The sequence below is a fragment of the Lycium barbarum genome, chromosome 8, assembly GCF_019175385.1.
Source record: "Lycium barbarum isolate Lr01 chromosome 8, ASM1917538v2, whole genome shotgun sequence".
NCBI classification, from domain to species: domain Eukaryota; kingdom Viridiplantae; phylum Streptophyta; class Magnoliopsida; order Solanales; family Solanaceae; genus Lycium; species Lycium barbarum.
Genome location: NC_083344.1, coordinates 125,370,310 through 125,442,398, shown reverse-complemented (window position 1 = coordinate 125,442,398; position 72,089 = coordinate 125,370,310). Strand labels below are relative to the sequence as shown.

The window sequence follows — 72,089 nt, the reverse complement described above, 5'->3', positions numbered from 1 at the left end:
AATTTCGTCAAAAAATTAGACCATTTTTGTATGTAATTTGGGACCTTTTTTATATTGTTTAAAAGATATTTATAGGGTACATTAACTTGTAGTTTGTATTGATAGACCGTATATATAGGTTGACCAAATAACTACATTAGGTGTATGTATAAATTTTTTTTTAAACAAACCTCTAAGTAAACTTAGTTGATATTTTATTAGGGAAACCAAACAAAAGGAAACGTAAAACAAAAGAGTCTTAAAACAACAAACAAAAACAAATGTCAGCTAAGAAGCCTACCAAAAAAGCTTTCTAGGTCCATGCTATGCATGTATAAATTATATAAAAATATTAGAGGGGGATAAATTTATGGGTTTTAGATATTGGAAGAATGAAAAGTTTAAGCATGCTATGTGTAATAATTGCTTTGTCTTGAAGGAAAAAATTTGGAGGGAAATACCACTTATTGGAGCCAAATTTTTGTTAAGAATAATTAGGATTTTTTATAGAATTTTGCCAATTATGTCATTTTGGGTTGTGCCAAATAGGAGCACCCTTTAGTTTAATAATATTACTACTATATAGAAAGGTGAGTGTGGGCACCTTTTCGTCGTCCGTTTGTGGGCCCAAAAAAAAATGTAGCCCACATATTTTAAACAACTACTAATATTTTTAAAAAAATGTGGGCCTCATATTAAACACCAACCAGTAATAAAAAAATAAAATAAAATAAAATAAAAAGTGGAACCCACCACATTCAAACTCACGGGAAAAAAAAAAGTGGATCCCATATTAACAAAATCAAGCAATATTAAAAAAAAAAAAAAAAGTGAATCCCATATTAAAAAAACAAACAATGTTAAAAAAAAAATGCTTAGAAAATCAAACAATTAAATCAATAATGATGGATTCATTGCCACATGCGTATCAACCTATTAGAGGGAGCAAATGGAATTATTGTACAACAACATACTTAAAATACAAAAGTGCTTAGAAAATCAAACAATTAAATCAATAATGATGAATTTATTGCCACATGCGTATCAACCCATTAGTGGGAGAAAATGAAATTATTGTACAGCAACATACTTAAAATACTTTAAAAAAAAAAGTGTGGTCCCCATATTAAACACCAACCAATATCAAAAAATTCAAAAAACACCAACCAATTAAGCATTTAAAAAAAAAAAGTATGGTCCTCATATTAAACACCAATCAATATTAAAAAATAAAAAAAACATCAACCAATATTTTTTTTAAAAAAAGTAAATAAAGTGGACCCCACCATCTCCAAACTCACGGGAAAAAAAAAGGTGGACTCCATATTAACAAAATCAAGCAATATAAACAAAAAAAAGTGAATCCCATATTAAAAAAACAAACAATGTAAAAAAAAAGAGTGCAGACTTTGTATTCGTAGCAAACACTAATATAATAAAGGTTTAGATACAGAGCACAAACTGCAATGTTAAATTAATCGTGTTTTGAACATAGTATCTCATATTGACAAAATCAAGCAATACAAAAAAAAAGGTGCATCTCATATTAAAAAAACAAACAATGTAAAAAAAAAAGTGCAGACTTTGTATTCATAGCAAACACTAATATAATAAAGTTTTAGATACGGAGCACGAACTATAATGTTATATTAATCGTGTTTTGAACATAGTATATATATATATATATATATATATATATATATATATATATATATATATTATATACATAAAAATAGTGCAAACTAATAATGTCCAAAAGGGTGGGCACTATACTAAACAACATCAAGCAATACAAAAAAAAAAAGTGAACCGCATATTAAAAAAAATATAATGTTTAAAAAAAAGTGTAGACTTTATATTCGTAGCAAACACTAATATAATAAAATTTTAGATACGGAGCACAAACTATAATGTTATAGTAATCGTGTTTAAACGTAGTATATGTATATATATTATATACATAAAAATAGTACAAACTAATAATGTAAAAAAAAAAAGTGCACCTCATAAAGGGTGGACCCCATACTAAATGACATCAAGCAATATAAAAAAAAAGTGGATCCACCATCTTAAACTCACGGTAAAAAAAAGTGGATCCCATATTAACAAAATCATATCAAAAAAAAAATGTGAACCTCATATTAAAAAAAAAATAATGTCAAAAAAAAAAAAGCACAGACTTTGTATTCGTAGTAAACACTAATATAATAAAATTTTAGATATGAAGTAAAAACTACAATGTTATATTAATCGTGTTTTGAACATAGTATATATATATATATATATATATATATATATGCATAAAAATAGTGCAAATTAATAATGTCAAAAAAAAAAGTGCACCCTCTATTAAAAAATCAAACAATATTCATGTTATTTTCAATGTATCTCATTAAGTTAATAATGATGAATTCATTACCACGTGCGTGTCAATCCATGAAATTGCTTTTCTTCAAAAGGTTAAGTAGTCAAACCATACAATTTTTTATTTATTTATATTAGCCGGAGATCTAATATAGATATTAAACTGTTGTATTTGCTATTCCGCCATGTCATTTATTTGTTATGTTTACTAAAATAAATATACTTAAAATATTTATATTTTAAAATAAGATAGAATTTAATTACTTTTTTATTTTTATTCTTACTCTAATAAATGTGAAAAGAAATTAATGTCGTAAAAAAAATAATCAAATGCAGATCAAATAGTCAATAAGGTAAATTAGTCAAATTATAATTCTAATAGACGTTTTCTTAAAAAACCATACAAAAGACAACATGACAAGTAAAATGAGTTAAACCGAGAATATTTACTAAAAATTAAAAAATAGTATTTCTTCGTTTAAATAAAAAATAAATTTCTAATTTATTTCATTTTAAACATGTAAAATTAATTTAATAATTAGAATTAGAATTGCCCAAATTAAAATTTGATAAAAAATAATAAGTATTTTACACCTTTAAATTAATTGAATTAAAATTGAAAGTATCAACTGATGCTTAAATATTGCTATTGTTTTATCTCAAAGAGAAGAAAATAGTTTCCTTTTAAACAAGTGTTCTCTTTTAAAAAATATTAATAAATTTGCCGATTTTGTGTTCACAGCAAACATTAATATAATACAATTTTAGATACGGAGCACAAATTATAATGTTATATTAATCGTGTTTTGAACATAATATAAAAAATAATTACATACGCACTATAATCTAAAGTGTTGGGCCTTAGGCCGTCTATATTGAAAGAAAAGCTGGCTCACAAGTCTGCGAAACCAAAATACGTCATATACTGAGTTTAAGTTGTCTGAAAAAAATATTGTATTTGTCAGAGAAATGCCAAAAAATAGAACCTAGTCATGTGGGTCCAGTTGAACTTCTTTTGTTTTTTCCCCTTTATTTCCTTCAAATATTTTTAAATTTGTTTTCCTTCTTTTTGCTTTCTTTCTTTTATATTTTGGAGTTCCTTTTTTACGTTCTTTTTGTGTGTTAGTACTGGCTCGCAAGCACGCGACTAATTCACGTGAGCTATATTCTCAAGGTGTCGTTACTATATTATCTTCACTGTTAGGAAATACCCACTTAGATTCAATTTTTTCTCTATGATATTTGATTTACTGATACGATGTAAATTATTTAAAAGACAATTTCTAATTGAAAGTGACGGAACCACATCTATCTCGTCATACCTTGATGTTAACTTAGATTGAATTACTTATGCTCTACGTATGGATGCTAAAATTCATTCTAACTTTACGTTTGAAAGTTGAGAGAGCGAACACAATTCTAATCTTTTCTATATCGTTTAAATTTTATGGATGCCCCCGAAGAGACAATTAGGTTAGTCTTTCTCTCACTGTAGGCATTTGGACTTGAGTTAACTGAGATTTAACAAAAACTAGTATTTGAAATTTAAGTTGGAAAAGAATATTTAAAAGTTAGAAGTACCTGATAAGTTACTATTATTATTTAGTTAAAATGCATAAAGAATGAAAGTTAGAAATTATTTTTGACTCAATTATAACAAATACTTATTTGTTTTAAAAGAAAATTATAGTCAGGTTGAACAAATTTACGACCAACAACAACAACAACGTACCAATAAAATCCCACCAAGTGGAAAATTTACTACCCTTATTCAAAATATATCTGATCAAATTCATATTAACTTCAAAAAACCTCTATAAAGATTTACTACTCTTATTTTCATGCTAATTTGCTGATTTCTATCCCTAATACCTACCCTCGCCACCCAACCCTAATTCCTCCACCCCAACTCGAGCCCATCCCACCACCGGTCCCAAAAATGGTTTCTTGAGTTACTTTAAAAGTATTTTTATTTGCTAAAATAGATATTTCTAATCATTTTATCAATATACAAAGAGAGAGAAAAGATTTTAAGTCTTGGGATTTTAATACAACTTCAAGTGACCTAATTTTCAATTACCAAACAGCTCAAGTTCAAGAAAATCCTAGGCCCATTTACTTTTGCATGAAAGCCCTCATCTTAAATGGACATAAAAAAGAGGCCCATACACTTCCGTGGAACTGGAATAACTCACGGGCTGGACCCTGCAAAGATGCAGTTGGGATATAGGTCCATCATGCCATAAAAACGTTAGGATCTAAACATTTTTGGTAAAATTACTCAAATGACTACCTTATGGTAGTTTCCTATCATTTATAGCTACTCTTTTAAATATTATCATTTGTAGCTATGTTTTCCTAAATTAAGGTATTTTTTGGGATGTATTTGATGCGTGTAAATTCATAGAAATACATTAAAAAAGAAAACATATCCCTTGATTTTAAGCCATAACGGTGGGATCATTTAATTAGTTATTAATTGGTATTTTTTACCATACTCTTCCACAAAATCAGATTTTAGATTTCTTCATCCAATCTTCAACATTCAAACGTAAAAAATCAAAAATTCAAAATTTGAAAACATTCAACAGCCAATGTATTTGAAGTTTTCAATATTGATTTCGTTTTTTATTTACCCATGTATTTGATAGTATAACTAATGGATTTTGAAGTTTTCAATCAAACTCCATGTATTTTATATTAAATATCATGTATTTGTGTGAGTAACAATTTGCATCACCCATATATTTAGTGGTAACTAGTCTCCCTGCACGTGTATTTCATATTATTTTTCACAGAATGTATATCCAATAATAAGAAGTATAAAGTTTGTATATGCATACATAGCTGAAAATGATCTGATTGAGCTATAAAGAAATATAAAAATACCAAAAGTAGCATTGTTGCATAGTTTTTCTCCCTTTTATGAATAAAGTCAAAAGGTCTACGCACTATCCAACGCTATCTCGATTCCTCTAGTCATGATACTATCAATTAATTCCTTCGATTTTAAATAAGTGTTCACTTAGCCTTTTTATTTTTGGTTCAAAATAAGTGTCCACTTACAATCTTACATAATCAAGAAAGAATTAACTTTTATTTTTTTAGATTTGCGCCTATTAAAGGCAATAAATAGACAAAATATCTATTTTTTAAAAAGTTAGTATTTTCTTATAGGAGTTAGTGTTATCTTAAGAGGTGTGAAAAAAGATAAATGGATACTTGTTTTGAACCGGAGGGAGTATAATTTGGTATAACTCCTTTCTAAAATGTGATTGCTCCGATAAATGATGTTAAAAATAGCACTCTTTGACCATTATTTTTCTTATGTCCTTTAGTTTAACAATATCAACCGCGTCGCAATGAATTGTCTTCTCAAGGTTGATATTTTCTTTTGAAATATTCAGGCCTCGCCTTTTCTATTCTAATGTATATCATGCCAAAATCTTCAGCTTCGTTGTATATATCTACAATTAATATTTATTCATACACTGACAAATATTAGAGCTCAAATCTCATCGGTCAAAATAAAGAGTTTGAATTCCGTAAAGAGTCCTTTTTATCTACTGAATGAAAATTAAGTGATAAAGTAAAACGAAATTGAGAAAGAAGGTCCAAATATGTCCTATGCTCTACTGGTAAATACTCAATATCATATTCTTTGAGCTTGGTATTTTCCTCGAGTGACCATATCATATTAGCATTATCACAACGTGGATTTCTCCCCGACAAATACTAAAAGAGACTTAGATAAAGACAACATATTAAACAAAAAATTAATCATAATATGCGAAAACATATCACAATGAAACTTAGATAAAGGAAAAATTGTAGAAGGAATTGATACATTTATCAAAATGATAAGACTTTAATGTTGTTCATCTACTTTAATTTTCTAAAATGATTCAGGTATAGTAAAAATATATTACCACTATATATAAGAAGTATATTGTCTATAATATATCTACAGGAGTGCAACAAACTCAAAGCATTAGAATTGGACTCACACATACCCATTAACACATATATACAGTCAAATCTTTCTATAGCAACCTCGTTCATTCTGAGATTTTTTAGCTGCTATAACGACTGACTGTTATTAACCTATAACGATATTTGACATTTAAATCTTATTTGACCGTTATAGGAAAAAAAAAAGATGCATAAAATCATTTTTTTTTGTTTTTTAATATTATAAAAAATAACAAAATTATTTAAATTTAACTCTCAAAGATATCACTTTAATTTTGAATCCTAAATTTCATCACACTTTGTATAAAGAAGATAAGTCTTTTAATGATGGAAATATATATTCATATCATATTCTTTATCATAAATAATGTATTAAAGTATTAAAACATTTGATCAAAATGTCTAGACCTATTATTGATAATCTTAGAGATTCTATTTCTATAAGGATGGTTAAGTATTATACTACAAAAAAAGAAGATAGTTGTTATAGAAGCGTAATTTTACAAAGAGCTAGCGCGTTGTTATGAAGATAAATGTTGTTGTTATAGAAAAAAACTGTTATAAAGAGGTAAAATATAATATTAAAAAATAGGTTTCCGAGAAAAGCATAGTTCTTATAATGAGGTGTTATTATATAAGGATGTTGATATAAAGAGGTCTGATCGTATGTGATTTTATCTTTGTTTCTCTATAACATATTATCTACAAAAGCGAGAAATAGACAATAGCAGAGTTAAAAGTTATATCAAAACAAAATTAATGGTGCCCATTTACCAAACTTAATGTCCCTACTTAATAAATAAGGCAGAATATCTTTCTGAATTTTTAATTTAAATCCTTTCCCACCAACTAATTTCTGTATGTGCAGATATAAACAAACGAAATCAGGCTTCATTAAAAGAAATTTAATCATATATCTTGAACACCTAAGAAAAGAACAAAACATTTCGCGTTCATTGATACTAATAATTGAAAATTTCAAATCTGGGCAAGATATATTTTCGAAAATTATACATCAATCAAGGACAACAGGAAAAAAAATAAATGCAATTCCATTGTTACATCTGAAACTTCCAAGGAAAGGGAATACTTACTTTTCGAAAGCACCGTTTTTATACTTGGTCAGCCTGATATATTTTTTGAACGTAAACACATGATTTTTTTTTTTAAAAAAAAAGACGAAGAAGAAACCTACATACACGAAGGTACATATACACTCACTCCTCAAAAGGAATGGTTGTGACTTTTAATATTCAACTAATGAACGTTGGTTTTGGGGGCTTTTTGTAAGGTTATTAGTTGGTTTTGGGAGCTTTTTGTAAGGTTATTAGTTGGTTTTGGGGGCTTTTGGGGGCTTTTTGTAAGGTTATTAGTTGGTTTTGGGAGCTTTTTGTAAGGTTATTAGTTGGTTTTGGGGGCTTTTTGTAAGGTTAGTTATTTTTTTAATAAGTAGGGTATTTAGGTTATTTAAAAGGGTGTATTCTTAATTTAACTTTTAAGTTAGAGAAGTCATGCTTTTAATATAGTATAGATGTATTTGAAGTTTTCAATATTGATTTCGTTTTTTATTTACCCATGTATTTGATAGCATAACTAATGTATTTGAAGTTTCCAATCAAACTCCATGTATTTTATATTAAATCTCATGTATTTGTGTGAGTAACAATTTGCATCACCCATGTATTTGATGGGATTAATTTGAACAAAATACACAAATATATAGAAAACTTATCATGTATTTGCGTCACCCGTGCATTTGAAACTAGATGAACTAGTGGAATTAATTTGAACAAAATACACAAATATATAGGAAAAACTTACAAAAATACACCACCAACCACAACAATTAGTAGTTATATCATAGAACATACACAAATACATATATTTTTCTCTTCTCAAAACCCCAAAAAAACTTTCTCAAAATCCTAAAAAACTTGTTGATTGGTGAGAATGGAAGTGAATTTTTTGCAGAAGGGGGGAGAGAGAAAGAAGAAAACTAATTCACTGGGCATTTACAGATTCTTTCCTTTTTAAAAATGTAAGAATTTATGAAAAATGAGAGAGAATGGTAATGTATATTAAGTGATTAATATTGTTACCATTAAAAGGGGATATGTGATTAGGGGTGCTAACTTTTAGGTGTATTTGTGAAATGGTAATTCAAAGTTACTGTGCAACTATAATAGTTAAATTAGAAAAGTATTTAGTTATTATTAGTAATTAAAATTATGTATTAGAAGTAGCTATAACGTGTAAAAATTCCAACATTTTTTGCTTAATACATTGACAATTCATTAAACTTGCTAATTGTTATGAAATAATATTAAAAGTACGCGACACAAGAGATATAACCAAAGAAGTTGGGAGAAAGAGAGAGATTTTATTGCTCTCCATCAATTCATCAAATGGACATCCTATTTATAGGAGGAAAATGGTGGCCAAAAACATGATAATAGCTTGGGGGCCATGTATTCTTGATTGCCAAGTTTCCTTGGTGACCAAGCATTCATGATTTTCAAGTATATTAAATGGATATCCATTACTAATATTTACAACACTCCCCCTTGGATCTCCATTAATAGATGATGTGCCTCGTTAAAACCTTATTAGGAAAAACCCTGTGAGAAAAAGTCTTAATGAAGGAAAAAGAGTACACATATCTAGTAATACGCTTGGAGAGCTGCCTCATTAAAAACCTTACAAGGAAAACCCAAATGGAACAAAACCTTAGTTAAGGGAAAAAGAGTACATCGCGTATTTACTCCCCCTGATTAAAGCATCACATAATTCTTGAAGATGGTGTACTTCGATCTTGTATACCAACTTATCATATGTTGAGGTTGGTAGAGTGTTATGATCAGATCTGTCAAACGACCTGGCTGATAATCTGCATCTTTATTCCTTAGATAGAATTGCATCATCATCATATAATATTGTTTAAATCACGTCAAGTATATTCTTGACTTTCTTCATAATCTATCTGATGTTATCATTCTACGGTTTGACTGTCATGTATAATAACATGGTTTGACAGTAATACTTCGTGGAAAGAGATAACATATTTAGATCGAACTCTTATGTCAATCAGATAAATGCCCTGTATATCCAAAACACTTGACAATATTTGTTAGGATAAACATATCCATGCCATACTTTCATTAGCAGTATGCAATTGATCTTATTTCAATATCTCCATATATGAGTAAACTATATCATGTTCATAATTATAGCAGGATATATAAGTGCATCAATTGCATAAAGATATGGTACTTCAGCACCAATTCAATTTTCTTATTTCAAATTCTTTCAGCAGATAATGTACTGCTTTTGTAAACTCTTCAAGAGCTCTAACAATATTCATATGAAAGATTTTGACTATCATAAAGAGACAAGGGTAAACATAGTATATTTGTACCATTAGTCAATGAATATACATTAAGGCGATTTCAGTACATCAACCTTGATTCATTTAATCCATTTAAGGATTATAAACCAGTTTCCCAAGAATTTGTATATGCTTCAAGCATTTTGGATCCTTCGGAAATTTTCGTATAAATTTTGTCAAGTAAGCCATATAGGCCGTGACAACTTCCATTATTATAAGTTGTGATATCTTCTAATTTCTGGACTACAGGTCCAATCACTTATCAAGATGCATCATATCACTTGGTAATTATTTCTACGCCAGCATGCCTTAAGAGACGTAGAACTCATATCCTCACAATCTTATACAATATTGCGCGCCATACCGCATCAAAGATATCATCGATGAGACAACATCTCGCATCAGTTCGCAATTCGACACAACTTACTGAGATCTCATCACTTCATTATTTTCAGGTACCTGAACCTCTCATAAGGTTTATGAAGTGTTATGTTGTAGCTCTTCAAGAGCACATTGCCTCTTTATTATGATCATTGGCAAAATACATCAAAACACCCTTAAACTATACCCAAAATGTTGATATCACACCTAAACTATACGAGCGACCTATTACACACCTTAACATATTAAAAGTGAATTTAATACCCCCCTACAAACTGACGTGGCACAAAATAAAAATAATAATTAATAAGTGGCGCGTTTTTTATAAAAAAAAATATTTTTTTATTCCATTTTTTATTAAAATAAATATTTTTGTACGACACGTGGTTGCTAATCTTAGAAATACAATAAATTTATATTTTATTTATTCTTTCACAATTTTTCTTTTTTTATTTATATACAGGTTTTTTTTTCTTTTTGTTCTTGTCTAACCACCGTCAGCCACCACCTAATACCACCACAATCACTGCAATTTCACATATCAAAAAACCACTATCATCAGAAATAGTTTGACGGAAAATCACAAATCGACGGAAAATACAATCTCATCTATATGAAATAATAAGCATAATAGCAACATGAAATAAAGTGACCCAGTTTGCCGGAGAAGATGAGACGGAGCATTGGTGATGCTACGTTGCTTAAATGGTGCCCACAAAAAAAATAATTCTTTTGGATTGAAGCAATTGAAAACTAGATTAGTACTAAATCTCAGCAAACTCCATTGGATTTATGGATCTATGAGTTAAAATAGGCTCTTCAATAGCAAAGACAGATTTTAGCCATCAAAGATTCGACTACGTCACCCCCGCCCCGACGCCTCACACCATTCTTCCTCTTCAACAATAATTTCCAATGGACCATCTTCTTCCAATTTTGCTTCTAGTTCTCATTCAAATCACCAATTTAAGGAAACCCACAAATACCCGTTTGCTTCATCTTTTTCTTGTACACAATCCAGACTTGACAAATTTATCCAAAATTCCACCAAAAGGTTTTCATGGAGTAACAAATTTATCTAAAATTTTGGTTTATGTCTTTGCTATGGAGGAGGGAAGGAAGATGGAGATGGAAGAAAAAATGAAGATGAATTTGGTGGGTGGGGAAAATGAGGGGTGGGGTGGGGGTTAAAAAAAATTGTCAAGTCCGTTAGGGCAGGGGTGAAAAAGTTGTTAAGAAAAAGTACTGAAAATAATAAAATTTATTTTATTAACACGTGGCGCTGATGTGGCATGCGCGTGTGGAACACCACACGCTGTGAAAGTGGTATAATACCTTTCAGGGTGGTCTTAAATTCACTTTTAAGATGTTAAGGTGTGTAATAGGTCGCTCGTTAGTTTAGGTGTGATATTAACATTTTAGGTATAGTTTAGGGGTGTTTTGATGTATTTTGCCTATGATTATTTGCTCCTCCCTTTTTGAAGGATTATTATATTTGAAACCGATTGGTCTACCATGCTTCTGCATGCTGTAGACTCCGTCCTTCAGGGACATTAAGAGCATTTTGCAGATGAAGTATGAAATAGTTGGGTCAACAAATGCTTCCAACATTTGACTTGAATTATCTGAGGATCATACTGATGATAATTCACAACATATTTCTTAGCTGCTTATTCTCTCCCCCTTATTTTGGTGACATATGTCCCCATTTTCGTTGGGAAAATCCATATGTGTACATCATGGTATATCCATTAATCATATACCGCACATCAAACGCTATAAGATGGAAATATCTAGTTCCAGATCCTGAACCAAACATGAGGGGAGAATTTATCAAAATTTATTAATCTGAAGCATACAAGTGTTGTTGTATGCAATATATCATATCTCAGACCAACATCTGAAGCTCTGTTCTCATAAGCAATGGTTTGGCTATATTATAGAGGCATCTAATGTCAAACCAGCTTAGATATAAACCAACATTATCAAGATGATTGTCTTGATTACATATTCTGAAAATTGTGCTTCCAACTCAATTATTTTGAGCAAGCAACTTCGTAAATGTCAAACTGCCAGTTGACAATAAACATACATGTGACCGTGATGCATCTATTTAAGACATCACATTGGAGGTGAAGGGGCCCACATCCACCTTTTATATTTTCCAGAATTTTGGGGATTCAGTCCCAACATTAGCTGTGTAATCAACTTATCATGAGAACAAGCAACACAAACAAATTCTTGAAGAATATTATAGTTCTTCAATATGTTTTTAATACTCAATTAACACATCAGATTTAAATGAGGACGATCAAAATGGTCTTGTCAACTGATAAAATTATCTGTACCCGTAAACCTCAAGTTTACCATGACGAGTGCTATTTATTTTAATAAACTTCTGATTTACTATTGCATGAAATTGTATATCAATAAACTTCTGGTTTATCGTGGTATGTGATCTCATCATGCTCGGCTAACATTTCACATGTGTATTTCTTACCCGTAGTAAATTGAAGATATTTAATATTCCGATCATTTGTAGTCTGATCATACCAATTACGATCTACGATGAATGGTATTATCATATATAACATCTTCAAGAGACTTCAATTTATCTATCATAATAAGATATTATTTGGACACTGCTAGTGTCATGATACTTGTAAATAAATAATTAGCTCTTCTGGAGCCTTTGATCATTAATTTCTATTACCAAATATTTCTTAAATACTTCTGGTACTATGAAAGCAAATTTTGACATTACTGGTGTCACAAAATAAACATTGAATTCTATACTTTAATATTTCAAACATCTCCTTCAGGGAGATTCATCATTAACTGAATATTTTGTATCTAAGCGTCAACCACATAATAATCACATTCTTCATAAAGAGATACATTAATTGTTATTTCCTTCAAGAAAATCAATAACAACTAACCATAATGTATCAATGTGGTTATAGTAGAAACATTCTATTCTGCTTCCTTTTGCCTCAGAATGATACTTTAATATGTTTCGACGTACGATAGGTATGTGTAGCAATGTCTGAATTTCATACCACAAAAAATAACATGTATATTCCTTGTATTTTATCCCTCTAGGAGATAGGTTGTGGTATTTGTTCATTCACTTAGGGGAACGAAACTTGATTATTTAAATATGCTGAAATACGACGTTCATAAATAGCTCGTTATTTTGCTCAAACACAAGAAGACATTGCTTCAGAATATTTCTCAGATATTTTAGTAATTCTTTCTGCTTCAGGAGTAATGTTTCAGAGTTTTACTACTTCAAGAGTAAAGTTTCAAGTTTTACAACTTCGAGAGTAAAGTTTAGAGGTTTACTACTTCGGGAGTAAATTTCAACGTCTTACTGCTTCAGGAGTAAATTTCAAAGTTTTACTACGTCAGGAGCAAAATTTCAGAATTCTACTACTTTGAGAGTAGATTTCAGAGTTGTACTACTTCAGGAGTAGAATTCAAAGTCTTACTACTTCTAGTAGAATTCAGAGTCTTACTATTTCGTGAGTAGAGCTCAAAGTTCTACTACTTCGGGAGTAGAGTTCAAAGTTTGCTACTCGAGGAGCAAATTTACGAGTTTAGTACTTCAGGAGTAAAACATATAGTATTCAGAATATTTCTTCTCAATTATTCTACCTCTTCTGGAGATGAATCATGATATTTTCACAATCAAATGCATGTTTATATTTATAAGCTTTACTACATATTATCACATTCACTTCAGGGAATGAATCTATATTTATAGCTTATATGAAAAGTTCTCATTCTTCAGAAATGGAACACAATCATTTAAACGTGCAGGCCTTAAGCATATCAAATTGTGATAGCTTAGAATTTCTTTTAAGATATTGCTACTTCAGGAGCAAATCGAGACATATATATGATGTAGAGAATTTTTTTTCTCTAACACATCTTTAATCGTAAACACAATAAGCCTGTGAAAATATTACCAAATCTGATGTTTATAGGCTAAATAAATTTCATTATAACGAAACTATTGAAAGATGGTCACTTCTAATTTCAACCCAAAAAGAAACGAAGGACTCAAGAACCATAAAATTAATTTCCAATAAATTAGGAAATAGAGATGAAAATTCCAGCAACAAAATCCATATATGGATATGGATAATCACAACCACATAGACGCTTATCATGGACAGTGAGTGAACGTACATGTGCTATTTATATTATACATAACTAAACACAACTGATATTCTATATTTTATGTCGTGTAGTGCATAGTATATATATCATGGTGAAGCAATATGGCTTCTACCTTAGCATTAACAAGAACAGAGAAAAGAAATTTTGATTTCGTACTACTTTATCAATAACCCTCAGAATAAAAGCATGATACTTACCTGGAAATTGCTTTAATCTTTTCAAAATCTTTGTCCAAGATAGCAGAGTCTCGTGCTGATAACGTGTTATGAAATAATATTAAAAGTACACGACACAAGAGCTATAGCCAAAGAAGTTGGGAGAGAGAGAGAGAGATTTTATTGCTCGCCATCAATTCATCAAATGGACCTTCTATTTATAGGAGGAAAATGGTGGCCAAAAACATGATAATAGCTTGGAGGCCATGTATTCTTGATTGCCAAGTTTCCTTGGTGACCAAGCATTCATTTTCAAGTATATTAAATGGATATCCATTACTAATATTTACAACACTAATGAATTTTTAACTATTTTAGAAGCATCAGTTTTGAGAGTAGGATCGTCGTCAACCTCCCATAAAAATAAAAATAAAAATTACTGTGAGGATCCACATGTGTGTTGTGGGTCCTACCACAAATTTCTCTCTCTAAAATCCCTAACATTTTTTAGGCTATCAGTTTTGAGATTAGGATCGTCGTCAACCTCCCATAAAAAAAAAAATTAAGGTGGGGATCCACATGTGTGTTGTGGGTCCTACCAAAACTTTCTCTCTCTAAAAATCCCTCACATTTTTTAGGCTCATTGTCACTTATGCCCTTATTTTGTGTTGCATTTTAATTTTTGTCCCTAAAAAAAAACGTGGGGTATAAATTTATATTTTTGCATCATAATATCTCACAAGTTATATTCCGCGTTATTAGAAACTTATGGCAACTGGGCATAAACTTTAGGAAAAATAACAGCCTATGTCTATTTGGAAAAAATAATTACCCGAAATGATTCATATTTTTAATATTACCCAAAATGACCCTTTTATACATTATTATACACTTTTATATAAGATCGACACGTTATTTACAGTAAGTGTATAATGTTGTATATCGTGTGTATAAACACTATTGTAAAAAAAGTTGGCTATACAGATGTAAATTAAAAATATAACTACGTGGATGTAATAGTTTATGCTGGATTGTATATTATTGAAATTATTCCTAAAATTAATTGCTAAAGGCAAAAATTAAATACCAGCCCATTTGAAGGACAATTCGTGCAATTTCTTCCCTTTTTTTAGTTTTTAATTGTAATAGACAAATTCTCTTTTTCAAAACTAAATTCAATAGTGAGCTATAATGAAGAAAATTGTATTACACCCTATCCAACATCTCAATCATGTTAAATAAGAATAAGAAAGAGCTAACAAGAATCACCTCACTAATTCACCAATTTCAAATATTTGCTTATCAAATTTTATTTTAAGGTCAATTTGATCAACTTCTAGAGCAAATGAGGAATCAATTTACTTTTATATGACTTAATAAATGTTTCATTAAAAACAAAATATCCTACAAACCTAATACCTAAACATATTTATTTTGAAAGATGGAATTTTTTCTTTCAACAATTTGTGAAAAATATAATGAATTAGGCCCATAATAGTAATATGAAAAATTGAAATGATTAGTAGTGCGCTTCAATATTTTTACAATGATAGGATCCAAATATTTTTTAGGATAAAGTTTTAATTTGTAATAGACAAATTCCCTAATAGTTTAAAAGATAGGATTATTTATCCTGCTAGACAATTGAACAAGTATGAAATTATTTTCGTTGAACTTTTTGGTAATCTTGAAATTGTGCAAATGACACTAACAACGTTGTCTGGCATAGGCCCGTGCTCAGCGCGGCATATTGATCTCTTGGTAATAATTGATTTTTGATAATTCATGTAGGTGGACACACAAATTCTGAATCTGAGGACTAAGACATGCACAAAAGACAAAAAGCTTGACAAGAAGCGTCTTGAAGAGCTATGAATTCACATAATCAAGTTTGATATCCTTCCTATCCAGTTATGACAAAAACATGCATACTTCCCAATTTTTTGGTGTGCAAATATGTATCAGCTATGCAACCCAACTGACCCTTTGATGTACAAAAAAGGGAGGCCACCTGTACTAAACAAAGTAACATTCACAACATTTACAATCTCCATTTAAAATTATTAGTATTTTCTAAGTTGGTATGGTATATAAATTTGATGATTCATGTCGGCACAAAGATACTTGAAAAGAAAATATTGGGGCGAAAATATTTGGAAACAAAGTCATCGGATTGCTATCTATGTACTAAGCTATAAGATAAGACTATTCTTCATTTTTCGAACCTCTATATGCTCCCAGTCTAATAACAAAAATATGCTACCTCTCACAAGAAGACTAAAATAGCTTAAAATGAATATATGTTTTCTTCTTTTCCGATAAGGCTATGTGATGATATATGTGTAAACTCTAAAGGGAAAAGTTTACATGTTAAGTAATTATTTGTGGCACTGGAGCTATAGGCGAAACACATAAAGACACTCTGTTAAATAAGTGAGAAGTTAACTTTGTTAAATAATTATTATGGTACTTTACTTTATTTTGTTACTGTCCATTTATAATGTTTGATGGTGTATGTGAAGAGAAAAATTATTGGATTGAAATGGTCTACTCTACTTTAGGTAAACTTTACTCACATTGCTAAGTTTTAGCATTCAAAAGAATTAAGCTAAAATCCCAATTTTTCTCCCAAGTTCTTAGCTGATTTTAATTTTCTTCTATATCAACATTTGTTCTATTCTTTGTGCCGGTAAGCAAAGCAAGAGTCATTAAACTTTCTTTATGTTTTACAGTATTACTTTGCTATCTACTAGATTGTGTCAGTTTATTCCTTCAATTTCTTCCCAGGTCATGAAAGAGTTTCATCTTGCAAGAGCATACTTATATTCAACTGCCAAACTCATGCAGATGTTGGAGAAACTATAATCTTTCTACTTGTGTCTTTCTAGCAAGCTACCTATGTAACTTTGTTCCACAAACTATGTCTCTGTTTTACCTTTTCTACAGACTACTCCCGTAACTTTGTTCCACAAATGAACGTAATATAGCATGAATGTCACGATCCAACCCCATGGGCCATGACCAGTGTCCGACCTGGACACCCATATACATACCTGTTAGATGTGGTCAAACTGAAACTACGAATAATATGGAAACTTACGAAGAACTCCGAAGGTCCATAACGTCATCATATATATATATATATATATATATATATATATATATATATATATATATATATATATATATATATATATATCCAGATAAACTGTCTCCTGAGAAGTCACAACTGATCAAATCATAAAATGATACGCAAGCCGACAAGGCTGCCACTATACATCAATATCATATCATATGCAAGCCGACAAGGCTGCCATCACAGACGAACATATCCATCGCACATCGTTTAGACACAGCTGAACAGAACTTATACACAACCCACACATATGTCTATAGACCTCTAAGAGTATCGATAGCGAAATATGATGGGACAGGGCCCCACCGTACCCCTGGTTAAACATATACATATATATCATAAGATCTGTACCAAAAGTCTAGACTCCGGAACAACGGAGCTCTCCAAGACAGCTGAGTAGAAGTCCTATGCTGAAGGGTCACCAAACCGACTATCTGTACCTGCGGGCATGAAACGCAGCCCCCCGAAGAAAGGGGGTCAGTACGGAATATGTACTGAGCATATAAAGCATGAAATACAGTAAAAAGGATCATAACTGAAATAGAGATTACCAGAAACAAGTATGACTTTTAAAACATCAATACACTTGCCTTATGAAATGAAAATCATGCATATCAATATCATATATCATATATATAACGTGTCCCGGCCCTCTAGTGAGGGACTCGGTGAATAAGGTCGCCACATACCATCCTTGGCGCCATCATCACATCATCACATCATCACACCATCATATCATCTCAATATCATATATCATATATATAACGTGTCCCAGCCCTCTAGTGAGGGACTCGGTGAATAAGGTCGCCACATATCATCCTTGGCGCCATAATCACATCATCACACCATCACATCATCACACCATCATATCATCACATCATCATATGTATATATATATCGTGTCCCGGCCCTCTAATGAGGGACTCGGTGAACAATGCAGTGAAACTGTGCACGAAAACGTGTCCTGGCCCGGAACTCGGTGAAAGACATATTGAGGCACGCACGAGCAGAGTAGTGAGCAACTATATGCAATTTAAATCATATCTGAGACTCAATGGAATAATCAAAATGAACCATCATTTGCAAATCAAGACAATAGTCATACCAAATACCTTTCGAATGTCCCTGTGAATTATATCAAAATAGAACTCTGGAACCATATGTACGTATTAAAACATGATAAAGTGAGTTCTGGGAATCACGAACATTAGCCATCCTAGTGGATCTAAGAATAGGAATTTCTTTGGAACCATATACACATCGTCTGTTCGTTTCATAAAGATCATGCCAAAAAGAAATAAGGGTTAACTTTACGTACCTTACGTCGTTCAAGAGCTCAGTCCAGCCAAGAACTTCCACAATTAATATGATAAACCTATAATCGTAAGAATACGCACGTGACTTAAGAAGGCTTTCGCATATCATATATATTAATTGATGACTTAATTCTAAAACGAAACGGGCAGCATCTTCTCTATACCATTAGCATCTCCCAATTTGGTATATCAGCCCAACAACGAATAAATCCCAAAAACACAACATGTATGTCCATAACAATTTCATAATACTCTATGACGAGCGACAAGCTCGAATTACAATCCGTATACTCCATGACACCTTTTCGTATGTTTTCTTCTTAACCTTAAAAATATTCTCAATATGATAAGGACATCATTTATCACAAATCTCGGCTTTATATCATATATTTACAACAAGAAAAACAGCCCACAACTCCAACTATATCAATTGACAATTCTATTTGTAAGTTCGCGTTTATTCCATCAATTCCTATATCGACACTTGTATATACTTCTTTATTTTCGTATATACATTGTATAACAGCAAACACAACAATAGCAACTACAGCCAATCCCACGATATTCCAGCACACCAAACAATTTATAGCAACCACCAAACAGTCCACACGATAACAATAACGATTTATCCGATTTCCCGCAATTAATTTCGTAGTTCCCGTCTCTCAATTTAACTATGACCTGGACGAATTTAAATATATCTAGGAGAGGATAATTCTTACCTTATATGCGAAGAACTATTCTTTTTCCACCTTACTTCGCTTTGAAGAAAGCCCGGATTCGACAACACGACAGAACGGAACAACGGGATCTAAATATAAAGCAAAATCCATACGTTGTTCTTGAGAAAGATTACATTATTCTTCCTTGAAATAAATAAAACACAACAGCGTTAACGTTGCTAATCTTTCCAAAACGTGAAATGCTTGCTGCTTGCTAATATAATGATGTTCATCAAGTGTGTAAAAGGATAGGCTAACGTGAAATGCTTGCTAATATAATGATGTTTTTACTTTCAAAGAAAGGTGGCCATATTGCCTCATATCCGTAGGAATTTTGCTGCCATTTCCTTTATTAAAAACCATGGGGTCAATGCATATATAATTCACCCATCATAAATGCTATCATTTTAAAGATGCCACCTGTGCATCTTAACGCATGGTCATTTGGTGCTTTATTTTACATCATGGCACGTGGATGATTGCACATGGAATATATTTCAAATATTTCTCCATTAATTATCTTGTTCTCTACACGCCAAAATTTATCCTTACACACACAATTAATTTCTTGACCTCAATTCACTTAAATAGTACTTATATACTCATTATTATACTCATGCGGTATAGTACTAGCCTCATTTGCTACACAAAGTATTATTTTCAATCATCGTCGTCATACTTTTTAAGTCCTAAAATCATTTCGGGACTTCATCCTTTTACACACCGAGCTCTTAATTTGCATGCTTGAATATGACCAAATTCTCCAAGCTCGGGTAAATTTGCTCATGTTGGACGGTTCAATTTCTTAGTCCAAAATTACGGGATATTATAGCTTGGACCGTATTTCATCAAATAAATTTCAAACCTCGACAAAACTTATTTTCTTCGATTGGTTTAACTTCAAATCCTTACGATACATGTGTACCATCACTTTAACCACCTATAAGCTTGGGGGATAACCTCGTGTCCGTTACTAATATCATTCAACTCGCACACTTTCCAACGCATGAGAACACGGGATGTAACAATGAAGCATGTCATGTTAATATTTAGTTTAATCATCTCTGCTTTATTTGCGTAGCGACATTTAAATAATGATAATAAGTTCAGAAAATGGTAAAGGTACGCTTAGAGAAAATTTAAAGAAGAGAAATTTAGGAAAAAAGAAATAACGATTTAAATTGAATGCGAAAACCGCTAAAGAAGTCATAAAACCAAAAGATTTAAAACTTATACCTTTGGGTAAGGATAAAAATGCACTAATTTTAGACACATACGTCTCATACAAATAATGAGGAATAACATCAAGAAGAAGAAATATAAACGGTCAAGGAACGTATACACATATTTTCTTAAAACGATGAAGTTGGTCTATACTTAAAAATTTAAGACTACAATAGATGCTAACACATGAAAGCTCTTTTCAGTGTTGTTGAGTAGAAAGAGATGATGGCATGAAACTTGGCAGGACAAGGTGTATTTCAAATCTTTCAATTGAAGAACCAAACCAGGAAAGTCATATATGGGAGAAGCAGACTAAGTAAAATAATTTATTGATATTTTTAATTAATTGAACTATAATACTTTCTATAATAAGAAATCCATAATTATATTACTAAAAGGTACTCTCTCTGTCCTAATTTATGTGACATAGTTTGACTAGACACGGAGTTTAAAAAAGAAATGAAAGATCTTTGAAACTTGTGGTCTAAAACAAGTCATAGATATTTGTGTGGATTTAAATCATCTCATTAAAGGTAAAAGGGGAAATTTCAAGTTAAATGATTTCTAAACATAAAAATATATCATTCTTTTTTATACAGACTAAAAAAAAAAAGTTTGGTACTATTTTTTGTGTTGGACCCGTGCTAGCACGGGCTTTCATCATCTAGTTTATATAAACTCTCGAACAACGATTTGTTTCAAGGGAAACTTACATAAATCACTTTCTTTTAAGAGCTTTTAACAATCCGTAGCTACATTTTATGTATTTACATTTCGCAGCTAGTTTAGGGCAATTCGCTATTCAGTTGTATCCAACCTTATTTGATGTCGCATGTATTTGAATAAATGCAACCTTAATTATTTTGAATACATGTGTATTCAAAATGATTGTATTCCAGTTTATTTAAATACACGAAGGAGCTGTGTATTTTAATGTATTTATATATTAATAGATTCTTTTATATTTGAATGTATTTGAGCTCCGATCAGCAAGGTCGCCACAGGACGTCGCAAAGGTTGAATGTATTAGACTGTATTTTAATGTGTTTGAGCTGTTGCTAGCTTGTATTTCACTGCTATAGAGTGTATTCGAGTGTATCAAACAATGATGGGTAAATTTGTATACAAACAAGAAAAATTCATATACAAAATTTCAGATTCACTGTATTTAGTCGAAAAAATTGTATACAAGCATATGTATATTGATCATTCAAACAACACATACAGTCAAATACATACAGTTTGCCCAAAAATACAATCACCCAAATACATTAAACTTATATTGACACTAAAAAATGACGAATATGCTCAAATACACTCAGATTTGAGGTACAAGAAGGAGAAAAAGCCATGGAATACACGTAAATATACTCAGATCTGAGATGTAAGAAGGAGAATGACGAGCATGTGTATTTGCTTAATTTGAGATTGTCTCCCCTTCTCAAAAACGAATACAAGCCTCAGATCCAATCTCTCAGAGACTGGCTCGCCGGTGGAAGAATTTTCGCTGGTACCTCGACGGTGGCGGCAGCGGATATCATCGCCTCCGGTTTATGGTTCTCATTTTCGGGATTTGGTTCTTCTTCGTCTTCTTTATGTACTGTTTCTTCTTCTACGACATCGTTTTCATATTCTTCTTGTTCAACATCATGTTCTTATTTAATGCCTTGTGGTTCTTCAACTTGTTGTTTTGTGGATTCAGAAGCTTTGGTTTTTTGATTCTTAACCATGGTGAATAATGAGGTAGACAGAAGATAGAGACTGGAAATTAGGATTTTTTGATTTCGGGGCTATGGTTTTGGTGGAGAGAGAGGATGATAAAGAGGAGTATAGGGATGCCAAGAGAGGGATGACAAGAGAGGGAAATGAGAGAGAGAGAGAGAGAGAGAGAGGTGAGGGAGAAACTTGATACAGTGGAAGAACTCTAGAGAGAGGTGAGGGAGAAGCTTGATACAGTAGAAAAACTCTATGTATTTGTATAGCAACGATATGTAAATTAGAAAATCACAATAGCTACGAATTTAAATAAATTAAATTCTAGTTATTATCAATAAATACCTCCTAGAGGTAGCTATGACAAGTAATTTTTTCTTTTTTCAATTAAGCACCCGAATGCATGATAAAGTGTTCCTATTAGATACGTTCAATTCAGATTTTGGAAAAAAATTGCGCATGTTTTCGAGCATATCTTAGGTAGTTAAGTTGACCACATAAAATATGCCATCCCCTTTAATTATACACATTAGCCTCAATTAGAAATGTCTGCAGTTTTACGACTTGTTGAGACCAATGCGTATAACTAAAGAAGATGACATATTTTAAGTTGTTAACTTATCTACATAATGACACTTGAGAACATGGGCAAAAGAATTTCCAAAATTTTAATCGGAAGTGCCTAATATGATATCATGTGTTCGGGTGGTCAATTGGAACAAGCCATAGTTTGAGTGTCTAAATAAAATTTGCTGACAAGTTTAAGGGGTTGTCAATGTATGAAGCTAACATTTTTAGCCATTTATAGTTGTGCATACTCCGTGTATAATAACAAGTAAATAATGAATGTATAATTAGTATGCCCAGTAATTATATTGATTATGCATTCTTACTGGCTAAAAGTTGAATTTTGTTTTTAGTTTTATTGTGATTTTGTCAAACTGATTGATAGTGTAAAAATCTCATCATGTTTTTTTTTTTCTTTCTTTCTTGTGATTTTCCAATCATGGGCTATAGTCTGGCCGTCTAATGAGCCCATCGATAAATCCATGAATTGAATTTTGTTTAGTTCCGGGCAATTGCCCTTCATTTGGGGTGGTCTTTAAATTTTGCCCCTCATATTTAAAATCTTTAAGTTTTGCCCTTCGGCTAAACCCCATGGGTTCCAGGTTCGAACCCTCACACAGTCAAAATTTTTAAAAAAATTCGCAAGGCAGAGTTTAAATTCGCTATGCCCCCACCGGCATACACTTGTGAAGGAATTACCAAAGTTATGCTGGACCCGGCATACTTATGCCTTATGGGCAGACTTGGCATAAGTATGCCGGGTCCGGCATAACTTTGGTAATTCCTTCACAAGTTTATGTCGGATCCGGCATAAAAGTTTGCCCATTAAAAGTATGCCCCCAACGGCATAAACTTGTTAAGGAATTACCAAACTTATGCCGGTCCCGGCATACTTATGCCTTATGGGCAGACTTGACATAAGTATACCGGGTCCGGCATAACTTTGGTAATTCCTTCACAAGTTTATGCCTGGTCCGGCATAAAAGTTTGCCCATTAAAAGTATGCCCCCACCAGATAAGGGTACCTGGGAAGAATTTCATTGTCCTCTTTCCAATATTATTATAAAACTAAAAGGCTTCATGGTAAAAACTTTGTGCGTGGCCCCTTCCACTCATCGTCATGCAAATGTTGTCAACAATTATCATAGTGTTAACACTCATGAAAAACTAGGCTTAGATATAATGAAACAAAATCACGACAACTACTCTTTTCTAACACTACCCCATAATATATTAATAAGAGCAGTTATAATATATCAAATACAGGAAATGTAGCAAAGAAAGTCTTTAGGCCACATTGACACAAAAACCACTTGAATTTTAATAGAGCATTTTGATGTCACTAAAAATCTGTAAAAAGTTGACATGAGATCTCAAAGTTATGCCGGACCCGGCATAAACTTATAAAGGAATTACCAAAGTTATGCCGGACCCAGCATACTTATGCCAAGTCTGCCCATAAGGCATGAGTATGCGGGGTCCGGCATAACTTTGGTAATTCCTTCATAAGTTTATGCCGGGTCCGGCATACACGCGACCCAAACCTTGCCTTACAGTTTTCTTTTTTAATTTATGCTTGAGCGGGGGTTCGAACTCAGAACCTCATGATTTCTGCGTGAACGCTCAGTGTTGCAATGCGAAGGGCAAAAATTAAAGACCAGCAATATGAGGGGCATAATTTAAAGACCACAAATATGAGGGACAAAATTTAAAGACCACCCCAAAAGAAGGGCAATCCGCGCAAAAAAATGTTTAGTTCCTGGCAGTAGTCGTGGACTCCAAAATAATCCATCAGGGACCGTCTTAGAGCCTCTTTTTGTTCGAATCTATCTTGCGCAATGTATGAACTATGCAGGGTACAATGGCGAATCGAGGATAATTCGTAGGTTCACGGGAATACAATAATTTGCCTAATATATATTGATAAATTTACTATAAATATTTGATTAGAAACTTAGTAATTTGTATATTGATTTGATTGATAAAGAATTTTGTAAGTTTTAAATTCGTCTTTGTTTCTATACGGTACATGACACGTGCCATTGATGTATAGTACATTCAAGGGATTTTTTCATTTGGCCCGTCAGCCAAAATTAATTAGGAAAATTTACTTGTCATAGCTATCTCTAAAAGGTAGTGATAATAATTACTATTTAATTTATTTATATTTCGTAGTTACAGTGATTTTCTAATTTACATATCGTAGCTATACCAAATACATAGAGTTATTCCACTATATTAAACTTTTCCCTCACCTCTCTCTCTCCTTTCCCTCTCTTCAGCCCCATACTCCTCTTTATCATCCTCTCTCTCCACCAAAACCCTAGCCCCCAAATCAGAAAATCCTAATTTCCACTCTCGCTACCTCAATATTCACCATGGCTAAGAAAAACCAGAGCTTCCGAATCCACACAACAATAAGTTGAAGAACCACAAGACACTGAACAAGTACCTGATGTTGAACAAGAAGAACACGAAAACGATATTGTAGAAGAAGAAGCAGTACATGAAGAAGACGAAGAAGAACTAGATCCCGAAGATGAGAACCGTAAAGCAGCGGCGATGAGATCCGCCACCGCCACAGTCGAGTCACCGGCGGAAATTCTTCCACCGGCGAGCAAATCTTTGAGGGATTGGATTTGAGGCTTGGATATGTTTTTGATGAGTGTATTCGTCATTTTTTTTAAGTGTAAATATAAGTTTAATGTATTTGGCTAATTGTATTTTTGGGAAAATTAGATGTATTTGACTGTAAGTGTTGTTCAATGATCTATTTACATATGTTTCGTATAAAAAAATTTCGAGTAAATACAGTGTATTCGAAATTTTATATATGAATTTTTCTTGTTTGTATATAAATTTACCCGTCATTGTTTGATACACCCGAATACACTCTATAGCATTGAAGTACTAGCCGGTGACAGCTTAACTACATTAAAATACAGTCAAATACATCCAACTTTTGCGATGTCCGGTGGTGACCTTGCTGATCAGAGCTCTAATACATTCAAATACAGCCAAAACAAAAGGATACATCAATATATAAATACACTGGAATGCATAGCTCCTTCGTGTATTTAAATAAATTGGAATACAATCATTTTGAATACACATCTATTCAAAGAAATTAAGGTTGCATGTATTCAAATACATCCAAATACACGCGACATCAAATAAGGTTGGATACAACTGAACAGTGTATTCAAATACACTCAAATAAACCGAATTGCCCTAAACTAGCTACGAAATGTAAATACATAAAATGTAGCTATGCTTTATTAAAAGGTAGTGACTTATGTAAGTTACCCAATTAATTAAGGGTGCTAGCTAAAATATACAAAACTTATACACTGATTATATATATATATATATATATATATATATATATATATATATATATATATTGTGCGTACAATATATATATTTATACTTAATATACAAAATCTATACATTTGCTGAGTCCAAAAATGTAATGCACAATATATATATTTATACTTAATATACAAAACCTACACATTTGCTGAGTCCAAAAATGTAATTATCCCAGTATTCAAATAGATGGTTAAAATCTTGATCAAATATTGGAATAGTGTATAATTTAAGACCAAAGTAGCTTTGGTAATGGTAAAGAAGAAATGGATGTAAATTCTGGAAAGATCCAATTGCGTCTTGGAGGGTCAACATCCAGTTGGTTGACCAAATTATATCTTTAGCTTAAATCATGGCAAAAAAGCAGGGGCAATTTGCACGATTTCCTTTAATTTTTATTTTTTCATTTAAAAAAAGTGGCTGAAAATATTCGAAGTTTTAGATTCGAAACCAATAGAATCGAAAATAATAATAATAATTTCACAAGGTGAACCTATGCCTATTCGGGCGAAGTTACATAAAACCTATGCCGGAGACGGCAGACTTTGCCTTAAGGCATAACTAAAAGTCTGCTGGAGACGACAAATTTTTTGCTAAAGCTTTGCCTTACGATTTTTTTTTTTTTACTGAACGGAAATTCGAATCCAAAACTTTAATATATTTTCGGTCACCTTAGTATATTTTCGGTCAGCTTTTTAAGCGAAAGTCAAAAAATTAAAGACCATCAATTTGAGGGATAGAAATTAAAGATCACCCCAAGAGAAGGACGTCCGCGCAAAAAAATGAAAAAGCAGCTCAACTCCCCCGGATGATGCCAATTCAATTAATTTCTTATAGTAGTAAATTGACTGATGAGTCACCAACAATTTTATGAGTTCTTAAATAAAAGAGGTACATAGTAAAGGAAAAATATTATTTTATGCTCTATTTCATTTTTCATTTCAAAGAATAAACAGTTAAATAAACCCAGTTTTATGCTCAAATAATAAAGGATATTTCTTTTCAACAGTACAAAGAAATACTAGTACCATGCATATCAGAACAACAAAATCTGAAAATAAAGTAATGCTGATGTTCATTTGATGGGCTATGTAAACTAACTTGATAAATGATAAGTATAATTAATATTTCAAATGATTATATTTTTAGTTGACTCTTGCATTTGATGAATGATTGGTAATTAGGTTTGAACTAAGTTTATTTTATCAGATAGCTTAGTGGATTTCACGTAACACTTGGCTATTTAACAACTACTAGTGAAGCTCTCCCATTTGTTGGTATCTGTATTTTCGTTAACACGTACTAATTAGAAAAAAGAAAAAAAAAAAGAGTCTATTTTTGTACAAGAAATCATTTGTACAGAAGTAGGTAAACACAAAGTATCAAAATTGTCGGATTATCCAACAGCAAATGACAACAATAGAATCTTTTATTAAACGGAAAAATGAAGTATTTAATTCCACTTGTCAAATCAATTACACATTATTTTCAGAGTTGCTTTCTGCTGACCTAAGAATATTATAACTTCTTGTAAAAGTATATGAGTCAGAAACCTTATAGAATTTAAAATTTTGACACCTCATCGCGCTATTATTATTTTTTAAATAAAATTGATCGAAAAATTGACAGTTAATTAGAAAACACTACCGTGATAATGAAGGTACCTTGAGTGCATAGTGCACATAGTATATGTCAAAAGTCACTGAAAACAAAATATCGAACTCACCAATTAAAAAGAGAGGAAGACATTGATTGGAAAGCGATAATTTTTTAATTATATATAAGTTTTTTTGCAGACATTAGGTATTGATGATAAGTTTATCATGAGCCTCATTTTGTCTTTAAAAAACGAGTTTGTTTAGTGACAACCAAACTATAAGTATTCTCCAAAACCGTACATCATCCTATTATCCATCACAATTTTTTTCTCAAATTTTCTCACAATCGCAATCCAAACAATTAAATAGTACTTTCTAGAAGCTATTTTTTCAACATGAGTTTTTCCAAAACATTTCAAATCAAAACAGGAATTATAACCTGCTACTGCTATATCATCAAATGAAATCACATTTTTGCAATTCAAATCAAAGTAAACATTAAACTAGTGATGCGAAAGATAACAACTTAAAAGGCCAAATAATTGGACTTAAGACCAAAAGCTAATATCACAAGTAACTGGACTGTTATATATAGCATGCTAGAGCTATTTTCAACTTCAACTTAGGTCTTTTCATGATGCGAAAGATAACAACTTGAAAGGCCAAATAAATAAATGAAACCAAAAAATTAAAATTTCTTAAATGCAGATTAAAAATATTTGAATTGAAATCACTAAAAGTATCAGTACTAACTATTAACATAGCTCATTCCCTATTTTTGGACTTCTAATTTTTCGCATTCCCTACTTGGGAGTTTTTATGCTCTTTATTACTTTATGTATTCCCTTTACCGGATTAATTCCATGATTCCATCCTTAGCTTTCACGTTTAGGAACTTTCAAAAATTGTTCTCCCAATTTGCCCATTGATTCAATTCCCTACTGATTAATAATCCAAAGTTCCCAATAATTACGTAATTTTGCATAAACAAAAAGGCTTACAATATCCAAGGACTTCCCATTTAGGTGAGAAGTTCACATCTTTAACGGATAATGCCATATTAATCACATAATTTTGCACGAGTAATCAATTGATTAGCATGCGAAATCATTACATTTAGGTGCATTTGATCACCCACCAAGATGGCCCCATATAAGAGATGGGTGGCAAAAATCTAAATGAACAAAAACTACATTTGTCATTTTGTGCAACTGATCAGTTTTTATGTGTTATGTTGATCTGACTTGGCCTGCTCGAAAGTTTAACTGGAAGTGCATAACTAGTTTCTTATGCAATAATTTTCCATTTAGATTTTGCCACTCATTCTTGTTACAAATTTAATTTGTTTCATCATTTCAGTTTCGAACTTTTCCTAGGGCTATATCATCACGATAATTCAATCTCAGCCATCGATCAACAGATGAACTTTTATATCATTAGAATGTTGGAAGGATATGAAGAAAATGGTCTCCACTGCAAGTAGAAAGATTAAGGCCCATAATTAAACTTTGTCATTATATAATATAATACTATCTTGGTACATGCTTGACCAAATCATTCCAACAAATTATCCCTATTAAAATAAATTGTACAATATTTATATATCTCAAGGAAAGTGAAAAAGGAAAAAGGGGTAACATATAGAAGAATAAAGTTAAATAATTATAAGATAAGTGAGATTCCTCTTTACCAATCCAAATTGGAAAGTTGGACATATCTGTCAAAAAGAGTGAGCTAACATTTCTGCTGGCCTGCCCATTTTCATGCCTTTTTTCCTTTAGAGACTGCTTCTTCCTTAAGGGTTTTCCTTTTATATATTCTAATAATTTAGTGTGTATGACAGGGTGAATGTGAGTCAGGCCCCCTTTTTGCCCACTTCATACCAATTTTTAACAATATAATAACCTATTTTGTTTGTTGAAAGAGAGCTAATTAAGACAATAAAGTTAAAATCCCAGCGAAAAAAAAAAGAAGCTCTGACAATTTATGGCAGGGGAGAGCCAAGTGGAAGCAAGAGGATTCTTCCGAACCCACTTCGATGGAAATTTACATTATATATACAAGATTAAAATTATTTTTTACTTATATATAGTAGATGTTGAATCTCTTGACTTCGTCGTGTGTGTTACTTCTTCAAATTTTGAACCCCCCTTAGTGAAAATCATCTAAGACCAGTATCATAAAAAAAGATAATTGTGATGTCTCTTCATGATTGACGTTTTTAGTATAAAGTCAAAGGCGAGGACAGTACAACCTTGGTCAATAGCATTTGGAGTTCCACCCCTACTACCACAAATATCACGACCTATATAAACCACTCGAGTATACCTTTCTAAGGCCAACTGAGCAAAATGAAGCAAATTTGGTTCAGACCTGGGAGATGAGAGAAAAGAGAGAAGAAAATAGGAGGTACTAGTGAGACGATTCAAGTCCTTCTGCAAGAGTTCCTCGATCCTAAAGCGGGAAGTCGAAGGGTTGCTCAATGAGAAGAAAACCGTAGCAAATGATTTGGATAGTTGTTACGGTAGTGAATATTAAGGAGCATACACGAAAGGTTGGGGCAACGAGGAGCTACACGCGTATCTACATGAACATCCCCATCTACTATTGGCTGAACCAATCAATTGAACATCCACTTAAGAAAATACAAACTATTTTGACTCAAATTATACATGTAAAACAAAAATATTAATAGTAATCAGAACAAATTAAAGTTGTGTTTTGGTAAATTAAGTTACTTATAATGTAATAAGGGCTATTGTCAGCATAACATTTGTGGCAGAGCGTAAAGTTAGTTAGAGAGGCATTGTAGTAACAACTCAAAGAGAATTACAGAAAGAGTTTTCTGCACACTGGACCAATTATTTGTTCTTCCATGTGATCTCTATGAAAAGTTACATTTAAGCAAAAGAAATGCATTCTATACGGAAAGGCACTTTAATTTATTGTTACATTCGAGTCACAAGTAAAATGTAAGTATTTGTTTGTTAAATACATGTTACCAAGTGCAAAGCAAAAGAATAGTTAGTTGAACAATCATAGGTACAATAGCTAAAAGGGGAAGGGAAAAAAAGAACTTACACTCCCTCTGTTATGAACTACTAGTAAATAAAAAGAAAATAGTATAGTGCTCTAAATTATTATAGAGTATTGTAAAGAAATGAATCTTGCACCTAACTTTAACCCCAAAAATTGGCTCATAGGCGAGGATTGTTCAAGGCTATATAAGGAGACCAATTATCCATCTCATATCTGATGTGGGACCTTAACACTCCCCCGCAGGCCCATATCTCGTTAACTGGAGCATGGACAATATAATATAGGGGCATTTTGGTTTTGAAATACCTTAAAAACATGAATAATAATGTTTGGTAAATAAAGTTTCAAACACATATAGAATCTTACTTTTAACGAAGTACAAAAATAGAACCATATGATTAGAGAGTAATGATAATGTACATGGTTCCATACGTTTTAGATTCTTTCTTTTAAGATGTTGGTACACGAAACCATGAGAGCTTGTATTTACATTAGTATAGGAAAAAAATAGGAAAGTTAGGACTTTAGAAATTATTTAAATACAGGACACACATAAAGAGAGCTATTTTTCCGATGGATAAAGGGGCAAAGTGCAACTGAAATGAGCAAATCTTTGTCTTGTATTGTATGACATTGATTATCTTCACATAATTACAAACTACATAAAGTTAATAACAATTCTATAATTAAAAGTGATTTAAAAAATATTTAAATAAATTAATCAAAAAAAAAAGAAAGAATTATCTAATTGATGGGAAGAATAAAATCCCTTCATATTTAATTCGAGATTTTAAATTTAAACTCTGAATAAGAAAAAATTCCGATAAAGAGCACTTTCTTTTTAATGATCTTATTCAAATTAATGGATGCGATACCGGGTGGAAAAAAATAGTAAGCATAAAATTTGTTTTTATGACTTCCTGGTGGAGAGTGGAGACAAGCTTTGAAATTGAGTAGACAGTCTAGCATCAAAATCCATTTTATTTTTACTAGTGGTAGTGGTTGGGTCATTTCACTGTTTGTCTTTTCCAGTACCACGCAGACCACATATTTACAAGAATTTCCTCTTTACCCCTTTTGTGGGTCATAAAAGGAGAAAATGATAAAAATAGTCCGTTATGTTTGAGGATACGTTTAAAATTGTCTCTTAATTATGCATTTAATACTTTTGGTCTTTAAGTTTTTCAAAGATTGATACTTTTGGTCTATGTGAAATATATTATTCATCTCTATCTGTTACATTTGATGATAACAATGAAAAAAAAGTTAATTAGCCGAAACTCATATCTACGTATACAATTTTTTTAATTTTTGATATTCTTAATTTATTTCTAGAGTTCAGGTGCATTATTTTGAGCTTCTTTCCCTGCTATTTTTGTACTCCTTTTTGGTGTACTTTCTTATATTACATATTTTAAGATTTGATGAGACTATCTTTGATGTCTATAGTTAATTCTTTTTTTAGTATTTCCGTCAAATCTAACAGACAATGTTAGGTAAATATATTAAGGAGACTAAAAGTATTAACTTTTTGACAAACTTAAAAGACCAAAATTGTTAAGTACATACTTAAGGGATTATTTTGAACCAATCCTCAAACATAAAGGACCAATTTTTGCCATTTTCTCGACATAAAAGATTAAAAGAAAAAAGTTTAGCTGCGCTGTTGATAACTTTTTACAATAAGGCAGGCCTGCCCCTTTGTTTCATACTAATAGCCACAACGAATAGTAGAAAAAAGGGTCCATTCCCATTTTTCCATCATAACCAAACCCAAAAAATAAAAAAAAGCAAAAGATAAAGCAAAGAATTGAAGAACAAGGGGTTTTATTATTTTGTTATCTTAGATCAAAAGAAAATGCCAAATCAAAAGCAAGGAAGTGAACAGCTACAAGCACTGATGCAATCTGGACAAATTACTGAGTCAATGAGCTTTAATGGGACATTAAGTAAAGAAGATGAAGAGATGTCCAGGTCAGCACTTTCAACATTCAAAGCTAAAGAAGAAGAAATTGAGAAAAGGAAAATGGAAGTTAGAGAAAGAGTTCAAGCTCAATTGGGTCGGGTCGAAGAAGAAACCCGACGTTTAGCCATTATTCGTGAGGTATAATCTTTATTTTCATCCTCTTTTTTTTTTGTGTGTGTGTGTTCATGCTATTTTCACTAAAAAAAAAAAAATTAGGTTTAACTTAGTGGTGGAATTTAATTTAAAAGTTGAATTTTCTAGGTATTTTTGTTTATAAAAAATAAACAAATGTGTTGGTTTTTTGTTTTGATTTGTGCTTGTAGATCAGGGCTTTTGGAATTTAGGTCTTGACTATAGAATATGTTTAGAGTTTAGGTATTGCTAAATTTTGAACATAGTTTTGGGTTTTGATTTTTTTGTTATTGTGAAGTTAGGGTTTTGAACTATTGATTAGGGTAATGAAAAGCCTGTTAATTGAAAAATTGATATGATTATGCCATACAAGGATTACACAACATCTTGGGTTTTTTTTTTTTTTTAACTATAAAAATGGTTTTTTGGGGAGAAACTGGAGGGGGTGGGGGTTGGGGGGTGTTGGAATGATTTTTATTTATTTTTTTGTTTTCGAGTAGTAAACGAACTCTGATCTACGAAATGGGCCATTTTGAATGAGGGGGTTTATGCTTGTTAATTGCTATTGTGATTGAAATTAACACTATTAACACACACATTAATTTATTAAGGAAGATAAATCATGTTTTTGCTACTTTATAGTGGTGTAAATACTAAAATATGACTGAATTATGGAAATTGAAGTGTTTAGGAAGGTTAAAATCTAGATCTTTCTGAGTTTCCACCAACCATATATACCTTATTAACTTCAACTTAATTATCAGGAACTAGAAGCATTAGCTGATCCAATGAAGAAAGACGTTCAATCAGTTCGGAAGAGGATTGATGCTGTTAACAAAGAGTTAAAACCCCTTGGACAGACCTGCCAGAAGAAGGTGAAATATATTTGCCACTATTGTTTTGAATTCGTTGTCGCCGCTGTTCTCTTCTCCTTTATTTTTAGCATGGGTGCGCTACTGTATTTCCTTTCCATACTCGATTTTGATATGCTTGACTTGAGCTGAGGGTCTATCGGAAATAGCCTCTCTACATTCACAATGTAGGGGTAAGGCTACGTACACAACACCCTCCCCAGACCCAACTTGTGGGATTACACTGGGTATGTTGTTTTTGTGTCGTTGTTGTTGTTGTATCTTCTTGAATTCCTGTTCACAAACTTTCACTTCCATGGATAGTCTGTGGTCCCTTTTCATTTGTTGTTTCTTTGTTTTTTTCTTCTTTTGGGAGGGAGTGGGAGGTTGTTTTGTTAGTTTGTGAAGTTGTGTATTCGTAATACATCCTCAGAGTTTAGTTGATCCCAGAAATGTGGTTGGAGTATTAATGGATCCGCGGAGTTCATTAATGAAATGTTATGGATCTGGATCTTGATCTGTGAATGCAGGAAAGAGAGTACAAAGAAGCTCTTGAGGCCTTCAATGAAAAACACAAGGAAAAAGTACAGCTAATATCAAGATTGATGGAGGTAAGTCTCGTAAGTCTATATATTACAAGCAGTTTGTTTTTGGAACCTTTCTGTTATCTTTTGATCTGTATATTCTCAAACATTTTTGTATGTTCATTTGTATGTGCAGCTGGTGGGCGAAAGTGAGAAAATGCGGTTGAAGAAGTTGGAGGAGCTGAGCAAGAGCATTGAAACAATACGCTGAATAACCAGTAAAATGCTCCCTGACTAATTAGGCTTGTGTGATGTATTTAAGAAAGCTCATTTTTCTACTTATATATGTGTGTGGTGTTTGGTTGTATTTCCTTTTTTTCCTTTTTCTTTTTCTGCTTTGTTGTCTGATCATTTTAGCTTTTGAGGGATGATCAGTGTCTAATCTTAGGTGTTGTCTAAGGGAAAGACCCTCTAATACAGGTTTGTAACTAAAAAGTCTCAGAATGTGGATTCTTTTACCTTTGTCTTCACATCTCAATCTTTTGCTGTGTGGTTGATGACTTTGTAGCTCGAACCAATTTGCATAGATATATAGGGTTGGTTTGAACATCTCTTTCAAGTTAGTTAGCTGATTCCTTCTTGGCCTTGTAATTGTCAACTAAAGGCAAAGTCAACTAGTTGATTATATATTGCTCCTCTATAGACCATGTCCACAAAATCAATCAAACAGCACGAAGCTATGGCGTGCGAATAAATGGTTCCATGAGTCATGGATTGATCTAAACAAATTTCTAAAAGAGGATTACTACGGCTACATCATCATCGATGTGCCCTTAACTTGGTCTGTCGCTTGCTTTTTTGGTTGATTGATTTGATGCGACCTTAACTTAATTTGTTGATTGCTTTTTTGGTTGATTGATTCTTAAAGGGAAGAATATGGGCAGCGGCACACCCATTTCTGGTTTCATTTCCTGCTAATTTGGGTGCACCTGGGCTACTTTAGGCTTGCTTCGCTTCTTTAAGCGTCACCTCTTCTTTTTGAAAACAATCCTAACGAGCAAGGAAATGGATGCGCTATGGCTACAATGACTTTCATGTAGCTGAAAGTAAAGCAACTTTTTGTGGGTACGCTCTCATCTATAAGTTGATGTCTTGCTAAGCTAGTCCTCGGAATTCCATTGACAAAGTCAGACTTAAACTATCTTTGCTTAAAGTTAGATTTCTAGCTCTTTGATCAACAAATATACTAAAATCTTGGGCTGGCTCTTTAACATTAATATGAAAATAGACCTTTTACTTTAGCTACTACTAACTGGAAAGTGTACATGTTAGAAGATAGTGCTGGAAAGGCACTCAAGAGAGTGGCCTAATCATGGTCAAAGAAGTGGAATTATAGGAGAATTTGGTTTTAAAAAAAAAAATTAGAAAAGAAATGTGGGTTCATTTATGGTACAATAGACTGTAGCTTTTGCATTTATTAACTAACATCCATTGGCCCTGGAAAGGAAACGGTACATTGCTCAGAAATTTCTAGACTCTGAGCAAGAATGGCAGGGCTTGTCATGCAAGTGTGCCAATCAAACACCATGTTCCAATTGTTTGTTTTGTAATCCAACTCCCAACGGTAATATTGAATGAGATCTACTTCCTTAGTAAGTATGTGTACGTTGCTTCTTGTTCTTTTTTTCAACTTCCTTGCTATGTGTACGTTGCTTCTTGTTCTTTTTGCTTTTTGGAAAGGACAAAAAACAAGATAAAGGGTTGGGCAGAAGAATCTTGTTAGAGGATTTCTAGTAGTCCAATTGGTTGATTACTTAGAATTTTCTCCTTATGCGAGTTCGATTCTCTACTTTGTAATTCTCTTTCATGTTTTCTCTTCCCTAAAAGATATTTCCACCAAAAGTTTTAGCCCTCCTCGTCCTAGCTGGCTTAGTACTCTCCTGCATGCACCCCCTGTTTATGACTATCCTGCCTTGCCTTTCACCCGTCTGTCTCGTCTCGTTGCCATCTCTATTTTTATTAGCTAATATGGTGTGGGGATTTAGTTCAAATCTATAATATTTTTCCCTGCTGCTTCCAGAAAAAGTACTTCAATTTACCAAATCTACTAAGCAGGGAAGTGAGCTATCAAATAGACTTTGCTTCTGAGTGTCTCGAAAATAATAAAAGTCAATAAACTCAGTCTAAGAGTTCCCTAGTAGCTAGTACAGAATGGAGTAGCAAGAAAGCTTCTGTTGGACATAAAGCTAAGAAGTATAACAAAAAGCCTACTACTATAGGCTATACAAGAGCTAACTGCTTACCAAGAAACCGATACAAAATAAATTTCATACTGGTCCCTTAATTGACAACTCGCAGGATTTTAGGGGCGTTCATTTCTTATTTATTAGTCATAAACTCCCAAAATTGGCTTACATTGCTCAGTTCGTCGTGCCTAATTAAACTTGGCCAACACTATATACTGAAAAAATCAAAATTCAACGGGTCTATACAGGGGTTAAAACAAATTTATTGTTAAACAAAAGTTACGTCCACTTTCAGTAAATCAATTGTGGTAATATTACTCCTTAGGCTTGTGGACTTGGGGAAGAAGGATCCAAAAGAAAAAAAGAATGTTATTCGAGCAAATTGACATGCCAACTGTTTTAACCACTATAGCACGTTAGGGAGAGGTGCATGGGACCAAATAATAATTAGAATTTCCCCACTAAGCAACAAAGTACTGACAAGTGAATGAGGATATGACAATAGCAATACCTTATTCTCTAGTCATTGACAGATGACCGGGACATATCCGTTAATTACAGTAAAAGTAAAACAAATAATTTAATCTTAGCAATAAACTATGATTAGGTAGTAAAAGCCAAGGCCTGCATCAGCAGTCAAAAAGCCAAGGCCTGCATCAGTAATCATCAGCTTGCTAATTATTTGCGTGCATCGTATTTCTAGCAGTGAAATCTGGCCATAATTAGATGGGAATTAATATCTTGTGATTTGTGAATAACTACGAAAAATCATGGTGTTATTTGACGGCAAACTTACTCAAAAAATGACTACCTTATTGTAACTTCTTACCGTTTGTACTACTTTTTTAAATATTACCATTTGTAGCTACATTTTAGTAAAATAGTGTATATTTTTGCATGTATTTGTTGCCAACAAATACATGAGAACATGGTAAAAAAAAAAAAACAGGATCCTTAATTTTAGCCTTTAACGGTGGAGCTATTAAATTAGATATTTATATTTTTTTTGATGTATTTTAGTGATTTTGTTTTTTGCTTTGATGTATTTCAGTGATTTTTTTTTTTGATGTATTTCGGTGATTTTTTTTTGCTATAATGTATTTCCGTGTCTTTTTTTTAATGTATTTCAGTGATTTTTTTTAATGTATTTATTTCAATGGCTTTTTTTGATGTATTTCAAATACATTGTGTAATTCCAACTACATATGAAGCCAAATATATTCAAATTTTCGTGTATTTGAATGGATTTCAATAAAAACATTCAGATACAAAGACAAAAATTAACAAAATACACTAAGAAATACACTAAAAAAATACAAAGACAAATACATTAAAAAATAGTGTATTTGTGAGATGTGAATTTTTGAATGTATTTGTATTTGGCTTTTAACAAATACACACGGCCAGATCTGAGACACTACTACCACCAAAAACCCTAATCTCTCCACCATCACCAAAATCCTAATCTGAGACACCACCACCACCAAAAACCCAAATCTGAGACACCACCACCACAAAAAAACACTAACCTTTCCACCACCAATAAAACCCTAATCTCTCCACCTCCACGTCAACTTCTCCGCCGCCATCTCAAAATCAGTGCCATCGCCGCCACCACCAACAATACACACGGCCAGATCTGTGCCATCGCCTCACCGGATAGAGTGAAGAGAGAGAGAGAGGGGGGGGGGGTGAGCACAGAGGGAGAGGGAGAGGGAAAAGAGAGAGGGGGGCGGTAGAGAGAGAGAGAGAGAGAGAGGGGTGAGCACAGAGGGAGAGGGAGAAGAGAAGAAGGGCGGCGCGGTCATGGTGGTGGTGGTTGAGAGAAGGGGGAGAGAGATTTTTTAGGGTTTTGAGAAATGAAAAATCTGAAATAGGTAGTGATTGGGAAAAAAGAAAGATATATGTGTTTGGTATGTATTTTTGATATAGCTACCATTTGTAATTTAGAAAAGTTAATTAGCTACTAAATATAATTAAATAAAAAGGTAGTTAATATTAATAATTAGGTCTTAAAAGAAGCTACAATGAGTAAAAATTCCATATTTGATATACATATGTGGACCGGGCTTTATGTTGGAAACCAACTCTTCAGAACCTTCTGAAGCCCATCAGCAACAAAGTGGAATTTGGCATGCTTATGGGCTAGTTTATGTTAGGGACTTGGTGCCAATATCTACTGATAAATCCATATGGGCAATTTGCACGATTGTCCTTTGCTTGGGGTGGTCTTCAATTTTGATCCCTCAACATGGTGGTCTTTAAATTTGTCCTTCAGGCAGAATTTGCATGGCCACAGGCAGAGTTTAATTTTGCCTTGCGATTTTTTTTTTCTGAGCTGAGGTTCGAACTCACAATCTCGGGGTGTTACGCGAAGGGCAAAACTTAAAGACCACTAATTTGAAGGGCAAAAATTAAAGACCACCCCAAATGAAGGATAATCTGCGGAAAAAAGAAAAAAAGAAAAGAAAAAAAAGACCATATCAGTTTCTATTGGATTAATCCATGGAAGTCAAATGAATGTAATTAAGTGCATAGATAGCCGTTTGGAAGACCGCTATTTAAGCTATAGGAAAAAAGTATAAAATATTTAATATTTAGTTGCTTTAGAGTCAAATTCGGTATGAAACTAAAGTTGACAATCACGTCCTGAAGTTTCAAATTCAGATCTACGGGTGTGATGTTGGGGACTGTCAAGACTAACTTCAGATTCAAATGTCTGAAGTTGGCACATTGCTTGTGCAGTTCGAACTTCAGATTTTAAGTCTGAAGTTAGGGCTTGGCAATCCCCAACTTCAGCCCTTTTTTCTAAAGTTTGTCAACACTGGCTGAAAGCTAAATAATTTAAAAATTAAATACAACTGAAGTTCTGTTACTTAACCAAAACACATAAAATTAGCTACCTGGTGCAAATTCTACTGATTTAGCTAGCTTGTATTTGGGCCTTTTCCCTTTTGAAATCGACAGCTATAATAGAGGCACAGCCCAGTTTGACATGCACATAATGTTCATCATTCTAGTAATGCCTGGTTAGGAAGAAAATGCTGATTTGTGAGTCTAGAATTTATGATATATATTGTGGTGTGTAATTGTATTTAAGCACTTGTTATAGAGGAATCAACCTTTCACCAACCAGGACACAATTTCTCTTTTTTTTGGGTGGTTTGAATAAGCAAAATGTAGTGATTACTTATTAGTCTATCCGTTATGGACGTTTATGTTGTGGAGGCAAAAGCATGCTTCTATCTTTATCTCTTTTTCCGTTGGAAGACAAATCTCTAGAGCATCCAATATTAAACATATCAAATCTGCTGGTCACTTTTCTTATGCTAATCATGGAAGAAGAATGATAGATTTGAGCAATGAAAATATAGATTCCTCTTCGTTTAGTCTTTTCGAGTTAAACGAAAGTACAATAAGGTAAGAAAATTGGTTTACATTGTTAAAAATATTTATTTATATTTTAAACGTTTTGGGTTTGAGTAGTCTATAAATGCGAACTCAATTAGATATATGATTATTGCTTATTGGATCGTTCACTTTATGTGCTTGGTGTATTTAGCTTGATAGTGAATGTAGGCTCAACCCGATGCATCGTGTAATGAGATCGAGGACTAATGAGGATTCCATTAATTGCATTTACGTACGTTCTCTATCTAACCCTGTATAAATAAAGTGTCGGGATTATTTCATATGTGTGCGGTAGCTATCCTATTTGACTCCATCATATTATCAAAGAGTAATAATAGAGAGGAAGAATTAATCTTTTGTCAATCTGTAGTATGATTCAAACAGATACACAGTTATCATTACTAATCTATTTTTTTTAAGCGATAATATTGGTTTTATTATGTTAATATTCTTACACAAAATCCTTTTGTCTTTTCCTCTTTTTAATTACGGGGGCATACAAAGACATTGACCAGCATTGGATACTCTCTTGCATGAGGGTGTACTAGTACAAAGTGCTTGCTTTTTCTGACAAGAAAAATTAGCTGTTCGTTCGACTAATCGAAAAGATTGAGAAAATTCTCTAAACTAGAAAAATTGTATTTCAAAAAACTCAAATATATATTTCTCTAAATTTAAACAATTATTTGACTCAATCCAACTCATTACTCATGCCAAGGTCCTCCAAACCACCCACCCTAAAAAAAAAAAAAAAAGGACAGACAGATAGTTGCTTGTCTAAACATCATTAGTTGGTATGCAATATATGCTTTAAGGATCAAAAGAGGAATGGGAATCTAGTTCTTCACAAACGAACTTTACCAATGGGGGCAACAACTGATGGATTCCACTCACTTTTCAACTTTTGTGTCTGTGAGTTTGTTGTTAATTAAATTGTACTTGAATGGACAAATATCATCACTGATATAATAAGCTCTCCATTCACTTTATTCTCTAGTCTTTTTGGCTGCTTCGATTAAACAATTATACGCATTGCTAATTAAAAGCCCCACCATCTTCATTATCCCACTATACTATTCATACTTAATTATTAGCAATGTAAATGGACTTCATCTTTGTTCTTCAGCGGAACCCAAATCGATATTATTTCAACTTCATTTAATTTATATGACGGTATAAAGAATGATATAATTTTTATAGCCACACAAATGTATAATATATTTATGACTATAAATTTAAAAAGTCTTATAGTTAGACAACTTAATGGCATATTTACGACTTTAAGCTTGAAAACTTTTATTTTTTTAAAGTTTGATATCGTGTCAAGTTAGATCATATCAAATAATTTGAAAGGAAGAGAGTATTATTAGTATCTTATTACCATCCGTAAATATTAGCATTCTCATCTCTTATCTTGCTGCAATTTATTGTTTATTATTACTGATGCTTTTTCATCTCTTCTTGAGTCGAGGGTCTATCAGAAATAACCTCCCTACCAGTCAAAAGATAAGGGTAAGGTCTGCGTTGTCACACCCCTACGAGGAGTATGACGGGCTCCGACCCGTAGGCCGCGAACCACCTGACTTATCCGTTACTTTGAACATTATGAACCATAACTCAAAGAACACCTACACGCAGAAAAGGCCCAACGTAGGAATATTCGATCATCCGACACATATGCACATAGGCGGACCGACAAGGTCGCCACAACATAACGTATATCATAAAGCCGGCAAGGCTAATAGTAAAGTATCAAGAGCTCAAAATAAGGCCGACAAGGCCACCAAAACATTATACAACAATATGAACCGGTGGAGCTATAAAACATCTAACTATACACACACGTCTACGAGCCTCTACATGGAATACAAATGATCATAAGGACAATACCAAATAGACTGCAACTCCGAAGAAAGTGGAGTGCTCCTGAGAATCTGCTGATAGAAGACCTACAAGTCTGATCCGTCTCCCTGCCTACCTGCGGGCATGAGCGCAGCGTCCACAAGAAGGGACGTCAGTACGAATAATGTACTGAGTATGTTAGGCATGAATAACAACATAATATAGATATGAAAGGTAACATGGAATATGAGAGATAACCTGTACATCTGGATGCCTCAAAAGGCGGATGTCATGCATGCTTAGCCTTAAAAAAAACATTTTATACATATACATAGTACCATGCCCGACCATTAAGGCTCGATGTCATATATATAGTATCATGCCCGGCCATTAAGGCTCCGTGTCATATATATAGTATCATGCCCGGCCATTGAGGCTCGGTGTTATCATCATTAGCCCGCGTTCGGGGCAATATCATAACATGCCCACTGCAGTGGTGTGCACATCTACGTGCCATGCCCGGCCGACTATAGCGCGGCGCGGTGTGAGAAAATACATACATATATATAAAGCATGTATGAGAGCCAAATAAAAGCTACGACTCTATCGGAGTGACGTAAGGTCGGTAACCTCCAATTTATGTTATGGAGCAATCATCATCGCTATATCTCACCTTGAAGGAACTATTATTATAAGGCGAGATCAACAACAATGAATAAAAATCAAGAAAATCACGAAAATAACTCAACATTTTCATATTCACATTGAAATCATAAGCTTGGGACTTTTAAACATGAAATTATCATCATCGTCGTAACCATCATAGAAACATTCTCATCTTTAGCATCGTCATTAACATTGTAAAAACATGTCCGTTGTTGTTGTTGTTGCCATAAAAGCTTATAGAATCATAATTCTTTGACTTGGAAAATAGGGACATTTTAGAAAACATTTATGGATTATCAAGAAAGAAGTCATGCCTTGAATCATGAACTCTAACTTTTGGAAGTAAGGAGGTTATGAAACATATCTAGGGAATTATAACATAGGAGTTTCTAGAAATAGGATCATCGTCATCATAAAACATATTTATCTTTAGCCTTATAAGAACTCTAAGAATCATGAATCTCTAGCTTTTGAGAATAAGGACATTTTAGGAAACATGTATGAGCTCACAAGAAAGGAATCATGCCTTTGGAAAGAAAGGGTCTAGCCTTAACATACATGTTCAACCTCCAGTTATCCACACTTATTCGTCCGAATTCGTGAGTCTACATTTAAGAGGATTCACACAATCGTTAGACTCATCGTTATACGCTTGTCTTAGTCCTTCAAATAAATCCATTTATAATCTGCTGAAATTCGGGCAGCGCCTCCCCTGTTTATATGCCTAGCCCGAAATCACAATACCAACAAAACAACAAATACAACAGCACCATCAATACCAAAATATTCCATAAAACATCCCACGCGATGTTTGTCCAATTTCTCAACCAACAACTTTATTATACAACCATTTCATCACTCTATCTTCGTAAATAAACCAAAAGTAATATTAATAAGGAGAGATTCATACCTTATTTTTGTTAAAACAGCGATATCTTCACTATCCACCTTGAATCCGCCGCAAAACCATACTAGAATCACATCTATGCGTTTATCCGAGCTTCGATTAATACTCCGTCACTTGAAAATTGCTTACTTTTTGATTCCCTCACTCCCTCTTCAAATTTTCTAGAATTTTCTGGGCAAATCTAGGCTAAAATCTGGTGAAAAAAGAGGGTTCTTACCCTTTTTATAAGGGTCAAATTCGAGTCGGGTTCACTGTAGCATTTTACTGTAGCAACAATGTAGCAGGTCGGTTACTGTAGCAGTACTGTAGCACGCGTTTCTGCTCTGTCAGCTGAACTTATAACGTCCATAATTCTCTACTTCGATGTCCTATCGACAAGCGGTTTATTGTGTTGGAAACTAGACTCGACGAACTTTATTTTAGGCTTTTGTTCACTCCAAAACACTTCATATGCTAAGAGATATTCGTCTCTCAATTAGGACCAAAATTTTCATACAAAACTTACCCATCCTTTCTCCAAAGTCGTACTACTCCCCCTGCATGATATTTATTATTTATTATACTTGATAATGGCCATGTTCTTGTGTTTCAAGGTTGTCCTTCCCGGTTACGACTTATGAGATGGTAATTCATCTTTTACTTCATTGTTACATACTTCTCATGGCTTATACCTTCCAAAACTTCGTGGAACGTCTCCGATAATCCATTACTACGGTGAAGTACTAGGCATGCTCATGCTCTGAAAGTGTGGGGTGTAACATTGCATACACTCTACCCTTCCAGACCCCAGCTGGTGGGGTTATACTGGATATGTTATTGTTGTAGTAGTACCATCCGTAAAATAATGTGTTGATACATCTAATCAGCTTCCAACATTTTTGTTTTTTTCTTTTGTTTTTTTTCTTGTGTTGGGCGACATTCTTAGTTACATGAAGACAACGATTAGTCACGATGATGAAGTGGGAGTGATAATCTTAATTAATCTCCATTATTCATCTTTAGAATGTTTTGTTGTAGGTGAGTCCCCACATCATCATTGTTGAATTGTTTTCCATCTTTTTCATTCGCTTCATATCTCTATGGTGACATTAATTGAGACTGTTTGTCCATCTTTTATGGAGTACATGCATATGATTATTTTTTCAACAATTGTATCACCTTTAAGTTATGCATATTTTTAACTACTTTACAATACTGATTATATTCCAATTAACCGCCCTAAATTGCTACCTGGAGTAATTTTTACGTTAGTTTGCTGGCAGCTGGAAAGCATTGTAAAAAAGGAAGAACAGAAGAGAACAAAAGGTGGATAAAACAATGCTCCCCGTTGTAGCATTTTCACTCAAATAAAGTGAAAGGCGAGTCTATTTTTAGTACATCTTTTACTTTAGACACTGAGAAATAATATTCTTTGCTTAAAATCATATCAAAGAATTGGTTCTTTCTCTTGGTGCTTGCGCGCATCTCAACTAATTCCGCAAGACATAACTGCCATCTCCGAACAACAAGAAGTATCAGGTAACTAATTTCACAAATGGCACCAAATAGAAATGCGGCTAGCAATCTTCATGTGGAAATTTATAAAGCTAGCAGAGCCTATTTTTGGGAGGAGCATTATTTTTTATTATATCGGGGGATAGCAAGGAGGGGGTTAAGGACTAACTCATCTGGTGAGCTCATACAAAGGATATATTCCTTTTTAAATATTTCACATTTATCGCTAATTAAGTGGTCTAACACTGCAAAAATTACCAACGGATTTATTGGAATTATACTAGTTGCTAATGTTTTTCGACTTCCTATCCTAAATTTCCTATGCAACATCCGTCAGAAATTCGTGTCATCCTAGCAGTGAGCTAATGAATTAGCTCCTCTCCAAATTCCTCAACTAACAACCCAAATATAGAAAAAGCAAATTCTATCGCAGTTTCTTCTCTTTGCTCCTGAAAGTTATTCCATTCATCAAACTCACTTTGCAAATCCGATTTTACCATCATATCGAGGGTATTTGATCTTGATTCTTGCGATGAATCAAACTTCTTGACTTCTTTTCCAAAGACTGCTTCTCCATAGTTCAAGTTTTTAACTTCAGACTTCTCCTCGGAAATCATGTTGGAAACTTGATATTCCTCTTCATCTGCTGGAGCATCATTGTCCTCTTCGTCGAGCAATAGTTTCTCGAGTTCAACGGGATCTAATTCTGCTAATTTCTCGAATCTACGAAGCTTATGCAAAAGCTGCTGCTGTGCTCCTGTTACAAGTGCAACACAAATATCATAATAAGTTTCAAAACATCTTCAACAATCTCCAAACTTTTATCAAGAGATTCAAGTTTTCTTTTGAAGATTGTACAAAATCCAGCATTATAGAATACATTACGTTGTTTTGCTTGTTGTTTTTGTTGCTCTCATAAATAATATATGCATAAGTTAGGAAAGAATTTACGTACTACTTATTATTTATGTGGGATGGACGGTGGAATAAAAATATAGGAAGTAATAATAAAACAATTAAAATGACCAAACTAGTAACCCCTGAAGTCAAAAAAACAATTCCTGAAAAACACATGCATGTATTAAACAATTTTTTTCTGAAGTCAAAAAAACAATTCCTGAAAATCTTCATGTATTAAACAATTTTTTTCTGAAGTCAAAAAAACACATTTTAATCCCTGAAATATTAATTTCTACATCACAATATCTACATTGTTAATTTATGGATAACTTTACTTTCTAAACCAAACGATTCCTAACAACTTAACTGCTTAGTGATTTCTCTATAATCAGTCACCCTTCTGTCTCTTTATCATGAAATTAGATTTCGGATCACGCATACTGAATAAAAAAAAATTAAACGGCAGATCCCTAATTAAACAAGAAAACCTTTTTAAAGTGCAAGATTTTTTCTCATTTTCAGGCGTCAATTTAATTGTGTATCAGTAAAGTTAAAAAAAAAAAAAGACATCCCTAATGTGGGTCATGCAATGAAGTAATGAGCATATCAGAGTATGCATTTGTGCAAGGACAAAATGAGGTCATAGTAACAGAAATGATGTGCTGAAATAGTTTTAAGCATTACAACTAAGGCAATATATTAATGTCATATTCATGCATTACAAGTACGAGACGCACGCGTACAACCCTCTGAGCTAGATTGATCCTTCCATTAAGGATCCCACACAATAAATAATTCACATATCAATATCAGCATAATCAAATTGACCATAAGTGACCTTTGATTATAACTATACCAACCAAACATGAATGCCCTGAATAAACCAGCGTTTCCACAACTACTGAAAAAGACTTCACAACCGATAAAAAAATATTATAATTAAGGGTCAAAACACAAATTATCACTTTTTCGCGAATTTCACACCCCAGCTATCAGGTTTTTCCTACCTGAACTATATATCACCATCTTTGTATTAAAACACACCTAGGCCAATTATCATTTATTCCCTTTTGATCTATCACAATCTACTCAACTAGGTTTGGTTTAATACATAAATTGTGATAGTTCAGGTAGAAAAAGAGAAAAACTGATAGTTGAGGTGTGAAAAATTGCAAAAAAATGATAATTCGGGTGTGATTTTGACCATTATCTCAAATTACTATTACGTACTAAAGTACTATCCAATTAAAATCAAAGATATATAGCACAAATTTTATTAAAATGAAATCAAGAAATGAATTGATTATACTATTTACGTACTTTGTACAAGTGCATAACTGCATTCAAGGTCACAACCCTCGCCCTCGTCGTCGTCCCCGCCTTCAAGGTCACAATCCTCGTCGTCGTCGTCCCCGCCTTCGTGTCCATCATCATCCTCCTCAAATGGAGGATCCAACACAGAAACTGGACTGCATTGCTCTTTCTCATCTGCTTCTTCTACTAGCTGATCAATACCTATTGTTTCATCGTTTTCTTTGCCCTAAACACAAAAGTCAAAACTTCCAATTTAGTGAAAAACTATTAGTACTATAGTTATAGTTAAATAAACTAGTTTTGAACTGAGACATAGTAGTAGTTACTAATAAACAATGATATAATTCTTTTTAATACCGTCGGATGTACATATGATTTAACTTATTGTTGTGAGTTTGCTTTATTTTCCGGGTAACCACTAATCTCATTATTTAATTGTTTTTTTTTAACACAACTTGTTAGGCCATGAACTACAAGTCTACAATATGAAGTTGACGGCTGACTTTTATTCCAGGCAAGTTAAAATTCGTGAACAGGCATATTTAATGAAATTTTGTCTCTTTCTGAGTCATAAATTTAAAATGAAATTTTTGTTTGTCCTTTTCCTGGTAAGTACTATTTTCAAGTCAAGGCCTATTAGAAAAAGATTGAGGCGTGATCTGAAGTACGCTTACCAAAACAAAGACAAATTTGTTACTCCTCTATCTCAGTTTAACTTGAACACATTTTCTTTAAAGTTTATCTTAAAAAATATGACATATATTTAAGAGCAATTTAACTTGTTTTTAAAAATCTTTAAGTTTTTGCCTAGTCAAGTAATATTACATGTTCCAAAAAAAAAAAAAAACAGCACATTTCTCCCATTAAACAACAGCACATTACTTACAATACTTATATTAACATGGGTACTTTAGTCATTTATGGATATTCCGGCCACTGAATCGGACACCTAGATCGTTTTACCGACAAGCAAAATTATAATACTATAATTCTAGTTGTAATGAGGAATTAATTACTAATTTCGTCAGATAATTAGTTGATGCTTATCATAAATATTTATCTTGTTATTTGTTTTACGAGTGATATAAACTCATTGATGTACACTTATCCAAAGAAGAACATTTTTAATGTTTTAATTAAATACAATTGATAATGTTAATAATTATTATATTATAAGTACTCACACCATTCATATTTATATGAGGTTTGACCTATTTAGAATATCGACCAACTCTTTCTTTGATTCAATTTTAAATATAGATTTTTTGAGTATTTTATAATAAAATTTGCACACGAAACTTCATAAAAAGTATTAAAAATCTGCATAATTAATAATTCATAATATATAAAAAAAGTTGGAGAAAATTGTAATTAAATAAAGAACGGTTTGACTCTCAAAATAGGTTAACCTCTATAATTTGGCATATAATTTGGGATGAAGTATGTGAATCTTTTGGGAGTACGAGAGTCAAACTTTATGATTTTGACTGTAAATTTTGACATAGATTTTTCATGTTTGTAACAATAAAAATTAATATGTTGAAAAATTACATAAAAAGCAGTATAAATCATGATCAAATTATATTCAATAATTTAGAAAAAAATGTGAGAAAAACCTAGGGAAAGATCAAACTCGTCAGGTTCACATAATTTGAAACATAAAAAGGAGTACTCCATATTAGTATGTGAGACTGTTGACGTGGAGTATTAATTTAACTGTCTAAAAAAAGTCAGTATGATATTTCGAGTAATAATATAATGACTCACGGATAGTTACTGAAAAAAGTATCACAAAAGTAAAAAAAGACAAACCTCTTTCTTGTGACTGACCGGAGATGTGAATTCCGGCATAACATCGCCGGTTGACTTGCACCTTTGAAGAGAAAATCTAAAAGGACTTAATGGACACGTGTCCAAATCACCATTATTGCTACTATAAGTCTCCAAATCCATGCACTTTTCTTCATATGCATTTCTTGTTATTTCTGCACTTGTTGAAATAATCCTTACACTATTTTCACCTTTTTTATTGCTATTTCGATCCTTGAGTTTCTTCAAAATGGACCCCAAAACCCCAAACTTTACTTTCTTGATTTGGGTTTTTGGTTTTGAAGTTTGTTGTACTTTTTGAATCCTCATTGCTGCTTCAAGTAGAGTAGCTGTTTTTGTAGGTACATGAAGAAAAACTTTCCCATTTTGTGGGCTCTTCAAAGGAGATTTTCTTATGTCTGGTGAGTCATTGAAGGAGAAAAAACAAGTATTTTTGCAGAATGTAGATGTTGAGGTTTGAGTAATTGGCTTTTGAGTTTTCTTGATTTGTATTAATGAGGTTTTAGGTGAAGAAAAATTGAGTCTTTTGAGCTGAAAACGTTTATTAGTAATGTAAAATGGTTCTTGATCTTCTTTTAGAAGCTCATGCAAATGCTTTTGTGCCATTACTTCAATATATATTTTTTTTTCCAACCAAATGATGAGTTAAAAATTCAAGATTTGAAAATGGGTTGTGAGTTCTTGAAGTATAGAAAGGAGAATTGAAGAGTATTCAGCATAAAAACATAGAAAAAAAACAGAAGTATTGAAAAGGGAAAGTTGGACAGATATAGAAAGAGAGAGGAGACTTTGAGATTCAAACAGCTGGGATTTACAAGAACGAGGCAATTAATGTTGGTGATAAACAAACAAAAGTATTTACCTAATAAAAAGACAAGAAAGGAGTAGTACTCAATTCAGAATGTAATTTTGTGGTAAATTCATTAATTCAGTAATTGAAATGGCTGCAACTGATAGTTTGTGAAAGAACCAGGAGGCAAAGGACTCTCTTATGTAGCAGAAATAAATTGGCTTTTTCTGTGTCTCTAGAATATGTGTGTGTGTGAATTTCTAGGAAGAGCAGGGATAAGGGGGTTGCTTAGGGAACACAGTAGGTACTGAGTAGTCGTGTAGTTTATACTCTCTGCATAAAAAAAAAATGTCCACTTATTAAATGAAGAAATAATTAACTTTATCTTTTCAGATTTATTCTTATTAAGTGTTATGTGATCAAATCTCAATGCATATTTAATTACGGGTAGTTTAATCAATTTACATTTTTTTTTGGAGTGAGTGATTTTTTAAGGGGTGTGCAAATGGCTAAGTGGACTATTTTTTTTGATCCGGATGGAGTAATATACTACTCCCTCCTGATAAAAAAAATATCCACTTAGTTATTTGCATACCCCTTAAGAAAATATTAACTCCTAGACAAAAATAGATAATTTTATTAAACTACTTCTAATTAAATAGACATTGAGATTTGATCATATAACCTTAATAGGGCCAATTTTGAAAAAATAAGGTTAATTCTTTCTTGATTTAATGATTGAACACTTTTTTTGATAAAAAAAAAAGGTTAAGTGAACATTTTTTTTTTTTATCCTGAGAGAGTATTAAATATACTAGCATAATAACAAAATAATGCATAAATTAATAAATTGGTATGAAGCAAACAAGGATTATGATAGGATGAATAAGATCTTTATAATCAAACCATTCAAGTTCAAATCATGAATGCGGAAAAAAAAATTCTATTAAGGAGCGACCCGTTTAAAAAGACTTTACACGACACAAATTTAAATTATCAAAACCCCATTATGAATACAGAGCACATACATAAGAAGATGAATTGGTAGGAGGGAAGTGATCTTTAGACTTTAGCTACAGTGAATTTATTACAGTTTTTTTTTGTGTAAACGAAGACAAAAGGTAGGTTGGCAGGCAACCAGGCAAGTCACGGAATACTCGAAGAGTGCTCAACTTTTCTTGGATCAGTCTCACCTTTCACCGTAACTTACCAGCACCGCTACTTTTAACTTCTGATGTATTGTCGGTGTAAATTTTTTTACATCATCATATTTCTAGGAATTCAAATTTATAATATATATTGTTCGTTTTTGCCCAAAAAAACCTCACGAATTTACTTTTAGGTATGCCTTCATCGAGTTCAGAAGTAAGAGTATCATGCGAATTTATGTTATGTCTTGTAAAACTCTTTACTGATGTAGAAATAGTCTAAAGTGTAACATTCACCAGTTTTTCGGAAGCTTATCAGCCTAAAAGTTTGATAATCTTTTTCTTTGACCCGTCCTCATCGCTATGCCCTTTGTCATGGATTCATGGGCATCATAACGTCTCCTTTAATATGTCTTATTTGTAGATTATAAATTCACATTTTAAAAAATTGTTTGTAAGTATCTTTTGAATGAGATATTATAAATAATTTTTTATCTCAACAATGTATATAACTTAAAACTGTTAAAGTGAAACACTAATGTATGACGGTCGTTGATTTAGTTACGGAAAAGTGTATAAATTTGGAGGAAAGAGAAGAAAAGGAAATTCTTGAAGAGTGTAATTGTCATCGTTTAACTAAAGTATGTCCATAACAACGTCAAGGTTTAGGCCCTTTAGGGTGATGTCAAATGCTACACCTCTATTCTATATGAAGGTCCCTTAAAACACGGAGGGTGGTCTTCATCACCTTAGCTACTAGGTAAATAATTACTCTCTGTGTCCCAATACAAGTGTCTCAAGCCTCTCGTGAGTGGGCCTAGATGAAGTTATGTTAGCTTCAAAATTGAGATGTTTAACTTCAACAACCACTTCGACAATTGCTCAAACAAAGTGATGGTTACAGAAAACTTTCTATACTTAGAAACAAACTAAGTTACTCGGACTCTTCGAAAGTGTTGCCGCACCCGTGTCGGACCCTCTAAAAATACACTATTTTTGAAGGATCCAACACGCACCCGATGACATTTTAGGAGAGTCCGAGTAACTTAGGTAACAAAAGGGCTTACGCTTCGTGATATTTTCATCAAGAATAATGGAGCATACACCTTGCTATACTTTTGCCCCAAGATTGTTCAGGTGGGTTTTTACTATGCCTCGCCCCAAAATGTCTTTTAAAGCACTAGATCAAATTCTTATTGGAAGGATAATTTTTTGAAGATAACCCTTGGATCAGAACAAGACATGTCAACTTAAAAAATTAAAATGCCGTAGATCAAGCAAAAACATGCACCTTTCAAGTTAATCTAAACATTCACACCTTGAAACAACACTGACAAACTCATAGACTTCTTGTCAATTGATATATCTACTTATCTTAATTTTTATTTAATCCATCCACCCAAACTTTCACCTCCAGTGGTGGTGGGTTTGGCATAGACCCCTACATTGTTTATTATCAAAGCAGAGAATTACATGAGAGGGGAACATAAAACCAAAGCCTCCAAAAGCAAAAACCAGTAACAAGCAAGAGCTTTACATTGTTGGACAAAGCCTAAGATTTCTGTTGTCCAAGCACAATTCAGCAAGTGACTAAGAGTTCAGCTTTCAGGGGAAGCATGAAGCAAGTGACTTGTCAATGGATATGTCTACTTATCAAACTCCATATTTATGTATAACGACTATGACTACTTTTATTTTGAATAAAGCTGAAGCATAATCTTGCTTTAGTCCAAAGCTTTGACAAAGTTACTTTGTTAAGGACCAAAATTTCATTCAAGGCCTGAGCAAACACTTTGATCAACCACAGTGAGAGTCTCTACTACGTATCCATAACCAAGACTGTCAGCTCGTCCCTGGAACTCATCGACCTCACTGTGTGGAACTTGGATTCCGACTAACACATTTGCACCAGTTTCTCCCTTCCAGGCAGATAGGGAAAAAGAGAAAAAGAATTACTCAAAAATAATAGCAGAAAGACCAAATGATTGATCCAAAAAATTAAAAATGGAAGTAGAAGAATGGGATTCCTAAAAGGTACCTGTGCACAGTAATGTAACAAATTTATATTCCAACGTGGGCTGAAAGCATCTAAAAACTTCATCAAAGCACCAGGCCTCTCGGGAAAAGTGAATCGACAGAGAAGCTCATTGTGAACATTTGATCTGCTGCCCATCTGCAAAAAATCGTAGGAGAGAGAAAGAGTACGAGCCATCACTACCCAACGAACACAACATCATCCAGTAAACAAGTAGAACAACGAAAGTCAATATCTCATTTCTTAAGAAAGGAACTTGAGAACTCATTTCTCCCTGCAAATTTACTCTCTAAGAATTTAGAATCTCAAGAGACAGAAAAATCAATAATTTATTAGCATAATCTATAATAAGGATCTTAGAATAGTAGTAAAAAATTTCAAACAAATCATAGAATAATTAATCACGAGACAAACACAAGTATTTACTGTCTTGGTCTAAGAATTTGAGCCACATGATAAAGAGAGATTTGAAACATTAATGTAAAATTCATTACCAGGTGCCTTAGATGATCTTTAACCAATTCATTATCTGTAAAATTAATGGTATGCAGTTGTGATGATTCCATCCTGTCCACCATTTCTTCAAGTTCCAATTTAGTGTGGACACCAACTCTGCCAGAAGAAAAAAGGACATAAATAATGAATATAAGGCTGGTTTTATTTAGGTTATAATAGACATATCAGAGAGGCAAATAACTGGGGCGAACGGTCTGTTGTAAACATCTATGACAAAATGACAGTTAACAAAATCTATTTCAACATGAGAACAATTTTCTTTAAAATATCATGTAGACGATACCTGTAAAGTACTCTAACTTTTTCTTCCCCAGAATTATATCTGGACTTCAATTCAGTAAAACTCATCTGTCCCACCTGTAGTAAAAGGAGTATGGTCAATCTGTTAGTCCGAAAAGCACCAGTAAGCAAAACTGCATATTAAGTGCTTTAAGTGTCCTACCATCTCATAGAACTTCTTGAAGCTGCCTGGCTCTTCGGGCATATAAGTAGCGAAACAGCTTCCCGCTGTCTACCAACATCCGCGAGTTCAGTTACTAATCTAAGTCTGTCGAAGTTCATGTTGGCCCCACTAGTTATTGCTACTATGTTTTCATTCTTTAGGCCATAGTGCTTGCAGTAAGCTTCAGCTCCAGCAAGGGCAAGTGCCCCTGCAGGCTCCAGTATGCTTCTTTTCTCTTCAAACATGTCCTATTCAATAGAGAAATCAACTGTAACAGCAAAAGATTTCAGGCTCACGTAACAAAGAGCTATCTCATTGACAGTGATTATAGACCTACAACATAAAAGATGTTACTATATTAAAGACGAAATTCTTTATTTTGTGCCCCATACAACTGATACTAGGGTGAGGCTTCTTTTGTCACACAAGTTAGTGGACCCAAAACTGTAAGATTTGAGTCCACCACACAAAAAGAAGCCTCACACAACTAGTGTCAGTTGTGTGAGGCACACAAAAAAGTTCTTCGTGTTTTCAGTAAATCAGGTACAAAATACACAGCAACTAGCAAACATCATGGGGTTCAAGGTGAGAGAGCATCCTACTAGTAGTAATAATTTGGGACTCCACAGTATAAAAGGTAAAAAATCAGCGGGTAAATGTACTTATTTTATTCCACATTTGAAGATATATTAGTGCTGGCTAATCTTTATCGATGCAGATATAGCATCACGATTAACTAGGACCACCCCATCTATTAATTCCCTGCAGAGACGGAAACTGTCTTCACCAACCATTTTAATAGCTACTGCATCTGCAAAACCTCCAACTTGTTCCAGCATTACTCTTTGCCCATGGTGTAATGCTAACGCCAATGAATTTGAATCCACTGGCTCAACACCAATAATCTTTACATCAGGGGCAACTTTCTTCATATAGGCGGCAATGCCAGCTACAAGACCTTCTCCACCAATAGGCACAAATATTGCATGTATGTTATCTTTGAATTGGCTATTAATCTCCATTCCAACCGTACCTTGCCCTATTATGATATCTGGGTGATCAAAAGGAGGGATGAATGCAGGGCCTTCTGCTTTGCCCTGAGCTAAGGCATATGCTTGAGCTTCTTCATATGTGTCCCCCACACGAACAACAGTAGCACCCAATCTATCAACTGATTTCCACTGCTCAGTGGAAAAGAATATGACTTAAAAAAATGGATAATCTTGGAATTAAAACAACAGGATGATTTCAAATGGAAGCTGTAAAAACCAAAAGAGTTAATCAACAATCCTAACTTTAATTTCTGGTGTAGTAACAGGCATCACAATCACAGCATAGCAACCAACTTTCTTGGCAGCTAATGCAACACCTTGTGCATGATTTCCAGCTGATGAGCATATAACCCCCTTTTCTAACTGCTCCTTAGGTAGTTTTTGCATCATATTGTAAGATCCTCTGACCTTGAATGAGCAGACCTGCCAACATGAGTGTATAACAATGTTACCAAGACTACTCCAATACAGAAGAAGACACAAAATTAGATAAATGCAGACTGCACAGAGTTAATAACTTACTCCCCTTGGTCGAGGATACAGAAATTTAAAGATGAACTGAATACGAAACTAGGAAGCTCACGTAATCATAAACTCGAGCAAATAATCAGTGAAAAAATCAACATGGATAGCAAATAAATTCATGTTCTGAATCCAAATTCAATCAGAGTTATCAAAGGACGCAACAGTCAGTTTTCCTTTTTCCTTTTCCAAAGTAAATAATCTCATCTGACCCCAAATCATCCCAGATTGTAACAAGAGTAGATCAAAGCCCAACGACTTGTAGTTTAGGGGAGAGAAAAAGACACAGAATTAGATAACTCCTGAAAGTATACAGACTTAGGATCTTGCTCCCATTAATCTAGGAAACAGAAATTTAAAGATGAGTTGAATAGAAACCAGGCAGGCTCACGGTGTCATAGAACCCAAGAGCAGATAATCCATGAAAACACAACATGAATAGCAAATAAATTCTTTTTCTGAATCCAAAATTAAGTAGATTTATGAGAGCATAAAACCGTCGTCTGTTTTTTTTTTGTTTTTTATTCACCCAGTAATTAAACTCATCTAACCCCAATAGAAAAAAAGCCCCACATAAATTGTGACAAGAGTACACCAATGTCAAAAGACTTAAGTGCAAAGTCATTTTTCTGCAAGTGTTGGTAGACTGGCTCAGATCCATGGAAATTGTCTTGAGCAAAAAAGAGACATAATACATAAGAGAATTTTCTAACAAGCAAAGTTCTACAAACAATCCTGTCACAAAAGTGACTTCTAAGATTCTTTATATGTCAAGTTTCTGAAGCATAATCATAATGGAAGGAGATGGTCCTCGAATAGTTTAGAATCATTCTATCAAAATTATAAAATAGTAGATCTTAAGAAAATGTTTATTGTAACAAAAAATAATACTTCAATAACCAAGATGCAAACAACTTGATCACCTAGCCTTAGCTCAAGAGTAAGCCAAACTCCACCATTTCTACATGGTTTCCTAAAGGTAAAAGGTATAAGTAGAAGCTTATTGGAGTTTCTAATGTTTCTGGCATATCTCTGCAGCCATCTAGTTGTAGCTCAATAAAGGTAGCTCGCAATAAAATCAATCATAGTCCTGGACTAATTCCCCAACTTTCAACCCTCAAACCAATCACCAACTTCTCAAGATTGGCTCTTGAATCAATTTGTCCAACACCAGTTGCTTGAAAGAAAGGAAGAATCCTGACAGATCACTCTTAGACCGTGAAATACAGTAAGAACAAAGAGACTCAGAGCTACTTCAGACATTTGAAAAATGAAAACAGAATAAGTGAAATAACCAACTATGAGAAGTACCCTTCTTTTGACAATAAATCTCTTTCAAAATAACTTTATAGTATCATTAAGGTACAAATGTTGTCTTTCCTTTGCACATTCTTGAAAAATCTAAAGACATGCTTTGTCTTGAGTTTCCTTATTCAGCTTTGGGATTTCTTTGTTTTTGGAGGCCGATTAATTTGATCAAGAAAACAATCTTGTGAACAAAAAACTCGTGGTTTTCAAGGTTCAGTGCTAGATTAATTCCATTTACACGACCTCAACAACTAGGGCACAATCTCAATAAACCTTCAGCAAGGAAAGAGTAACAAGCCCAACAGTAGTGGATGATAAGCCCACGCACGGCAATTAATGGACATAGACAGACCAAAGAAATCCACACAAAGAAAAAGAACAAAAACTGCAAATTAACAGCAAAGAGTGACAAGAAAATGGACCTGGGGCCTAACTTAACCCAAAAATTAGCTCATGAGTGAGGTCCGTGAGGATTGACTCTAAAATTCCCACACACTAGGACTGTACATCTGGAGCGTGAATAATATAATATGAAAGTGATATAAATTCTAATATCATGATAAGAAAATGGACCTTAGGTCCAATTCAACCCCAAAAACTAGCTCATGTATTGAGAATTGTCCAGAAACTGCAAATTAACATCAAAATTTAAAACTTCAACAAACATTCTATAATGCTGCAAATATAAAATCTGAGTGACATACCGGCTGAAGATCTTCTCGTTTGAGCCAAACATTTACTTCTAACCTCTCCAAGACCTTATGTGCACGTTGCAAAGGAGTCTCATCAGCTACCTCATACACTTTTGACGTCAATATTTCCCTGAGGTACTTATAACCAGTATTACCACGTGGAAAATTCGGTAACAAACATCCTGGCTCGCATTGTAACGAACTCCAATGTACTACGTGGCAATGCAGTACGATCCGAAACAAACAAAGGTGTCTCTAAAGGTGAAATATGCACCGGTTCTGCAACGGTTAAAACCGCCACTGGTTTAGAAACCGTAGCACGTTTTAACCCCGTCCTTTTTGTTTTTAGAGACCCTACTTGTGGAAATATACTGGATATGTTGTTGTTGTTGGTGGTGGATCGAACGACGGTAAAGGTCGTTGTACCCGTAAATTCAGGACGAAAGTGGTTAAAATCACGTGAGTTTAGGGTGTTAAAACGGAGAACGTCCATTTTCGTGTGTAGATAAATAAAACGGAAAAGGGCCAAATATACCGCTGTACTATTGGAAAAGGGTCAAATATACCCTTCGTTATACTTTAGGTCTAAATATACCCCTGCCGTTATACTATTGGTTCGAATATACCCTTACTCAGTTAAAGTTGTCTAAGGTGTACATCTAATCCTACGTGGCACTAGCATTTGATGATGTGGATGCCACGTGGCATGCTATCTCAACAGCCTTAACCCATTTTACCCCTCCCCTCTATTTGTTCTTCCACACTAAACATTGCTTCTCTGCTTTTCCGTCACAACTAGAAGAGAAGGTGAATTAGCAAAAAAATTACACTTCTTTTGCTCTTGATTACAGTGAAAGCATTATTAGGCTTCTTTATCACCCAACTTATAGTCACTAGAATCTTAGAGTCAAACAGTCCTGACAAAAACTTGAGAAAGCGCGGTGCAGGATGACTTCAAATGAATAACTCATCTAACATCTTTGCATCTATATCAATTATCACGACAAAAAAAAAAGGTGAAAAATTCTAGACTACTAAAGCGAACTTGGGGGACAATAAGAACCCCATTTTTACTTCAGGAAATGAAAAACCGGAATCCTCGTTCAATTTACTCGTAAAATCGGGGAAAAATGGGCCTACATCGAAATAGAAAGAAAAGAATCTAATTGCAAAAGCAACAAGGAGGATGTCTTGTTTTTTTCTTTTTTTCTTTTTATTCTTTCTTTCCTATAATTCAATTTTGATTTCTATTTAGATAGATAAATTTTTTGTCATGATTCGTGAACTAATGGACTCTTTGGGGAATATCTTAGCTGATGAATTAATAGTTGTTGTTCTTGTTTCTTTAGTACCTTTAGTAGTTCCTATACCTGTCATGCTCCTTGGATTATTTACAAGTGCTATTTAAGCTCTTATTTTTGCAACTTTAGCCACGGCTTATATAGGTGAATCCATGGAGGGCCATAATTGAAATATTGAAATAGTCTTTTTTAGCTTAGCCCAAAATAATGTATAAATGTATATGGTGGGTGGCTCTAGAGAATTACTTAACTTAGGTGTTACATCCTATATTTTCATACATTGGGACGTTTTAAACTAAAAGTGACAAGTTAAAGACAAGACTATCTTAAGATACGAAGTAGAAATTTTAACTTCCGGTTTCGTTTCGAATCACAATTTGTCTACAATTTTCGTTTGGCATGGAAGTGTTAATGGAAAATTGGGATTAAACTAATCACACTTGGATTAATAAGTGGGATTGGGAAGACAAAACAAAAAAAGAAAAAAAAAAAAGCCCACTTTTAGGCCATGCTTGGCCGTGCATTTCAATGCCTTGGTCAAGGAATCTTGACCCAAAATTAGTGTGATCCACATGTCCAAGGCATGGAGGGGACAAAGAGACAAAAAAAAATCTGTCCACTCCACACTTTCACAACTCATTACAACATTCCAAAGTGTAGAACACTTAGAGAGAGAAAGAGAGACTCACGGCTAGAGCTAGCCGAAAATGGTGAAGAAAAATTGATCCAAAAATTTCAGTTTCTCAAGCAATTTAACTCCATTGAAGGTATATTAACGTGTAGCATCCATTGATATAGCAAGAACAAGTGTTAAAAAAAAAATCCAAGAAGTGAAAGTGAAGGCTAGCCGATTGAAGTGTAGTTACAAGGTAAGAGTTGATAATTTTTTTCATGTGTTGTATGACGATTTGAATGTATAGTTCATGCATGTTGTTGTTGGATTGTTGTTGTAGTTGAAGTAAAGAGTTAGCCGTGAGTGAGGTGAAGTCATGATTGATTTCATTTTGCATGTATTGTTGATGAATTGAATATGTATCAACATAGGCAAATGAACAAAGATTTGTAGAAGTTTGGTTGTGATGTTGTATGTTGGATATGGGACTGTTTTTTTTTCTTGAAATGAAAATGAGCCGTGAGTTGAAGGTTCTAATGAAGTCATGCTTTATCTTCTTGAACATGTATTGGAAATGGATTGAATGTATTGTAGTTGGATAAACGGATGAAAATCACGAAATTGTGGGAAGGGTGTTGTAGCCGTGTAAAAAGGGACTGTTTTAGGGGAGATTTAGGGACTGTTTTGTGTCACATTTGGATTGTTGTTGTTATGGACATTGTGGTGTATTGTATGCATGTTGAATATGTGAATTGAGGTGTTAAAGAAATGAATTATGATGAAGTGTATAGGCAGTCCAAAACTGTGGACAGTTTTGATGTTAGAAGTGAATTTGTGTGTGTTGAATGTTGATTCTTGTTGCAAACGTTTAGTGAAAGTAAAGTGCATTGATTCAAGCTGAAACTGAAATGATGGTGGGCTGTTATAAGAATGGAAATGATGCTAAAACAGTTCCAAAAATCATGAAAGTAATGTCATTAAATGTGTTGTTGTTGTTGCAAGTTAAAACTGGAAAATTGCTAAGTGAGAATGGAAATGCTATGTGTGTTGTTTAGCCATGTGTATGAAACAGTTTTGAATGGTGTATGGACTGCCCAAGTTCCCTAAGTCATGTTTAAACAAGTCTTGATTAATATATGAAAGAACGATTAGCAATGTTAGCTTGTAACGCTAGTTGGTTTGAATGCGAACGAAACGTCGTTTAATTGTTAGAAAGGAATTGTGAGTGTCACAATATGTATTGAATGCCCTTGTAGACTAATTGTAGTTCTTCACATCTTGATATAGGATAAGTGTTTTTGGGCAGCAAGTACAAGTTAGAATACAACTAAACGCAAAAGGTATGTAAAGCCTATTCCTTCTTCTTTTGGCATGCCCTAGACGTAAGTGTGAAACGATATGAACCTTGGGGTAGATTCTATTCTCTAGTTTCATGTATGACTTATGATTCTATATTTCATTAAGGTTATTGTCATGTGCCTACAATATGATTGACTAATGAATAATGCATGAAAGTTCCTATACTTAAAGAATTGCACAACTAGAGACATACTTGACTTTCAAAAGCTATACCATGTTGAAGCGATATACGTATATGAAATCTGAAACGTTTCTTGTAATAGTTTGTATGAGACTTAAGATGAAATGAATATGAATATTATTTTTACACTTTAGAGCTGGTTAGTTGCTTATCCACTGAGTCTCAAAAAGATGAATTGCATATATGTGGTTGCTATTTATTCTGCTCGTGCTTACCGCTATATCCTTCACTAAGTCCCGGGCCAGGACACGTTCTCGTGCGCATATTTACTATATTAATCACCGAGTCCCTCACTAGAGGGCCGGGACACGTTATATATATATGTATATGATGATATGATGACATGATGATATGGAGATGGTGGCCAGGAGGGCATATTCCCTATTACCGAGTCCCTTATTAAAGGGCCGGGACACGTCTATGTTTATGTTTATGATGCTATGATTTTAATTACCGAGTCCCTCATTAAAGGGCCAGGACACGTTATATATGTTATATACAGAATGATTTTGCAACTTTGATTACAAAACTCTATAACGATATTGATATGAGAATGATACAGATGAAATATGTCCAAAGGCAAGTTTTATGAATTTCTGATTGCTGCATTGGGTCCTACATACTTTGTCTCCTTATGAGTCTATTACTACATTTCATGCTTTACATGCTCAGTACATATTCCGTACTGACCCCCTTTCTTCGGGGGGCTGCGTTCATGCCCGCAGGTACAGACGCTCGTTTCGGAGATCCGCCAGCTTAGGACACTATTTCAGCTATTTTGGACTGCTCCTTTGTTCCGGAGCTAGCTTGTGGTATAACTCCCTTATGTTGTATTCGTAGGTGTTTATTTGGGTATGGCGGGGCCCTGTCCCGCCACATAATACGATCATTACTCTTAGAGGTCTGTGGACATCGGTGTGGGTCTGTTTGTAGTTGTTGATGCGTTTTATGTCTATGACTTATGTTTGGGGCGTACCCATTCGTAATGGCAGCCTTGTCGGCTCGCACATGTATATGTTGTTCTGTTGGCCCTGTGTGGCCTTTGTTGGAATTTGCTGTGTACAGGGTTATTTTGGATAGTTCGAAAAACAAAGGAAACTCTGCCGAGATTTTCTTTGAAAATCTTATAAATTTGAAACACCGCCTTGTCGGCTTCTGTTATATACCTGGATGTGTTTGATATAATCTAAGGCAGCGTTTGATATTTGTGTCAGTATAAGTCATCTGTTTGCCGCCCGGATTTGTGATTGTGTTCGGGTGCCCAATTCGGGCACTTGTCGTGGGGTTGGGTCGTGACATTAGGGAATAGAATAGGGGAATCTAAATATACAACTATGTTATATATGATCTAGAGTGATAGAAAAAAAATTACGATGATATATTTCCTAAACAAAAATCCAAATTTTTACGCCCTCCCAAAATTCTTCAACTCATGACTCAAAGTTGGAAAAAGAAACTCACAGCTTCAGGAAGTAAGGAACGTAGTTACGTATCAGAAGTTACCATTTAGTGCGAGCCATTTATTGGTTGTATTTTTAGACCTTTGAGCTGCAACTATTGTGACGGAGAAGCAGAGGAGCAATGGTGGTGGCAATGATGGTGGAGGGGAAGGAAATCTTAGTGGTGGAAGAACAAATAGAGGGGAGGGGTAAAATGAGTTAGGGCTGTTGAGGTGGCATGTCGCGTGGCGTCCACCTCATCAAATGTTAGTGTCACGCAACATCGGATGTCCACCTTGGACAACTTTAACTGAGTAAGGGTATATTCGAACCAATAATATAACGACAGGAGTATATTTAGACTTAAAGAATAACGAAAGATATATTTGGCCCTTTTCTAATAGTATAGGGGTATATTTGGCCCTTTTCCGTATATAAAATGTAGATTGATGATTTGTATCTATATGATCGAGTTGGCCACGGGTTGCAATGGAGGAAGGAGGCGGAGTAACGGCTACGTTAACAGAATTTTGAAAGTTGCGCCTACGCAGCCAGACCCTGCTATAATTTGGATGGTGTGTGAAGTAAGAAAATAAGTTGAATGTGATAATATATATGAGTTCTTGTATTAGAAGAAAGATAAAACTGTTAACAGTCCTTTGAATATGGATCAAATATCCGTAACTTCTTTGGTAGTAATTCAAATGTAAATGAATGAACCTATTTAGTTCTTGTAATTTAAGGAGGTTCGTTATAGCCTATAAATGGTACTCCATTAATGGTCCTAATTTAAGAATATTCTTCCTAATTTACGTAAATTCAATTTGACTAATCTTTAGAGCTAAATTAGATTAGATCAAATTACTATTTTAAAATTAAAATTTAGATATTCAAAAATAAATATGAGAAAAAAATACATTTTAAAATGTCAGTCAAAATTCGCATAATTTAAATCTCGAAAAACAAAAAGTGTCACATAAATAGAAATAGAGGAAATATGTTACTATTCTTTTGTAAAAAACACGATCGAAACCATATAGAAATAACAGTTTTTTACTTTCTCTCAATTCTTGTATCAATAGTTTTGGAGTTTTGGTTTATATTTATAGCATTTTTATAACACATTATCAACAGATTCGATACTAATCTCTAACCAATTGAGATTAATTATCTGCTTCAACCGGGTATTATCTTCTTCTTTAAACAATTAGTCAGTTTTCTTCCCATTCAGGTACACATCCCTATATTTGTAACATCTCTAGTAGTATCTTATTAAGTCTCTGATTTGCAATTTGATTATTATACGTGCATGACTTGCTTTGGATATTATTTTGATACTTGCCTAGGTATGAAAGTAATAAGCTTCAGCTTTAAATTATTATGCCAGGATATGTAGCATTTATGCCTAATAGTTTCTTTAGTCTGAAGTCAGCATTGGATTTAATAGTATTATATGAGTATTTACCATTAGTATTCTCTGATTCTAAATTATACCTTATGAATTTCTCTGTATTGTATGTGATTTAAATATTAAAAAGGGTCCATAGAAATAAATCTTCAAGTCTATACATGGAATATAGAAAAAATAATTACCACGTAATTAATGCAACATTTGATTAGCGATATTGAATAATACTCCCTCATTTTCTTTTATTTGTCCAATTTTTACTTAACACTCCACTTAGGAAAATATTATGTTATATCCTGTATTTTCGTACATCGGAAAGCGTGCGAGTTAAATGATATTAGTAACGGACACGAGGTTATCCCCCAAATTTATAGGTGGTTAAAGTGATGGTACACATGTACCGTAAGGATTTGAGGTTAAACAAATCGAAGAAAATAAGTTTTGTCGAGGTTTGAAAATTTATTTGAATAAAGATAGAAATTATTTTCTCATAAAAACAAAAGGTATCTTTTACCGTTTTGAGAATTAAAATATTCGTACTCTTGATATTAGTTGGAAAAAAATCAGTTTTGATAAAATATATATACACTTTCAAAGTATGGTAAACATTTATTTGCCTAAGTGTTTTATTTTAACGTTGTAAATTTATTATTTTATTTTTTCCAAGAATATAAGTTGCTGTCAAATTCTACTTCAAATTATAGTAACCATTTATGAGCATTTCATAAAGTATTAAAATAATATCTAACCACATTAATACTTGCCATGTGGTAGAAAGGACAAAAGAACACTCTCCAATGTCATTAACTTTTGTCATGTGTTTTCACGTGATTATGTCTACAGATATATACAAGGAGTTACCTACCATATTAAGTAATTAATGTAGAAATGAGTTAACCTTGTAGCTAAATAATAAAAGTGCCCTTTATTTGAGAGTTCACCGCCTCATAAGGCCATATACGGACAACCTTCCATGAGACATTAAAGACATTTTCTTCAATATTAAGATGGATGTAGCGTTTTTGCTCCAGCTATTGGCAGACAAGATTTCTCTCCTCTTCTTCAAGAGCTTCAAAGCAAGGTGAACCGTACTCTATAATGAAGTAAAATATCGGGGAAGCTTTTACGAAGGTGATCCAAGTATGATCCTTAGTCTGCGACCTTCTACGAGCTCGTATGAGCAATAAAAGGTATGTATTTGTTAAGAACTCACGGGACGGTGATCGGAAGCCGTGAGTTTAAGTCATAGTAATTGTATAAATATGTTATGGGTTGGAGTAGATTGTTTGACTCCTACGTGATGAAACAGATTGCTATATATCAAAAAAAATGGTAGAATGTTGGAAAGCATAATGGTTATTAAGTGTTGAAAGACCACTGTTGAACGTAGATAATAATTCTCCTTTACTAGATATATTTAAATGCGTCCAAATCATAATTAAATTATGAAATGGGAACTACAAAATTTATTGCTGGAAATTGTGGTGGGAGCATTTATAACGCTAACACTTTCTTAATGGAGTCACTTACTTTGACTAAGCTTCACTAGAGCTTTATACGTGGAGAGTAATTATTCAAGATATGTGGTGGTTAGTTAATGAAGCATATCATATTTTTTAAGTGATAAGTATGCATAGCAGCCAATTCGTTAAAAATATATATGCACAGGACACGTGTAGAACACTTAATGCAAAAGGAGGGAACCTAATTAATAAATGGGATCATGCTCCTCAATTAGATAAATTAGGAGGGATATATATACAACATATGCATTGAACGTATATACAACTATGCTATTAAAAAAAAAATGAAGAACGTGGGTACATCAATGTTATTAAAATTTTGTTTCGGGTTAGGCGAGTTGTATAAAGAAAATGCTGCTCAAATTTTTGTAGACAAGTATTGGGTTGAGATTAAATTCCTAAAGCCTAATAATTAATATTTGGTAAATGTGACCAATTGTAGATTTTGGAGGAAACGGGACTTGAATTTGGATAGGCGTAAAAGGCAAATAAGGTATGTAAAGCTTTGTTTTTCATTCTCTTGGCATGTCCTAGGTATGATAGGCTTGGATACGAGCCTTGGGGACGACTCTACTCTTAGAAATCTGCACCTAAATTTGCCCTTTTTCATTCAGTAGAATTGAATTGAATATGTCATGAATAGTTGGAAAAATTGCCTAAACATCTAGAACTTGCACAAATAGGACCCGATTACTTTAAAACTCTCATAAGTGATGTTATGAAGTGTAACATACGTAAATTATGTACGCCACCTCATTTGACCCGAGGTGGGCCCACTATTCCCGGATTTTTCTGATTTGTTCCGTTTGACTTATTTTGAAGTAGAATTCAAAGGAAACTCTTGGTTACTCGTCTAACTACTATATGACATTTGTTTGAATTATTTTGATAAGTCCCATAATGTATTTTGAAACATGAAAATGATTTCAGAAAGCTTATTTTGACATATACCATTGTGATATCCGAAAGGCATACACTATGATTACTGCTCCGTTTCTGTTATATGGTTTGTCATCTAAGTAATGCTATTGAGTCTCCGTAAATATGCTATATTTTATATTGCATTAGTTTCTCACTACTCCATTCGTGGATGCCTCAATGTTTCCTTCACTGAGCCCGGGCCAGGATATGTTATCACGCGTATTCCACTGCATTGTTCGCCGCGCCTCGATGTGAGGGGGCAGGTATACATGTACATGGGTTGTGGAGTATGATGTGCCATGTACACATATTCTGATATATGATGATATGATATGATATGACCATCTGATATGTTTGACATGTGCACATTCTGATATGATATGATATGTTACGGAGTTATTCCCTACTCTGGAGTTATGCTGTGTTGTGGCGCCAGTGTCGGGGTGGCGACCACGTTCTGTTTACCCAGTCCCGTAATGGGACCAGATATGACATATGTTTTCTGCATGCACTATTTATGCTTTATGATCAGCATTTTGATATTCTGGATATTCCGTTCATTTCCTATACCTTCTGCTTCGGTTATGACTTTGTTCACTATGTTCCGTGCTTTACATATTCAGTACATTTTCCGTACTGACCCCCTTTTTTCGGGGGCTGCGTTTCATGCCACGCAGGTACAGACGATCGATTTGTTGATCCGCCCGCTTAGGATTCTATTCTGCTATCTTGGAGTGCTCCTTTGTCTGGAGCCTATATTTTGGGTACATACTCTTCTGTTGCACATATGTATGTTATTCAGGGGTATGACGGGGCCCTGTCCCGTCTTATGATCTGTTTGTTGTTCGTAGAGGTCTGCAGACATACATGTGGGTTGTGTATATGTTTTGGGTTGCTATGTTCTATGATAGCCTTATCGGCTTCCGTGCGATATGTCTGTTTGTCTGCGATAATTAGTAAAGCCATTCGACTTCTGTATCTGTATATTCTGCTTATATTCTAGTTTGGATTATTGGGTACGTATGGGTGTCCAGCACGGACACTAGTCGCGGCCTACGGGGTTGGATCGTGACATATTAGCTAAGTGGTTATTTTATTTAGTCGCCCTTATTAACTAGGCTTTTGAGTTTTGAAGTCTAAATTTGCTTATTAATACTCCAATAAGTTTGAAAAATAATTATTTAAGGATAAATGGTAAAATTGGATAAAATATTTTCTTATTTACTAAAAATGGATAAGCAAAATGAATTATTCTTAGTATATTTGACGAGAAAAAGGGAGAGAGGAAATACTATACTCCCTAGTCCCTCCGTCCAAAATAAGTATCTTTTTAGCTCTTTTCATGCCCATTAAGAAAAATAATAAATGCAAGATATCATTTACTAAATTTCTCCTATTTATTATGTTTAATTTCTTGAAAAATGAGCACTATTAAGAAAAAGTAGTTCTATAATTAAGGGTATAATTGGAAACAAGTTACTAATTATTGTCTTGAATTGCTAAAGCGACAATTATTTGGGGACAATTTTTTTTTCTTAAACAACACTTATTTTGGGACGGAAGGAGTATTAGGTTATGTGAGTTAGAATATGAAATAAAAATATGTGCACCCCTTAACTAGTTCCTTGTATTAAACATAATCTATGTTTCCTTGTTCATTTTAGCAAATCAAGAGATATTTATTATTTTCTTTCATTATTACCATTATCATTAAGTAACTACATAGAGTACGACTAGTCATATTTAGATTTTCAAAGCATAATTAATATGAATAATTCAGTAAAATAAATCCTTAGTAATTTTTTTTTACGGGAAGTGAAAAGTCAAGGACTAGTAAAATGGAACACAGAGAGTATTTAAAGATAAAATTGCTCTTTCAACATAATTAATTAATTAATGTAACTTAAAGATAAAATTGCTCTTTCAACATAAATAATTAATTAATGTAACAATTTTTTAATCATAGCTAATTCAGTATAATTAGTATGTATATAAAAAAAAACACAGGTAATTTGCGAAGGTTGAAAGTGCAACTTATGATAACAAATAATAGATGTTAAAACCTTCGCGAATTGCAACTTTTGACCTGAGCATTACCTATTTTTTTTTTTTAGTGACCAAACCGCCAAGTACTCATTTTCACTTAAGAAAAGGAAATAAAATAAGATATATTGACGCTTCATATCAAAATGGAGCTATTCACACGACATCACTCAACCACAAGTTTGTTCACATAGTCACTCATTTACAAACAAGTGTACTATTGTACCGATTTTGAAGCTAATCAAGACAAAATTCATAAGCAACGCAAAACATGTTGGAGAAAAAAAAGGGTTTTTTTGAGAGGAATCAGTCATCAATTTATGCATATTTTTTCAGGTACATCAATTTATGCATCTACACACGTGCATGCATGCACATTCCAAAAGTGAACTAAACAAACTGAAAGTCTGAAACTGAAATTGGAAACTTGGAAAGACAAAAATGGACAGATCAGAGTCCAGCGTTGGTTCGTCGTCTGAAGAAGCCAATTCCTACGACTACGATGAACCATTGAAGCCTGTTCCCTTTCTTCGCATACTTTGGATTGATAATTCTGGCATTCATAGATGTCGTGTAAGCTTTAATTAATTAACTTGTGCTTTTATATATATGTTAGTGATTAAATTTCTTGATCAACATACTAAACAGAGTACGAATTTAACCGAAAAGTGTTGTTATTAACTCGGTTCAAGTGTAAATGTGCCCCTATTGTCGACTCGCTTAGAGAAAGAGGCACAAGTATAATTTCCAAGTTGATACAATTCACATTCTAGAGAAGATAGTTGAGATAAATTCTTTTAGCCTTTTTTTTTTTTTGGTGGTCGTACAAGTTGGTGGATCATGTATCTGACAAGAATGACACTAATTGTATGAAATTGCTTTTTAGTGTACCAATAGATATAATCAAATCTTACACTTTTGATTTCACTAACATGTGTGACAGAAAAATCTCAAACAACTGAAAATTAACTCTTTTTTAGCAGTAGATAACGCAAAATTGAGAGTTTTTCACACTAGGAGAGAAATAACAGAGTTCTCTGACATTTGAGGAATCCCAATAATCATAGGAAGCCCAAACGTTCCAAATATAGTTTCTGAGATCGAAGAGGGGAAGAAAATAGAAACAGATTTAGGGTGAATTAGAGTACTCCTTCGACTTTGTTGAAGTGATTGCAAGCGAGAAAATACTGTCAGAGATGACATCATGCACCAAATTACTGGGTAATTGGTCTAATTTGGCAGAGGAGTTTGCTGGAAACTAATGAATTGGAGAATCAGTTTAGTTTTATTCTTCTGTTGACGCTTGAGCAGTGACGGAGTCAGGATTTTGACACAGGGGGTTTCAAATATATGAAAAAGTAAATACACGAAGAAGTCAAGGGGTTCAACATCTACTGTATACACATAAAAAAATAATTTTAACCTTGTATATACAGTATAATTTTTTGTTGAGGGGGATCGGATGAACCCCTGGAGGCTACCTAGCTCCGCCCCTGCGCTTGAGTATAATCTGATTTGTTTTTTTCTTTTTAGAAAATCGATTCTTCCTACCTATCTTTGATTCTACCTCCGTCCCAATTTATGTGATGATGTTTGACTGGGCACAGAAGGAATGAATTTTGAAACTTGTGGTTTAAAATAAGACATTGATATTTGTGTGATTAGAAACCGTCTCATTAATGATAAAATAAGAAGTTTAAACTTAAATTGTTACTAAATATAAAAAAGTGTCGTTCTTTTTGGAACTGCTTGCCTTAAAAGGAAAGAGTGGTCACATAAATTGGGACGGAAGAAGTACCATTTGGGGAAAACAGAGGAATAAGAATGAGTATGATGAAGAAGAAAGGAATGCAATTTCGGAGAATGCTCATTCCATCAACCTATTCTAGTTTAAATAGAAAAGATTCATAATTTACAAGCATATAAATTTCTGATTGGTCCTAAAAAACTCCATATATTATCCTAACTAGTAGTTTATGCTGAGTTCCCACATGGGTGGATGATGAGTTATTTGGTATCCTTATATATAGTCTTGGGCTCTAGTAGCTTTCGGAGTTGGAGTTAGGATAAGATTCATTTTCTTGTCATGATATCAGAGCCGTGGCCATTAGAATTCAAGATTTATCTAATGTTGGGTTCCCATTTTAATTGTCCACACTCTACATGTCCAGTCCTAGGCGTGCATGGTGATGAGTTATTTAGTCTATATGGTCTTGGACAATCCTCACATTATGAGCTAGCTTTGGGGTAGATTTAGCTCCAAGGTCCATTTCCTTATCAATATATACATATTCTCCTTAATTGAAATATATTTACACAACATTCTTACCAACTCAATTAACATATATTGTGATTTCACCAAGCTTTCTGTTATTTTTTCTGTTCTTTGCTAGTAAAGGATATGTAGTCCAAAGCAATTATGGAGTCCATCCATGGCAATGCTTGGTGTTTACTTCTCATTATTGGACTTCCCTTCTTGGCTATTGTTTTAAGGCCTTACTGATTATTTTGGATATCTCATTAGCTATGAAAATATGGAAGTCTATACAAAGTAATCCTGTTAAAAATTGTTGCTATCTCTATATGATGTTGGACATTGGTTGGTATAGACACATTTTGGTTGAAAGTGGAGTGAATTTGGTCAATTCGTGTGCATCATTTACAGGTTATTCCATATGAACGCCTCAGCTTTGTGAGAAAGCATGGTATAGGCTTAAGTCCTGCATGTCTGGCTGCACTCAGTTCAGTATCTAATGCTCCCCCTGAGGGTTCTCCTCTCAATTATACGGGCATGATCAGAATCATTCCGGATTTATCAACCCGATGCAAAATCCCATGGTACTACTTGAAACCTCCTGTCTATAATTAAGTATTTACTTGATATATTCAATTTTATTTTTCTTTCAAGAACAACAACAACATACTCTGTGTGATCTGACAAGTGGGGTCTGGGAGGGTGGGGTGTATGCAGACCTTACCCCTACCTTTGTTTTTCTTTATGCTCCTGAATTTAAGTTTTATTCTAGTTATGCATTCTGTAGGTTGTCTTTATCGATTTCATTGATAGGTCATATATGATAAGATTAGATAAGATCCTCTTTCATTTTTTCGAATGCTAAGCTATGGGGATTTTGTTTAACTTTGTCCGTGCTGCCTTCTCAGAAACAATACAGAACTTTTTCAGTTTCGTGCGTTTGGTAATTCTTAGGATTGTTTTCCATGTTTGGCTGAGCATACAAGTAAATGACATATATCAATTGTACTGGTTGTAGGATATGCTACGAGAATCATATTTTGGGTATGTTTGGATATTGAAGGTTGATAATAATGTCGTAAGTATTGATTGAAGTGATATTGATTAAGAGTTGGCATATTTCTAAAAGAAAATGGCTTCCACTCATCAATGACGGAAGTCACTTTCACCATTTGATGGAAAACATTTTTCTTGAGGAATACAATTTTAAAGTTTAAGATAACCAAACACATATAAGCATATTATTTTATGCAAAACGTTTAGTAGAAACACATGAAAATGTCTTGTAACCAGATCTAAAGAGCAGAATTCAATAGGTACTGTTCCAAATTATGGGGTAGAGGATATATGGTAT

At 33.4% G+C, this 72,089-nt stretch overlaps 3 protein-coding genes, 3 long non-coding RNA genes and 1 pseudogene across 7 annotated transcripts in view; 4 read left to right on the top strand and 3 right to left on the bottom strand.

The window, feature by feature from the left end:
* Positions 1-17,630: 17,630 nt before the first annotated feature.
* LOC132605429 (uncharacterized) lies at positions 17,631-19,966 on the bottom strand. Its single transcript, XR_009569182.1, has 3 exons — positions 19,596-19,966; positions 18,876-18,932; positions 17,631-17,997 (listed from the first exon to the last, which is right to left on the bottom strand). It is a non-coding gene; the product is annotated as an uncharacterized LOC132605429 (long non-coding RNA).
* A 12,822-nt stretch (positions 19,967-32,788) lies between these two features.
* LOC132607172 (uncharacterized) lies at positions 32,789-35,108 on the top strand. Of its 2 annotated transcripts, none has more exons than XM_060321022.1 (4): positions 32,789-33,209; positions 33,968-34,078; positions 34,585-34,674; positions 34,775-35,108. In XM_060321022.1, the coding sequence occupies exons 1-4, from the start codon at positions 32,964-32,966 to the stop codon at positions 34,847-34,849; spliced, it is 522 nt and encodes a 173-aa protein (XP_060177005.1). In that variant the 5' UTR covers positions 32,789-32,963; the 3' UTR covers positions 34,850-35,108. The 2 variants fall into 2 exon arrangements, with proteins under 2 accessions (XP_060177005.1, XP_060177006.1); XM_060321023.1 differs by having other exon boundaries at positions 32,796-33,209; positions 34,585-34,665.
* A 10,213-nt stretch (positions 35,109-45,321) lies between these two features.
* On the bottom strand, positions 45,322-50,271 carry LOC132607171 (uncharacterized). Its single transcript, XM_060321021.1, has 3 exons — positions 49,171-50,271; positions 47,365-47,584; positions 45,322-45,901 (listed from the first exon to the last, which is right to left on the bottom strand). Exons 1-3 carry the CDS (start codon positions 49,792-49,794, stop codon positions 45,507-45,509), a joined length of 1,239 nt encoding a protein of 412 aa, XP_060177004.1. The 5' UTR covers positions 49,795-50,271; the 3' UTR covers positions 45,322-45,506.
* Positions 50,272-52,473: 2,202 nt separating this feature from the next.
* On the bottom strand, positions 52,474-58,308 carry LOC132605428 (threonine dehydratase 1 biosynthetic, chloroplastic-like; annotated as a pseudogene).
* A 940-nt stretch (positions 58,309-59,248) lies between these two features.
* Positions 59,249-62,228, top strand: LOC132605427 (uncharacterized). The gene is made up of 3 exons (XR_009569181.1): positions 59,249-59,863; positions 60,895-60,947; positions 61,873-62,228. It is a non-coding gene; the product is annotated as an uncharacterized LOC132605427 (long non-coding RNA).
* Positions 62,229-64,959: 2,731 nt separating this feature from the next.
* On the top strand, positions 64,960-67,457 carry LOC132605426 (uncharacterized). The gene is made up of 3 exons (XR_009569180.1): positions 64,960-65,184; positions 65,960-66,010; positions 67,116-67,457. It is a non-coding gene; the product is annotated as an uncharacterized LOC132605426 (long non-coding RNA).
* A 1,388-nt stretch (positions 67,458-68,845) lies between these two features.
* The window catches only part of LOC132605425 (uncharacterized), a 14,205-nt gene continuing 10,961 nt past the window's right edge, over positions 68,846-72,089 (top strand). The window contains exons 1-2 of the mRNA XM_060318578.1: positions 68,846-69,054; positions 71,147-71,319. Coding sequence (XP_060174561.1) covers positions 68,923-69,054; positions 71,147-71,319 — 305 coding nt within the window. The 5' untranslated portion in view covers positions 68,846-68,922. The remainder of the gene's footprint in view (positions 69,055-71,146; positions 71,320-72,089) is intronic.

What these genes read in the sequence shown, in the direction of transcription:
- LOC132607172 (XM_060321022.1), top strand. Translation starts at nt 32,964, where the DNA reads ATGCCAAATCAAAAGCAAGGAAGTGAACAGCTACAAGCACTGATGCAA. An exon ending in GACAGACCTGCCAGAAGAAG is followed by an intron (nt 34,079 to 34,584) that starts GTGAAATATATT and finishes CTGTGAATGCAG; the next exon opens with GAAAGAGAGTACAAAGAAGC. An exon ending in GATTGATGGAGGTAAGTCTC is followed by an intron (nt 34,675 to 34,774) that starts GTAAGTCTATAT and finishes TTGTATGTGCAG; the next exon opens with CTGGTGGGCGAAAGTGAGAA.
- LOC132607171 (XM_060321021.1), bottom strand. Translation starts at nt 49,794, where the DNA reads ATGGCACAAAAGCATTTGCATGAGCTTCTAAAAGAAGATCAAGAACCA. An exon ending in CGGTCAGTCACAAGAAAGAG is followed by an intron (nt 47,585 to 49,170) that starts GTTTGTCTTTTT and finishes TTTTGTGTTTAG; the next exon opens with GGCAAAGAAAACGATGAAAC. An exon ending in CAGTTATGCACTTGTACAAA is followed by an intron (nt 45,902 to 47,364) that starts GTACGTAAATAG and finishes CACTTGTAACAG; the next exon opens with GAGCACAGCAGCAGCTTTTG.